We start from the raw sequence: 72,089 nt of genomic DNA on the forward strand, positions 1-72,089 counted from the left end.
ATTTTTCTTTTCTTTTTTTAAAATGATTCTCCAGAAAGTATTCATATTTTACAAGGGGATTAAGAAAACCTGGTCCTCTTTGAGAATGTAATCAGAAGTCCACTCCAGAATTTCACACTCTTTTGAAGCAGTCTTTCACTGGTCCTTGCCCATGTTTCCAGGATGATTAATTTCATGGCAGCCTGATTGGACCAGGGGTCCTCAAATATTTGGTCAGACATTTTCTGGGTGTTTCTGTGAGCGTATAAGCCAAGTAAAGCAGATTTCCCTCTTCCATGCTTGTGGGCCTAAACATTAACTGAAGCCCTGAATGAACAAGAAGGCTGATCGTCTCCTGAGTAGGAGAGAATCCTTTCCTGTCTGAGTGCTTTCAGAATAGGACATCATTTTTTTTTTCCCCTGCCTTCAGACTTAAACGGAAACATAGGTCCTTCTGGGGTCTTGAGGCTACCATCCTTTGGACACAAACTACACCATCAGCATTCCTGATTCCTAGGCCTTTAGACTTGGTTTGACTAACCCCCCAGCTCTCCCAGACCTCCAGCTCGCTGACTCATCCAGCAGGTCTAGGGACTTGCTGGCCTCATAACTGTGTGAGCTGTAAGAACTTATTAACTTTTGTATGGTGTTTGGTAGAGAACTCAGAAACAATAAGAAGTTACTACCCCAATTAACTGGGCTTTCCAGGTGGCATTAGCAGTAAAAAATCTGCCTGCCAATGCAGGAGACGCAAGAGACAAGGGTTTGATACCTGGGTCAGAAAGATCCCCTGGAGGAGGAAATGGCAACCCACTCCAGTATTCTTGCCTGGAAAATTCCATGGACAGAGGAGCCTGGCGGGCTACAGTCCATGGGGTTGCAAAGAATCTGACATGACGGAGCGTCTGAGCCACTTAACTTAACTTAACCCAATTAACTAAGTTTGCTTTGAAATTTTTTTCCACTTTATTATTTTCAAGATAGCTTTAGCTTAAAAAGATATATATATATTTTCATCTCTTGATTTTCAGAAAGTGGATAAAAATATCTTACTACTTTAGATTAAATAATTCTCTCTACAGTCAAACATGTATCAAAGAGAACTGCATTCCCTTGTTTCAGCCTCTTTTAACATACCTGCCTTTAACAAATGTGTGGATTAAGCATTGCATACAGTATAATATTTCAGTATATTCTAGCCATGAATTGCCCAACACTTAATCAGGAAAGTAAATAGCACTAGGATTAAAATACCTCAAGCAATCTGGGTAAGTAGTTTTCATTGTACAGGATCCCTTTGCTAAGGCAGCATTGCTTATACATCACAGATGATTCTAGGGTCCACATATCCAACTCTGGCCTCGGTGGTTTCCTGGTGTCAAGGACAGAATCCTCCTTGCATTATACAGTTTCATTGCCAGTGGGAAGAAAAACATTGTCTTGTTTTTCTTTTCTCCAATCACACCTAAACTCATGTCACATGAGACCTATAGAAGCTGTGTCTCAGCTCAAAGAAAAGTACAGTGATGTCCCCCACATGCCTGCTGAAAATCTACCTGGATTGAGATGAGTGAAGGCCCTCCTCAACCTTCTCAATGCCTCGCCCACTTCCCCTCCAACCTCAGGGTCAGTCCCTGCTCCCAGTCTGCCTTCAGGGAGGTCCTGGTTGTAGCCAGTCCTGGGAGAAGGGTTGCTTTTTCCTGGGAGAGCTTTGGGAAGGCTAGCTGAGGCCTGGATGGCCCTTGTCCAAGCGAACACATGGTACCCAGAGTCATCTTTTGATGACCTTTGCTCAGGGAGGAGGCGGGATGTGAACAGTCCCCAGATCCTCCTTCTTTGGCTCTATGATGTGCTATCTTATGATTTCCAGATGTTTTTATTCCTAATAATAGCTGCTTGATCTGAAGTGAGAGTGAGTGTGCATTCCCTGAACACACAGTGGACATGGGGAAATAATCTAAAAAGAGTGGGAAAATAGAATATTTGCAATTAAAAACATTTTTTTTTGGCCTGGATGATTCTCACAGTTGATAATCCACCCATGATGGCATACATATTAGAAAGGAAAAAATAAAACTATCCTTATTTTCAGATAACATATGTTTATGTAGAAAATCCCAAAGAATCTTTTCTAAAAAGCCCAAAACAAACAAAAATGAAGCAAACAAACAAAAAAACCTTCTAGCACTAATAACTTAGCTAGGTGACAGGATACAGGGTCAATATTAAAATATCAATTGTATTTCCCATATATTGTCAATGACCATGTGGAAGCCAAAGTTAAAAAAATAATACCATTTACACTACATCCCTTCCCAAATAAAATATATGGACATAATTCTAACAAAACATGCATAGGACTTGTTTTCAAAAGATTATAAAATGCTGATGAAAGGAACTAAGGAAGATGTAAATAAATGGAAAAACATGCCATGTTAACAGTTTGGAAACCCAACCTAGTAAAGATGTCAATTCTCCCCTAGTTGATTTATAGGTTTTAACACAATTTCTATCAAAACCCCAGCAAAATTTTTATTGCTTTAGACAAGATTATGATAAAATATATGTGAAAGGCAAAGGAATTAGAATAGAAAATGATTTTAGAAAAGAAGAATAAAGTGGGAGGAATCACTCAGTTTTAAGATCTACTGTATAACTACAGTATTCAAGATAACGTGTCTTATGGAGGAATAAATACATAGATCAATGAAACAAAATAGAAAAGCCGGAGATAAATCCACACACGTACAGTCAACTGATTTTTGACAAAGGAGCAAAAGATACTCAATCGAGGAAGGATAGGTTTTTTTAAAACAGATGAGGCTAACAATTGAATATCCATAGGCAAAAAAACAAAACAAAACTCAAACCACACACTTTATACAAAATTAATTCATAAAGGATCATAGATTTAAATGTAAAACTATACAACCTTTAGAAGAAAACATAAACAACCTTCGAGATCTAGGAAAAAGTGAAGAGTTCTTAAACATGACACTAAAAGTACAATCCATAAACGGAAACATTAAGTTGCACTTCATCAAAATTAAAATCTTGTTTCCATGAAAGATGCTGTAAAGCGGATGAAAAGACATGCTATAGACTAGCTATAGACATGTTATAGACTAGCAGAAAATACTTGCAAACCATACGTGTGGCAAAGGACTCATGTCTAGAACATAAAGGACTTTCAAAACTCACTACTAAACAGCGGCTGGGGAGTTGGGGAGGGTGTGACTATAAAGGTGAAGCACTGGGGATTCTCTGTGATGACAACATGTTTTATATCCTGATTGAGGTGGTGGTTACACACATTTGCACATGTGAAAAGATCTCATAGACTCATATGTAAACAAAGGAAATGTGAATAAGATCTGTGCCTTTTACTCATGTCAGTTTCCTGGCAGTGCCATTGTCCTGCAGTTATGTAAATATTACCAACAGGGGAAACTGGGGGACAGTGCACACAGCCTCTCTGTACCATTTTCTGCAACATTCTTTGAATCTCTAATTATTTCCAAAGTGAAAGTCTTTAAAAATTGTTGCCTAGATGGTCCCCACCAGTAGATAATCCTCAGGATTACTGTGACTTTCCCGCCATAGACAGCAGATCTTTACAGGAACGGACTGGGGCTTTTATCTCTTTATGACATCCATATGCTGAACACAGACACGCTCAGTATGCTTCTAAATGACAGCTGTCCTTGACCTCCTTTGGTTCCCTCCTCCTACTGGGGTGTCTGCCTCCCTTGCCTTTACTTACAACTGCCTGAGATTTTCATCACCCAGTCCCAGAGGAGCTCCCCTTCTTCCAGATTCTTCAGATTCTGACGGCAACAGAAGGCTAGTCCAAATGAATTCTACATCTTCCACAGGAGAGTAAGTTCTTTGAGGTAGACTCTCTTTCGGTCATGTGCACCCCTCTATCTCCGTCCCCTAGAACAGCGCCCGACACATAGTAGGGACTCTGGAAATATTTATGGACAGAGGGCCTGCCTATCCATTAAACAAATACAAAAAAGAAAGAGCAGAAACAATCTTGCATGCAAATTAAGGAGCAGGTCTACAGGTCTCTCCCCAGGAAGGAGGCAGCAACCTCCGTTACATATGTGTACCTTACATAAGGCCACCTAACACACATGCAAGGGCCACCCTGTGTGCAGCGATTTCTCCCTCAGGATGCCTACAAATGCTGCAAAGAAGGGGCGTGGTGCAGTGCCCTCAGGTGAATTCTACTCAGAAGCATTTACTGAGCCCTACTGCCAACCACAGGGATTCAGAGGTGAGCAAAGCCTGCTTCCTGCCCTAAAGAAGCTCCTGGTACCACTGGGGGAGACAGACGGGCAAGCAGACCATTCCAGTAGGTAAGCCCAGGGTGCTAGGACAGTGAGCAGAGTGGACTCCCAGTTGAGCTCGAGGGTGACAAGGAATATTCCCCAAGGCATCCGACAGATGGGGAGGTGGAAAGATAATCATTCCTGAGAGCATAGTGTCTCTCAGACTCTGGGCTAAAATGCCTCAGTGAGCCCCCTACTAACCCCAAAGGAAAATTAATTCTTTCTATTCACCTGAATCTGGAGAATAAGTGGCATCAGGCAAGAAAGAGGAAGGAAAGGGTGCTCCCAGGTCAAGAGAGCAGGAGGTAGTGCTACATGATACCCGAGGCCTGTCAGTGCAGATGGCTTCTATCATTGGGTTAGAATTTGACTGTGATTAAGGTGAGAACGCAATGGCACCCCACTCCAGTACTTTTGCCTGGAAAATCCCATGGACGGAGGAGCCTGGTAGGCTGCAGTCCATGGGGTCGCTAGAGTCGGACACGACTGAGCGACTTCACTTTTACTTTTCACTTTTATGCATTGGAGAAGGAAATGGCAACCCACTCCAGTGTTCTTGCCTGGAGAATCCCAGGGACGTGGAAGCCTGGTGGGCTGCTGTCTATGGGGTCGCACAGAGTGGGACATGACTGAATCGACTTAGCAGCAGCAGCAGCAGCAAGGTGAGAACGAGAACCAGGAATCACTGATGGGAGCCACACCCTGGAAAGCTTCATTTGATGCTCCCATGAATGCCAACAGCCTTCAGACCAGGCCCTGTGGAAGCCTGGCATTTGAGGGACTGAGCCAAAATTGCTGCAAATGTTTGGTCAACTTCTTTCTAAATGTTTTTAGGAGAATGTTGTAGCAGATGCTATACAGATACCTCCTGCTCCTTAACATTTCAGGCCATACCTGCATGCTCCAAAGTGCCAGCTCTTGCGCTGACCAAGAACTTTTTCTGACCACCCGGGTTCATTGAGCCTGGCCACATGGCTGGTTGCCCACACCCCACAGACCTCAAACAATGCAGTTGGTTATAAAACACCAGCTTCATTTCCCTTTGGGAGAAATAATAGTGGGCCACGTGTCCTATGCTGGCTCCCAGAGTTCCCCAGTGAACTTATGTTCTGTTTGTCTATGGTGGGATTTACAACATGATCTTCCCTTTATTGGCTGCCTTCCCTCCCCAGTCTCATGCCCCAGTCCCTGCAGAAGTTTCCTGGGAGCACTTCCCAGATAAATAGCCGCATTTCAATCCTTATGTCAAGGTCTGTTTCTAGGGTAGCCTAAATTAAGACACACTCGTACACTCACACACTCATACACACACACACAATCTCTGGTTGGAATAAAAGAAACTAGTAACAATGAAGAAAAGTACTGGGGAGAACACTGGTTGAGGATGAGGCAGCAGAAGATTTGTCACTAAATATCCTTCTCTTATCTTTTGGGTTTTGGACCATGACCATGGATTTTCTATTTAAAAAATAAAATACTTTTTTTTTTTTTTTGAGAGTTGTGAGTTAAATTTTATCTGGGGAAAAATGAGGACTGTAGCCCAGGAGGCGGCATCTCAGGTAGCTTTGAAACACTGCTCCAAAGTGGCAGTGGGGGAAGGTCAATATATAAGGTTTTGGTGAATGGGGAGTTCAATACCATTAAGCACTCAGTTTACAAAAGGGTTTTCTGTTAGTCCTGAGGCTCTAACGTCACCATGAAGGAATTTAGTGCTTCTCTAGATATAAGGAGATGCAAGGACTGAGATCATAAAATCAGTTCCTAAAAACCTCCAACTATCTAAAGACCTGTCCCTGGAGCACAGAGTGCCTCACTCCACCCTGAACTCCCTCAGGGGGTGTTGAAGGTCAACAGCTACAGCAGTGTGGGGTTCAGTCGCATAGAGGCAGATGGCAGATGCCTTTGCTGTTCAGTCGTTGGCAATGCTCTTGGTAAGTGTCAATTTGTAGTTGACACGGCCCCCTTGTGGTCATAAATCAGACCATACCTTGGGGGGCCTTTCATGACCATTCTCACATTACTGGGAAGGCTCGTTCCCAGTTCTGAAAGTTTTTGCTGATAGGCCGCTCAGTGTGCTATTATTGGACTAGGTCTTAATAGTCAAAGATCGCTGGACACCTGTCTTCTAGTCATGGTCCAGGAAAGTATTCCCTTTTGTTGCATCTTCCCATATCTAGAGTTACACTATTACAATCATTGATCATATATATATCAAGTCTAGTCATCATTATTTTCATTGGAGGCTCAGTCATACACTTGGTAATACAAGAAACAATAATCTTGTGAAACGGGCAAAATACAAATAGTATAATTAATGACATTAGTGGAATTAAAACTAAACATTTTAGCCATGAGCCTCCCACACCAAACCAGTTTTTTAAAAGATTGTCAAGACTAGGGAATGGGTCACTTAGGCAGAAATATGATTTTTCATATGGTTCATAAAATGTATTACATTAAAGGATTTATCAGGAATGAAAATACAGCATTCACTTTGGATTGTAGCACAGCTATCTTCCTGTGGTGCTGTAAAGTGTCAAGGGCCTTGCAGTTGTGTAGCACTGCCTTTCTTATCATAGAGATCTCAGAATTCAATACGCTAATAGCCCAGTTACTACCATTTAAAGCTTATGAAAGTTGTTAAGGCTTCGATATGGCCAATTATATCCTCCAACCTCAATGAAGACACACACACACAAAAAGCTGCTAAATGGTTATACCAGTAGAATACAGAGCTTTGACCAATTGGGATCATACCAATGGTAGACTGGTTGGGGTTACCTCTAATTTGTTAATGTGTATGACCTTAAATTCATGGAAATCCAGGCTACACCTTTGTATCCATCCCTGTAGATATCAAGGCCATAAATTAGTGCCACAAATCCACTGAGTTCCATACCAATTTCTCTCTCTAAGGGTAATAATAGGCATAGTTCATAAAGCACCCAGCTTTGTCTCATAATATTACCAGGTTGGTCATTTTTAGTATGATTTAATTGTTTCCAACATAGAGGAGCTTTTAAATTTAAATGATCATAGTCTGATGTTAAGCCTATAGATTCATCCCATAATTGTGGGAGTTTTCCTTTTAAGAGATGAGAGGTTAGTTTTTTGATTAAGACTTAGCTCTCATCACTCTGATTGAGTTTGAATGACCCTAAAAGAAAACTTAAATCTATGGCCAGGATCAGAGCAGGTATTATTAATTGGCCAGATGAGAGGATCTCATCTAGTAATATCATGAATAGACAGAACAGGACTGAACTCTCATCTAAAATAAATTTCCTAAGGTGTATCCAATCAGAGTCTTGAAAGAGGGAAATCCACCAAGGTAACCCAGAATTACTAGACACAGGTTATTGGCCACAACTCAACAATTGAATTGAGATTTAAACTAGTGTAGAATCATGTCCATGATTCAAACCATTTGACTGATAGGCACAGGTCCAAGGAATAAAGAAAACAGTGTAAATGATCATATGAATCAGATCCAGCATCTTGGGCAAGCTGTCTACTTCTAATCTTGTCATCTTCTGACCCTAGTGTAGTGCAGCTTCCTCTTTGAGACTCGTTTTAAAGTGAGTTTGAGGTCAGCAGGCCTCTCTATAGACCAGTCCAGCTTAGGGGCCTTTGGAAGTGGGAGTTAATTTAAGAGTCAATTTCCCTTCCATTTCACTGCGCATGAGTCAGTTAACAGTATCTGACAGAAAGGTCCATCCATCCAGGTTGGAGACAGTTTCTTAAATTATGTCTTTTTCCAGTCTTGGTTGCAGGTCATGCGTGAGGCATCCAAGTTAGTCTGCTGAGGAGGCTGATGGGTGCAAGGGGCCACAGCTGGTACCAATGCTCCAGTTCCTCGTAGAGTCCAAGTGAAGGAAGGAAGTCCATTCTGGGTCACTTCGTTGCGCCATAACTGTCGACTAAAAACAGGTACAACTTTAGAGTTGTGAGTTAAGTTTTACTGGGAGCAAAATGAGGACTGCAGCCTGGGAGGCAGCATCTCAGATAGCTCTGAGAGACTGCTCCCTATTTAAAAAATAAAATAATTTTTAAAGAAAGCGACTCAAAATAAATACTTTAGTAGTGTAAGTTGCTCAGTCATGTCTGACTCTTTACGACCCCACAGACTATAGCCTCCCAGGCTCCTCTATCCATGGGATTCTTCAGGCAAGAATAGTGTAGTGGATTATCATTCCCTTTTCCAGGGGATCTTCCCAACCCAGGGATCAAACCCAGGTCTCCTGAACTGCAGGGAGATTCTTTACCATTAAGCTACAGGGAAGTCCAATAAGTACTTTAAAGAACTTTAAATCATTAAAAGTACAATAAGTACTTTAAATCATTAAAAAATCAACTGTTATTTTACATCAACATAATCACACGTGCTTTATATCAAATACTACCATATTGGAGACCACCAATGCATTAATTTATGTAACTGGGCAAATGCTCTTTGACAGAGTGAGAATTGATCTTTTCTTATGGTTTGGTTCATGATTTTGAATATTTAATACAAGTGTCATTGATTAGAAAGACCGTATCTCTGTACAGGTGATCTCCTAAAATTCAGGCCAGTGTGTGTCCTCTTGCATCAATTTGCACAAATGCACAACCTCAGTAAACTGAATAACCAGATGCAGGCTGACAAGACCTAGTGATTACATTCACTCCCTTTGCATAATGGTCAGCTGTAGAGTCAGGATAACACCGCACGTGCACCTCTCCTGACTTTGAGCTACTTCTGATGGGACTTTCACGTTTAACATAAGCAATGAAAGCAGATACTGTTAATGATTCACTATTAGACTCAAAATTGTTCCTCTGCATTCCAGATCTCAGATTTGTTTAATTAAGAGCATCCCAAGTTGGCAAGGCAGGCTGTGTGTAAATAAAACATAAAAATGTTGCTAATTTTATTACTTATATCTTGAATCAAACTTTCTCAACATTGGGCAATAGAAAAAAATACAGGAATAAACTGATGCCAAGGATGATTTAAAACTGCAAGTGCATCATCATCAAAGAGTCTACAAATAATAAATGTGGAGAAAAGGGAACCTTCCTACACTATTGATGGGAATGTAAATTGGTGCAGCCACTATGGAGAACAGTACAGAGGTTCCTCAAAAAACTAAAAATAGAGTTGTCATATGATCCAGCAATCCCACCCCTGGGCATATATCCAGAAAAAAACAAAAACTCTAATTTGAAAAGATACATGCATCTCAGTTTTCATAGCAGCACTACATACAATAGTCAAGACATGAAAGCAACCTAAGAGTCCATCAACAGACAAATGGATAAAGAAGATTACACACACACACACACACCTACAATGGAATATCAGTCTGTCCTAAAAAAGAATGAAATTATGCCATTTGCAGCACCATGGGTGGAGGTAGAGATTATCATAGTAAGTGAAATAAGTCAGATAAGGATAAAAAACCATATGATATCATTTATATAGAGAATCAAAAAAATGATACAAATGAACTTATTTACAAAACAGAAGTAGACTCACAGACATAAAAAACAAACTTACTGTTACCAAAGGGGAAAGGGGTGAGAGGAGGATAAATCAGGAGGTAGGGATTAACAGATCCCTAAATATAAAATAGATAACCAACAAGGATCTACTGAAGAGCATAGGAAAGCATATTCAGTATACTTTATATACTGAATATATAATAAGTGTATATAATATATATAAAACTTTTAATATTTATATTTATTTTAATATATTTTAATATATTATATTTTTATAATACATATTTATTATAAAATATATAATTTTAATAGAAAAGAATTTGAAATAGAATATCTATGTATATATGAATCACTTTGCTCTACACCTGAAATTAAATTAACATTGTAAATCATCTACACTAAAATAAGTAAATAAATAAAAAATATAAACTGCAAGTGTATCCATGACCGTGAATTTTCAAATATTTGTGCTTTTGAAATTAGCCTCATTATTCAGAGGGGCTGGCTTCATAACAAGCAAATGTTATAAACATAGCCTGTAGAGTACATGTCTACTAGTAAAATAACTTTCCATCTGTTTCTTCTATGAGTGTTCAGTGTAATATTTTAGTTGAAAAATGAGTTACATTTCCATGTTTGAACCTCTGATATGGAGGACAGCAACTAGTACAGGCTGCCGCTTAGAGCAGAGCTGTGGTTAGATATACGTGTTTCAGGCAGGCCACTCCCATCAACTGTGTGGAGAAGGGGTATCAGGGAGTGTGACCACAGCTCTCTGCCTCCTGGAAAACCACCCAGGAGGTAGCAGAAAGTCAGACTGGAGACTGATTTGCCACTAAGCTTGACAGAGGGTGGTTGATATCTCAAGTGTGTGTGTGAGAGTCTCTCTGTGTGCTCAGTTGCTTCAGTCGTGGCCAACTCTTTGTGAGCCCATGGACTGTAGCCCACCAGACTCTTCTATCCGTGGGATTCTCCAGGCAAGAAACTGGAGTTGGTTGTCAGGCCCTCCTCCAGGGGACCTTTCCAATTCAGGGATCGAACTGGCATCTCCTGTGTCTCCTGCATTGGAGGCAGATTCTTTACCACTTGAGCCATCAGGGATGCCCCTAGGGAAAGCGTATTAAATAAGCAGAGAAGTAATCAAGTGTAGGGCCCAAGAAGCAATGCCATGGCACCATCAAGTACTCTCTCCACAGACACAGGCGCTGACTTCACAGCCAGACCGGAAAACGCCTCCAGGACTTGCATTCTGAATGTGGCAACTGTGCTATAAATGCTTCTTGGTTGATTTATTCCCAAAGGCAAAAGATTGCATTACAACTAATCCCACTGAAACAAATTTACCAAAGTTTCAATATTATATCCAAACTTGCTCAAATGTCTCCACCTAGACAGAGATAACAATTGGCACTTTAAGAAAAATTATTATGATTTTTTTAATTGGCTACTTTCAAATGGGATCTTTTCTCATTAATGAAGGAAAAAGAGAAAAAGAAGGGAGGGAGGGACCTAGGACCACCCCACTGCTCCACCAGTGGGAAGTTAAGGAAACTGAGCTCCAGAGATCCTCGCTCGCAGTTCCAAAACTTTGTGCCTAATTTCATATTTGTGATTTCATAGCTTTTCTTAAGGCATGCCCACATTATATAGACTCCTAGGACCCCCAAACCAGAGCCAGCCTTTGCCACCAGCTGATTTTGAACCCCCTTTCTCCTGCTGTCACCTGCCAGGATTGCTCTCCACATCTCACCCTGCTCATTTCCCAACTCACTACTTTCCCCCAGCCGCTCCAGCCACTGGTCTCCTAATTCCTCGAGCGCATCAGGCGGTGGCCAGGCCTCAGGGTCTATGCACTGGCTGTTCCCTTCTGCAGGATGTTCCCCTGCTCCCTCCCAGGTGCTCGCCGCCTTGGGTTTGTCTCAGGCGCCACCTTCTCCATGGACCTCCCCATGGAACCTGCTCCTCCTTCTCCCTGCACTCACCCTCACCCTCCCCACCCAGTCAGCTTCCCACATCATTTGTCATCTGCTAACACACCTCACCCTGAAGAAGGAAATGACAATTCTCTCCAGTATTCTTGCCTGGAGAATTCCATGGACAGAGGAGTCTGGTGGGCTATCGTGCACAGGGTCGCAAAAAAGTTGGACACATCTTAGCGACTAAACAACACACTTCGTAATCTAGTTCTTTACCTTTTCTTTTCTGTCCCCCATCGTCCCCACATTAGAATGGAAGTTCCATGAGGGAAGGGAAATTCAAAGTCGGTTTTGTTCACTGGTGCATTCCTAGCACCTAGTACAGATTGCACAGTAGTCACTCAGTTAACATTTATCTCATAAATGCATGTAGGGCCTGAGGCAAGCACCCTGCCTGCTGCAGCTGGGGGCCGGCTCTGGCCAAATGAAAGGAAAGCTGCTTCTCAGAGGTGACTTGGTTTTGTGGGCTGGGCCAGGTGTCTGACCCACGGGCTGAGGCCACGGGCGCCACTATATCCTGTCCCTGCCCGTCTGCCTCAGGAGGTATCGTGGAGCCCTGGACATTGCTGCCACCTAAGAGCGAGCGCTTCCCAGAAACGTTGAGGCTGGGATGGGGAGGGCTGGAACGTGTCTGTCTCGTCAGGGCGGGGGGCCGTGGGACTTCCATGAGTCCAGTACTACGACAGTGCAGAGATGTTTATTCAGAGCTGGTGCTAATTTCCTGCCTTCGCACATCTGGCAGACACCCACCAGCCTGACTGGGGGGTGCAGTGGTGGCGCTCCTGGGAATGAGAGCCTGGTGTCATTCTAACCCCGCCGGGGACACATCATTGAGTGGTATTTGATCCTGGCGCCACGAACAGGGCGTTTGTCTATGAGGTACAGGGTGTGGGTGACACCGAGATGTCCATGGAGCCAGGGATCCCCAGTCAGCTAGTCGGGCACCCTCCCGCTGCAGACAATGCTGATGACATCATGACGGTCGGGGATTTATATAGCAGTTTACGACTGCCAAAGCTGTTCGTCATAACCTCTTTCGTGTCATGGTCATCCAAACCCGGTAGAAGCAGAGACCAGGAAACACCGTCCTGCTTTCCACAGGAAGAACACGAGGCTGAGTGGTTGCGGGGTGCGGGGATCACAGAGCCAGCGCACGTCACGGCTGGACAGGCTGTGCCCTGTCCTGTGTGCTCAGTGTGCTCACGGGCCCGCGATACCCTGGGGTTCTCACTTGCGGCCATATTCCCCAGAACCTTCAAGGCGGCCGAGTGCAGAGACTCATCCCCAGGGCTGCGTGAGGGGCAAGTCGTTTCATAGGCTGAATAGCAACGCTGGCCTCTCAGCACCCACAGCACACCCCCAGCTATTCACCAGTCTCTCCCGGATGGCAGCAAAAGACAAAAACAAAACCACTTGTTGCTTTTTGGAAAATGGTAATCAACTGAGAGTCAGTGAAAATTGAAGAGGCAATCACCGGAGTAATCTTGTAATCAGGAGGATCACAGCTGTGATGGCAGGCGCATGCGCAGCTGTCTTCTCTTCGGCACTTGCCAGGAGTCAGACTTGGTGCTACGTGCTTAACACATGTACCTCATTTATGGCTTCCAACTGCTCTGTGATGCAATAATATTGTTACTCCCATTTAACTGAGGCCTTGAGGTGCATTCCTCGCTTAAAGCCTTACAACTAGTAAATGGTGAAGCCCAGACTCAAATTTTGAGTCTGTGGCAAAGCCCATGTTCTGAAAGTTTATGTTGTATGGCCCCTCAATGCACGTGAACGCTAGAAGAGGCCCCTCTTCTAGCAGCCTGTGTAGGCTCCCACGCTTCGGAGTAACCTGCAGAGGAGAACAGTCTCAGACTACATCCTGTCTCTTCTCTCAGTTCATTCTGTGTCTCTCCTCCCATTCCCTCCCCCCACCCTTCCCCCTCTTATCTCAAGGTCTTCTTCTCTTACCTTTCAGACCAGGAAAATAAAAATTCTTCTCTCCTGACCATGCAGAACAGTCCATTCATTCAACAAATGTTTTGGGTGACTGTTCCATGTCAGGTCTTTCCTAGACACTGTGCACATGGAGTGAACAAAACTGATGTGAATCCCTGACTTAATGATGTGATCATGCTGGTGGAGAGATGGACAGAAAATACACGAGGGCAAGCCAGACAGGTACTGCTGAGAGGGAAAGAAGGCAAGGGAAAGTGGACGCAAGGATCGGGCTGCCCTTTAAGGTGAGGAGGAGGTCAGAGGCTTTTCTTCAGCCTCCTCTAAAGAAAAGGCATTAGGACTGAGATTGGAATTCAGATAGGAGCAGGCTAACTGGAGGGGATGGCATGGGGTGCGAACTGGGAGCCAGATATGAAGCCCTAGAAGGGGCTGCGGACTCCCCACCGCCCCCCACGATGGGCTAAGGTAAAGAGGTGGAGTTGCAGGTGCACAAGGTCTCCTGGGCTCCAGGGCTCCTGATGGCTGTGGGCAGCCGGGGAGTCGAGCACTTGCCTTTGGTGGGGGCAGCTTATTTGGGTATCTGAGCTGGGAGGAAGCCTTTGGAACTGATCTGAGCCCTATGTAATGTTAAGGTTGAAAAGCAGAAAACACCCTTTGAGGTTAAAATACAAATAACCCAAGGGGCCTCAGCCTGGCTGATCCTGGACTCTAGAGAGAAGCCAGATAGATCAGAGCAGACATTTCAGGGAAAGTCCACTATATACCCAAATACTGACTTCACAGATCACCTTGAGAATTAAATGAGGTGATACGTGTAAAACCCTGTGCTTCATACCTATGACATTAGATATTAAAATTTCCTTTTCTTTTCTAACTAAAGAAGTTACCTCCTTTCCTAAGTCCTGAGCCCTGCATGGACCTTGAGGGCCTCAAAAGAAAAAATAATGAAACTATATTGGGTCCCCAACAGCTTGGAAGCTCAGCTCCACATCTGGCTCCTACCTTTCCTGTAAATAGTGACCCCATGAGATTACCAATAAATTGTGCTCACTGAATAGCCTGGAAATAAATGGTTTCCTTCTTAAGGTTCTCCTGTAATGAGATTTCTCATATTCGAACCATGAGAAGAGGAAGTAGGGCCGTCTGAGTGGGGCTACAGAGAATTGAGAGCAGGCAGCCCCCGCCCTTCCCATTCAAGGACATTGCTTCATCTCCCAAGTGAAATGCAGGCCAGGGAAGCCTCTGGGGGGCCCAGCAGCTGCCTTATAAGGACATTCGTCATGCCTGCCAGGTGTGTCATCCTGAAGTCCCAAGAGCAGGCTGTGGTGGCCCCAGTGAGTCAAGGCCTGGGTGGGTGAAACAGCCTCAGGAAGCCACGTAGGGGACAAGTGAGAATTTTCTTAATCTTCCCTCTTACATGTTTGCGTATGTTTTAAATTATTAGCTCATTAACCTTGGCAATTGAGGAAACAGAGAAAAAGATTTTTGAGTTTAAAAAACAGTCCTCATAAGCTTTCACTTCAGTAGTGGAGGAAAGTCACCGCTTTTGGGGGAAGTCAGGTGGGGGCAGGGGGTAGCAATGAAATAAAGAAGATGTAGGTCTGTGGAGAAATCCCCTTGAGAATTAACACACAGCAGCCCCTTCAAGTGGGCTTCCCAGGGGGCTCGGTGGTAAAGAATCCACCTGCTAATGTAGGAGATATAGGTTCGATCTCTGAGTTGGGAAGATCCCCTGGAGGAGGGCATGTCAACCTGCTCTAGATTCTTGCCTGGGAAACCGTATGGCCAGAGGAGCCTAGTGGGGTACAGTCCAGGGGGTTGCAAGAGTCAGATACAACTCAGAGACTAAACCACCACCACCACAGCCTCTACAAGACAAGACAATATATACAGTGATGCAGAGCTGGCCTCAGCCCCATGGTGGCCCCAGCGAGACCCAGGCTCTTTCTGTTGTCTCCCAACAAAAGCCAGCCAGGGATGGGTGGAGCGCCCTCAGAGAATAGTGGGCCTTTTGAAGTATTCTAAATCCGACACAGAGTTGGCCATGACTGAAGCAACTTAGCATGCGTGCACAAAGCAAACGAAGGTGCAGTAGGCCTGACCAGAGGTGGCGTAGTGTCATAGTTGAGACTGACTTTTGAAATCTTATAGGTCTTGGCTTTACCATTTTAGCTGGGTGGATTTGAGCAAGTTAATTAATCTTCCTAAGTCTTGACTGCTCCTTGTATCTGTGAAGTACCTGTTCATTTAACAAATATCTACAAAGCATACCAATGCTTTACATAAACTCATCAAATTTTCATAAATAGCTAACTATTTTAGCTGGGTGGATTTGAGCAAGTTAATTAATCTTCCTAAGTCTTGACTGCTCCTTATACCTGTAAGGTACCTGTTCACTTAACAAATATCTACAAAGCATACCAATGCTTTACATAAACTCATCAAATTTTCATAAATAGCCTGTGACGTAGACTCTATTATTATCCCCATTTTATAGGTGAGGGCAGTAACCTGCCAAGATCACATAGCCAGTCACTGGCAGAACTGGAATTTGACCCCAGATAGTGGGGCTCCGGGCTTCCCTAGTAGCTCAGCTGGTAAAGAATCTGCCTGCAATGCAGGAGATCTGGTTCAATTCCTGGTTTGGGAAGATTCCTTGGAAAAGGGATAGGCTAACCACTCCAGTATTCTTGGGCTTCCCTGGTGGCTCAGATGGTAAAGAATCCGCCTGCAATGCGGGAGACCTGGGTTCGATCCCTGAGTTGGGAAGAGCCCCTGGAGAAGGAAATGGCAACCCACTCTAGTATTCTTGCCTGGAGAATCCCCACGGACAGAGGAACCTGGTGAGCTACAGTCCATAGTGTCACAAAGAGTCAGACACGACTGAGCAATTAAGTGTTGCACAGCACAGTAGGGCTCCAGGATCTGTGCCCTTAAGCCCTAAGCTCTGCTGCTGAGAGTTTATTCAGCACATTATGGGGTTCTGGAGAATTCAGTGGATCCTGTTATGTAAGAGCTCTCACCACAGTGCTGTGCAGAAGCCAAATGCCACCTATTATTACCTCTGTTTATCTACATAAGGGGTAGGAGACTACCCAGAGCAGACTCTGAGAGGAAGATTCCAGGGCTGGTGGCTTAGCAAGACAGGCCCTGGAAGAAACTGATAGGAGAGTGAGGGAATCAGGCCTGGAAAGGTAGGGACCCTAGGTTGTGAGATTTCAGGTGAAGTCTCGTGAGATACAACTTATAAACTGGTCCCCATCAAAGCCAGGAGCTGGACTTTGTGCTCATAAACTGTCAGCCCTGGCTAAAGGGGGCCCTGAAGAAATGGAAACTCCCAGGCACCTCTGGGCAGGCAGTGTAGTGACCAGGTGGCAATCTTCCAAAGAGATTGGCTGGTATGGGGCCATTAAAAGAAAAGCAGCTCCCACCCACCACTGCAGCTGGTCTCTTGGCTGGAACTGACCTTCAACTTCTCCTTCCTCCACCATTTCCCACTCTCTCCACCAGCAGTTCCACCAGTCTAGGTGCCTTGTTTGCTGAAATGACACAAACTTTAATCCGTGAAGGATCTGAACCCTTGGTTGCCATGCTTTCATCAGGTATCACCCATCTTCAGCTAAAACCTGGCACCAAGTATTCCCTCCAATAAATCCCCGAATTTCCAAACTATTCCTCCTTATCCCCAGGATGCAGCAGCAACCCTACCTCCTCATGATGATCAGGGTCATTTACTCTGCTACGCTGTATCTGTTCACTGTTCTCATATCTTTTACATCTATAACCTTTGTGACTCCATTCACAGGCCCACTGTACCAGCACTGGGAAGGCTGAGAGCAGGTCACGTCATCCTGTCCAGCTGGTTGCTGAGTCTCTGATTCTATAGTAGAGTCTCTCTGGTGGGCATTCATATATGATATAATAATCCCTACACTTTGGGACACCTTTGTGTGCTCTTCCCCTACATCACCTCATCCCCAATCTTCCAGTCTTATTGCATCCAGACCCTTGACCCAGCAGCCAAACCACCTGCCATAGCTCAGGATTAAAGCCACGTGTCTCTCTTCACAAACAGGATGACTGCTACGCTGCCTGCAGCTCTGCCCACGGGCAGGATTTTCTCCTGCCCTCCTACTCTCTTCAGACTCCCCTGAGTGGAATTGTGATGCAGCACAGTCTGTTTTTAGCTCACACCAACGGATCCAGTCAGCTCTCCATGAGTCAGGGCTGGATTTTTTTCCCCTCCTTTGCCAACTGGTCACAGGGAACTCCTGACCATTGGTTTAATGTTATAGGGAAGTGTCAGTTCAACACAAGCGGAGAAGGAAATGGCAACCCACTCCAGTATTCTTGCCTAGAGAATCCTGTGGAGAGAGGAGCCTGGTGGGCTGCTGTCTATGGGGTTGCACAGAATCAGACATGACTGAAGCGACTTAGCAGCAGCAGCAGCAGCTGATATGTGAGTCTGTTCAACTTGGTCAGAGTATTCATGCCCTCTGGACCTGGACCTGCTCAGGCCCACTCCTAGCTGCATCATGACCTCTGTAGGATGAATTATGCTGGGCCTCTCCAGCCTTATGACTTGTGTGAATGACAGCCCTCAGTCTCTGAAGGGTAGTTCTGGATTCACATGTATTTGATGACTTCTGGCAAGATGTTCAGTCTCTTCCCAGGTTTAGTACCTTGGGCTTCTGTTTTAAAAGTGCATTATTTCTTGCAACAGATAGCATGTCCTTGCTCTAGAACGTAGATATCTGCACTGCATCTCCTCTAATGCAGCTTGTCAGAGACATCGCACAGTGCTCTCCTTTACTGCAGGTACCTCCAGCACTGTGGGGTTTTCCAGTTCACATGGCCCTGGAGGCAGGACACCTTATACTGCAGCTTAGACCTGCTGCAGAGCCCCGTCTTTCTCTGGGACCAAATCAAAATTGCCGGTCATGTGAAATTCCTCTGATAAATGGGATGAAGCAGTTGTCACAAGGGCAATATATACTGCTTCCAGTACCTGAAGGACTTCCCAAGATCTGTGCCTGCTTCATGGTTGTAAAGAGGTGCAGATGTATTAACTGATCCTTTGCTTTGGAGAGAATGTTCAGCATAGTTCAGAATACTGGAGCCTAAAAACTTTACCATATAGCTGACCCCTGGAATCTCTGTAAGGTTTATTTCCAACACTGTCTTGAGAGTCCCTTGGACTGCAAGAAGATCCAACCAGTCCATTCTGAAGGAGATCAGCCCTGGGATTTCTTTGGAAGGAATGATGCTGAGGCTGAAACTCCAGTACTTTGGCCACCTCATGCGAAGAGTTGACTCATTGGAAAAGACTCTGATGCTGGGAGGGATTGGGGGCAGGAGGAGAAGGGGATGACAGAGGATGAGATGGCTGGATGGCATCACTGACTCGATGGACGTGAGTCTGAGTGAACTCCGGGAGTTGGTGATGGATAGGGAGGCCTGGTGTGCTGCGATTCATGGGGTCGCAAAGAGTCGGACACTACTGAGTGACTGATCTGATCTGATCTGAGAACACATATATCATCTTACCAGGGCATCCAGAGATGCCACTTCCAGTTTATCAAGTCTTATCAACATAAAGACATCAATATTGTGGACCAAAGGGCAAAGCACTTATAGCTTCTTAAGAAGGGAGAAGGTTGAATTTTCAGGAGACATATTTAGATGAGCATGCCATCAATGCCAAGGAAAAATGTACAGTTGTATTAGTTAACCTTTTGTGATTGGATAGAAAAGAAATTAGTGGTCAGTAGGAATTGGCAAGAGTTCTCTAAAAATAAGTCTGGCCAAGAGCACATGGGGCACAAAAGAGAAATTGGAAATCAGTTCATTTTGTCTTGATAATGCGTACAAAAGAATGATTGAGAGGAGAGGAGGTAGAAGAGATAAAATGCATGGATAAGATGTTTATTATTTATATGTTGTGTTTACCCACACAATTCTTATTCATCAATAGTTGGAAATTAAATGTAATTTGTTCCCCTTTGTTGGTGTAGGAATGGACTATGAAAATGTTATCTTGTATTTCTTGGGACTTAGTGAAAGCTGGAGTCAAAAATGCAGGACAAATTCCATATGCTGTGAAGTTCTGCCACCAGGGGCTAATCTACCAAGCCAAGATGCCTCATGATGAGAAATTATCCCACATGGCAACATGTTCCCCAAATGGAAGCAAAGATAAATCTCTCATATTGCTCTTTTAATCAACAGGAAGAAAAACTTTCCCCCATTTTGGCAAATTTATTGTTTTTGCTATTATAAGAATAATACATCACACTGTTAATTGTAAATTTTTCAAAATATGAAATAAAATATGAAAAAGTAAAAGTGTTAGTCACTCAATTGTGTCTGACTCTTGTGACCCCATGGACTATAGCCCACTGGGCTCCTCTGTCCATGGAGTTTTCCAGGCAAGAACACTGGAGTGAGTAGCCATTCCCTTCTTCAGGGGATTTTCCTGACCCAGAGATCAAATCCGGGTCTTCTGCATTGCAGGCAGATTCTTTACCAACTGAGCTATAGTGGCTCAAGATCAAAATAAAGTATGAAAGTCACTAAAAAGTCTAACTTGATCCAGTGATAATCACTGTTAATGGTTTCATAATACTCTTTTATTATTTTCTTGCTGAATGAAAGGAAGGGTGGGTAGGTAGATGGATAAAAAGCTTTATAATCTGTCTCTCTTACTTGATATATTGCAGGCATTTTTTCCTTATATTAATAAAAATATCATGTAGGGATGTGAGAGTTGGACCATAAAGAAGGCTGAATGCCAAAGAATTGAAGCTTTCGAACCTTGGTGCTGGAGAAGACTCTTGAGAGTCCCTTGAACAGCAAGGAGATCAAACTAGTTAATCCTAAAGGAAACCAACCCTGAATATTCATTGGAAGGATGAAACTGAAGCTGAAGCTCCAGCACTTTGGCCACCTGAAATGAAGAGCTTACTTATTGGAAAAGACCTTGATGCTGGCAAAGATTGAGGGCAGGAGAAGGGGGCAATAAAGGATGAGACTGTTGGATGGCATCACCGACTTAATGGACATGAGTTTGAGCAAATTCCAGGAGATAGTGAAGGACAGAGAAGCCTGGCATACTGCAGTCCACGGAGTCAAAAAGAATTGGACACAACCTAGCAACTGAACAACAACAATAGAAATGCAAAGATATAGAGATTGCTTCTCTTCTAACAATCGCATAATATTCCATTATATGGCTGTTACCATGATTTATTTAACCAAATCACTATGACAAAAGATTGACTTATTTTCATTTTCAACTGTTTTATTATTAATGGTGCAATCAATATTCTTGCACATAAACTTTGTACTCTTATCCAGTTATTGCTAGAGGACACAGTCCTTGGACTATTGGGTCAAAGATCCTGTAAATTCGAACTTTTGAATTACTATTGCTTAATTGCTTTCAGAGTACATCATGAGAAACGCTGGACTGAAAGAAGCACACGCTGGAATCAAGATTGCCGGGAGAAATATCAATAACCTCAGATATGCAGATGACACCACCCTTATGGCAGAAAGTGAAGAAGAACTAAAAAGCCTCTTGATGAAAGTGAAAGAGGAGAGTGAAAAAGTTGGCTTAAAGCTCAACATTCAGAAAACTAAGATCATGGCATCTGGTCTCATCACTTCATGGGAAATAGATGGGGAAACAGTGGAAACCGTGTCAGACTTTATTTTTGGGGGCTCCAAAATCACTGCAGATGGTGATTGCAGCCATGAAATTAAAAGATGTTTACTTCTTGGAAGGAAAGTTATGACCAACCTAGATAGCATATTAAAAAGCAGAGACATTACTTTGCCAACAAAGGTCCATCTAGTCAAGGCTATGGTTTTTCCTGTGGTCATGTATGGATGTGAGAGTTGGACTGTGAAGAAAGCTGAGCACTGAAGAACTGATGCTTTTGAACTGTGGTGTTGGAGAAGACTCTTGCGAGTCCCTTGGACTGCAAGGAGATCCAACCAGTCCATCCTAAAGAAGACCAGTCCTGGGTGTTCATTGGAAGGACTGATGCTGAGGCTGAAACTCCAGTACTTTGGCCACCTCATGTAAAGAGTCGACTCATTGGAAAAGACCCTGATGCTGGGAGGGATTGGGGGCAGGAGGAGAAGGAGACGACAGAGGATGAGATGGCTGGATGGCATCACCGACTCGATGGATGTGAGTTTGAGTGAACTCTGGGAGTTGGTGATGGATAGGGAGGCCTGGTGTGCTGCGATTCACGGGGTCGCAAAGAGTCAGACACTACTGAGCGACTGAACTGAACTGAACTGAATTCTTTCAGGAAGGGTTCTATAAATTTATACTTCCACCAACAGTGCAAGAGAGCTCCTGTTTTTCCCACCTCCTAGAAACAGTAACTTTCATTGTTTACATGGAGGTCAAGCTCTGCCATATGTTTCATGGCCATTGGTATTGTTTCTTTTGTAAATTGTTTTCTAAATTATCTATTGTCTTTGGTCAACTTTTCTCTTAGGGAATTTCTCTTTTTATTACTGATTTCTAAGTACAGGTTACTTATTAGGGACATAATCTTTCTAATTATAGGGAGATATTTTTAGAAAGCTATTTTAATAAATGTTCCCGGTTACTGAGGAAAGGATGTAATATTATGATTAAATAATTGGCCGTTCATATACTGAGATCCTCCTCAGCTCTAGGCTAGAAGATATGCACTGGACAAAGATACGGAAGATGCATGCAGATGCACCTTCCCCGAACTCAAGGTGCTGATTGTTTAAAGTAAGAGATAAACCAAATGACAAATAAATAGATGCCACATCACATGAAATGTCATAAGAGAGTTACAGGCAAGGTTCAGTGAGGGCCCAGCAGAAGAGGGTTGGCTCTGGTCTGGAAGAGCAATAAAGGCTGCAGCTCTCTTCCCTGGTTATCCTGGTTGTCTACCATGATTGGCTTAAGCTGTTTGTATTTTTCTTTCTTTGTTTCTTTCTTTTTTTCAGTAAAGTACTTTTTTTTAATTGAAGTACAGTTGATTTACAATGCTGTGTTAGTTTCAGGTGTACAGCAAAGTGCTGTGTGTGTGTGTGTTTATGTATGTTCGTGTGTGTGTTTATGTATTTTCATGTGTGTGTAAGTGGCTTCAGTCATGTCTGACTCTTTGTGACCCTATGGACTGTAGCCTGCCAGGCTCCTCTGCCCATGGGATTCTCTAGGCAAGAATACTTGAGTGGGTTGTCATGCCCTCCTCCCAAGGATCTTCCTGAGATAGGGATTGAACCCACCTCTCTTTTATCTCCTGCATTGGCAGGCTGATTCTTTACCACCAGCTCCACCTGGTAAGCCTATATATATGCTTTTTCAAATTCTTTTCCCATACGGGTTATTTTCTTACTGATTTGTCAGTGGGTTACTCAAATGTGCTATCATAGAAACAGCATCTTGGACTCTGCTGGGATGTTTTGAATTCAGAAATATGGTGGAGTGGGGTTGTTGGGAGAGAGAGAAATTTTCATTTAACAACTTCCCCTCTTCCACCCCCTATTCCTATCAGAGAATGCACAGGCCTGGAGTGAGGCTCCCATAAGAACCAAGTCCCAGACCACTGGAATAATACACCAAGCTCAACTTAGGAATGGTGCTTTACACTGAATGAGTTTAGGCTAAATCCCCAAAGCAACTGGCAGGCTTTGAGGAGCTTTAAGTAGAGGGTTGTGCCTCCTATTCATGCTGTGAAAGCGCTTTAGCTGCTATGTGGAGGGTGGGTTCAAGGAGAGCAAACTGGAAGGTAGGAAGGCAGAGCTGCTGTAGGATGGAGATGCAGGCCTGAACTGAGGCTCATCCATGGAGTGGAAAGATGGTACAGAGGTGGGAACTGGTGACTATCTGCACATGGGGGATGGTGAGGGTTAGTGATGGTGCCATTCACTGAGCTAGACAGCAGATGGGAAGAAGCAAGTGTGGGAGTTTAGTCGAGAAGAAGTTCCTGTGGGATGCGGAATGAAGATACCCAGACAGCAACCACATATGAGAGTCCACAGCCCATGGCCAACTCTCAGCTGGAACTCCAAAACTGGGATTAAAATATACACACTATTGGTGGCTCAGACAGTAAAGAATCTGCCTCCAAGATAGGAGACCCAGGTTCAATTCTTGGATGGGGAAGATCCCCTGGGGAAGAAAATGGTAGCCCACTCCAGTGTTCTTGCCTGGAAAATCCCATGAACAGAAGAGCCTGGTGGGCTACAGTCCATGGGGTTGCAAAGAGTCGGACACAACTGAGTGACTTTCGCTTCACATATACAAAACAGATAACCAACAAGGATCTATTGTACAGCTTAGGGAACTATTCTCAATATTTTGTAATAACCTATAAGGGAAAAGAATCTGAAACCGTATATAATACACAATAGGTCCTCCCTGGTGGCTCAGTCAGAAAAGAATCCGCCTGCAATGCAGGAGACCAGGATTCTTTCCCTGGGTGGGGAAGATCTCCTGGAGAAGGAAATGTCAACCCACTCCACTGTTCTTGCCTGGAAAATCCCATGGGGAGAGGAGCCTGGCATGCTACATACAGTCCATGGGGTTGCAAAGAGTCAGACACAACTGAGCAACAAAAACAGCAACAAACTGCTGTACACCTGAAACTAACACAACGCTGTACGTCAACCACACTTCAATAAAAATGTAAAACTTTTAAAATTTAAATGAAAAGTTAAAAAATAAAGCTATGAGGCTGCAGCCTGTCAGTGAGCACTGACATTCTGGAATCACCCTCGCAGAGGCAGGATGAGCAGCAGAGGCGGCCCAGAACCCTAGGGAAACCCACAGAGGGAGCGGCCCGCTGGACGACCAAGGACCCCTGGATGGATGCTGCCGTATGCGTCAAAACAAACTGAAGACTTGTTCTCCAGCCCAAGCTCAACACTTTAAAATACTGTCTCCAGGATTTCCATTCCCAGTTCAGTCAAACCACGTTTCTCACGTCTACATAAATGGCTGAAGAAACCAACCTCAGGGTGTGTGGTGTCTCTGTCACCAGGCTCATTCAGTGACTTTTGCACAATCCCAACTAGCCTTCTATTTCTGGGGCTCTGCTTTCTCACCATACATCCTCTTCATCTCATGCATAGCCCCGTGGAGAAATATTTCAACATAAGGAAGCATATAATGCGGAGGAAGAGAAAACACACCCTCTAAGTGCTGATGCTTTCGTTGAAATGAGGTGCATCCACCAGCTGCGCTGGGGCTGGGGCCAGTTGGGCAGACTGGGAACCAGATGGCAATGATTTGTCTGCCAGACAAGTGTGTCTGACCCTTGCCTAACAGAAAAGTAATTTTTAGCACTGAGTAGGGAGGATTTGCTCTTGCTTTAACATGATCTATTTTTCCACTAGTCAAGACTCATTCAGCTGCCCTCCCAGAGCCCTTTCTTATACTCTGGTCTGAATCACACTTTGAGAAATTAATTATTCACCATCTTGTATCATCAGTTGTGCCCCCAGATACATTAGAAGTTCCCCAAGGGGGCCAGAGACCGTGATATTACTTCTCATGGAGACTCCAGGTACCCGGGGCTGGTCTGCATCCGTGGGAGGCCTTGGTGATGTATGGTGAATCAGGCACTGTGACCACTGTGACCCACAGTCCTGTTCCTCACAAGCAGGGAAACTGAACCCCATGGAGGCTCAGCAGTGTGTCCACAGAGCTGAAGGAGCAATACCAAGATTCTCAAGCAGAGCTGTGACTGGTCACAAGCACAGCTCTGGCCAGCCCCCCTGCACTTATTAGCCATATGAGCTGGGGCAAGTTACCCTGCCTCTGTGTCTACTTCTACAAAACAGAATCTGTGGGAGAAGTAGAGCTCAGGGAAAGCCTGAAGATTGAGTGGGCAGATCCAGAGAAAGCCAAGAAAACCATATCATTTCAGTGAAATATTTGCTACTTCTAAGTATATAGCACAAGTTCACTGAACAACTACATTTTCAATTCATCTCTACCCAGAGTGAAGTTGGGAGTGGAGCTTCTTGTTCCCCAAGCACAGGACTTTTCCTTCCAAACACAGGGGTCCTTGTGCCTTAGAGCACTGTCCAGGTTGCATCAAAACTGAAACATCTACTGTCAGGGCAGAGACCTGCGCCCAGGCCCTGAAACTGGGAGAGAAGTGTGAAGGCAAGTAATCAGAGGCAGAATGCACTGTGAAGGAGGCAGGGTAAGCCCACGAGGACCACGCCGGGTACTGGTGGTGGGAGAGGAAGGACAGGTTGCCTCACTCCCCAGAGCCCCTCCCACTCCTTGAATCCAGGCTGTGTTCTCTTGTAATATGGAAGAACATGTGTGACTCCATATTGGATCTGCTCCTTTTACTTTAGCCTTTGTATTCTATTGCTTTTGCTACAAGTACAGAATGTTGCCTACAACCTGAAATATATATGATAGCCGGTTCTCAAGGATCTAACCTTCAAAGGTATAACGCTTCATTCAGAAATGATATAATATATGAATAGTATAACCATTCATACAGAAATTAAAAGTCACAGAACAGAGAATAACATTTGTCTTGTTGGAGGTTTACAGGAATATTGTGATCTGACCTATGGAAACAGCAGCAAGAATAAAGGATTTCCATGCCAAGAAGTTTGTAGCAACCAACCACACCCCCTCCACTCTTAGTATAAAAGAAACCTGAATTCTAACTTCGGTAAGAAGGTTCTTTGGGATACTAGTCCACCATCTTCTCAGTTTGCTGACTTTCTAAATAAAGCCACTATTCCTTGCCCCAGCAACTGGACTTACTGGCCTGTCTTGCAACGAGCAGTATGAGTGTAGACTCGGGAACACACTCAGTTACACCCCTCTGCTGAGTTATAAATAAATCCCCATGATCTGTGTATGCCACCTCTGTGTTCTCTTATCCTCATGCCCCAGCCCATCCTCCTATCTCCAGAACTTCGGCCACTAGCATATCCTTTCTCCCTTCCACCATCATTGCTGCTTTCATTATATAGCGTTTGTACTTATCTATTTGCTTTATTCATTGGTTGGTTTTAGAGTATGCTTCATTAGCACACAGTTTAAGAAAAAACTAGCAAACTAGACCGTGTTTGCTAAGGGGTGTATATTTAGGTGATACACTACAAAGAGATGGGCTTCCCAGGTGGCCCTAGTAGTAAAGAACCCACCTGCCAATGCAGGAGACGTGGGATTGATCCCTGGGTCAGGAAGATCCCCTGGAGAAGGAAATGGCAGTCTACTCCAGTATTCTTGCCTGGAGAATCCCATGGACAGAGGAGCCTGGTGGGCTAACAGTCCATGGGGTCTCAAAGAGTCAGACACAACTGAGCAACTTAGCACGCATGCTAAAAAGAACACCCATACTACCCAAGGCACCGTCGCAAGCACCACACACATACCAACTCAGAGTCAATCTTTTAAACAGCCTCATCGGCCTTCATTCTGTTATAATCTTCACATCACATTTAAAGAAAGTGAGCACAGAGAGATAAAGTATTCTTCCCAAGGATATGCAGAAAGTGAGTAGAGGAACCAAGAAGTGAATGGACACCTTCTGTCCTCAGAATCCATGTTCTTACCACTGCACTATGCTGCCTTGTAAAATACAAACAAAAACACGTGGGAATGATTGTTTCAGAAGTCAGCACAGTACTTACCTTTAGGGGAGGAAAGAGATAGATGTCAGAGAGGAATGAAGGGGAGATGGCCAAGGTCCCCTCATGGCTTAGGTGGTGGTTGCATGCATGCTCAGTCCATCAGTCATGTCTGACTCTTTGAGACCCTATGCACATTAGCCCGCCAGGCTTGTCTGTCCATGGGATTTTCCAGGCAAGAATACTGGAGTGGGTTGCCATTTCCTTCTTCAGGGGATCTTCCTGACCAGGGATCAAACCCACACCTCCTGCGTCTCAAGCATTGGCAGGTGGATTCTTTACCACTGAGCCACCTGGGAATCCCAGGTGATGGTTACATAGGATTCATTTTGTAATGATTTGTTGAGCTGCAGGTGCCTCTTATGTAACACACACTACTGAGGGCTAGAGGAAGGAGCGCCCTGAGCTCGCAGCTGTGGTTTCTAACTTGGATGGGTGGAAACCTAGAAGCTACACCTCAGGATTTGCTTCTCAGCCCGGTCCTCCCACAGCATGTTGGGGTCCCCTGCTTCATGTTGTGGGCACTGTGGCACAGCCTCCTGGGCACCAAAGGAGCCAGCGTGCCTGAGAGGCTCATGTGATTGAAAAAACTGCTATCCTGGGCTCCCTCATTCTGGGCCATGAAGGCAGGGTAGGGGCTTCTTCCAAACTTCCCTGGAAAGTCCTCCAGAATAATCCACCAGGAAGACCAGAGCAAGGCTCAGCCCAAGGCAGCCAGGGTCAGGGCGGGGCTGGGTCCGGAGGGAACGGGCAAGGCCCCCAGTCCTCCACGTGCTCATCTTGCCTGACTGTGACCTCCCAGCCTTGACCCTCCTCTCCATGCCATCTGAGACCCCCACAGGCACAAACCCCTCAGACCTCTGCCCTCATCGTTGCTCTCACTTACTCTTCACTGGCTGGTGGCAAAGAGCCATTGTCCACTGCTGCTCAGAACGAGGCTCGGCTCTTTCATGGGATTTTCAGATAGTGAGGCAGGGGACTTGGGCCTCCAACCCGTCCCGTTTGAAGTCAGTGGGACCCTGACAAGTCACAGTGTTCTTCTCATGGCCCGTGGTTCCTCACAGGGGGGCCCCCACGGTGTCATTTCTCCCGGGAGGGATGACTCGTCACTTTAGGGAGAGCCTGTGTCTGCAATTTTGGATTCTGGCACTGGTACACTGATGATGACACCAGAATTCCCCTTCCATTCCAGACTTTAAAGTCCAGCCTGCTTCCTGGCTCCCCCTCACGGGGTCCAGCCCTGTGAATTCAGCAAGGTCAGCACAGTCCCCTCCCCTCACTCACAGTCTGCTCACTCCCCCTGGGCCAGTACACTCACTCCCAGATCAGCCCTGTCTCCTGACTGCCTAACACTCTTTCCCTGCCAGTGTCAGGGGGGGTTGCAATATGGGACACACCATGTCAACTCTTCTATTAATTCTCTCGTCTAATCCTTATTTAAATACAGCTCCTGGCACACAGGAGTGGGCCCATAAATATTTCTTGACTGGACACCTCCTCACAATGATCTTTTATGGGAGGTACTATTAATGTCTCCATTTCATAGATGAGAAATTAAGGCTCAGAGATGTTAAATAACCAACCCAAGGTCACAATGACTAGTGTCAAAGCTCAAATTCCAAGGGCATGTCTGTTCCTAGGTCTTATGTACTCACCCCATTGGTCTTCTTGGTCTTCTACAGTTCATTCATTTATTTAACAAATATTATTTCAGTATCTACTATGTGCCAGGAACCATTCCAGTTTCTTGGACGCAGTAGAAAATAAAATAGAGAAAATTTCTGCTTTAAGGAGCTTACATTCTAATGAGGGACACAGACATAAAATATGATAAATAAGTAACATTTATAGTATGATTAATAGTGGTACGAGCTGATGAAGAAATAAAGAAGGGAAAGAAAGAATGGGGTGTCATTTTAAATGGGGTGAGCAGGAAGGCTTCACAAAGAAGGGGTAGCTGAGTAAAGACCTGAAGGAGGTGAGGGAGACGCCTCCTAAGAAACCCATGGGGAAGAGCACCAGTTTCAAAGGCCTGAGGCAAAGACGATTCTTGGTGAGTCCCAGGAATGGTGAGGGATCCCACGTGGTTAGAGCAGGGTCACCGAGGGAGACGGCAGTGGGGCTCAGGGTAGCGGGGCCAGGTTGCATAGGGCTTTAAGCCATTGTCCATAGTGGTGTGAACCCTGAGGGCCACAGAATTCATCAGAAGACTTTGAGGAGCGGCATGCTGTGTTCTGATGTGCTTTCAACAAGATGCCTCTGCCTGTAGATTGAGACTTGAGGAAAAGTAAGGCCAACACATCAGACAGCTAGGAGGCTGCAGTGCTGACCCAGATAGGATATTACGGTGGTTTGATGGGGTGGCGGCAGTAGAGGCGGTGGGAGACGGTTGATTCGGAATAGAGTTTGTAGATGGTGCTACCAGGATTCCAGACCTCCGTACCCACTTGCCTGCTGGACACCTGCAAGTTCCCTGGCACCCCAGACTCATCATCTCCCCCAAGAAACTGTCATCCCTGCTGTACTCTAGTCTCTGTTAATATCACTCCACCTAGACAGTGGTCCATCACCCTCAAGCTTCCACATGCAATCAGCCACCCTGTCCCATCCAATCTGCTCTCTCCCGCCTCATTCCCACTCCTCTCCCTCCTCCAGTGCCACGTCCCTCTGCCTGGATTCTCAAGTCTCCTTCCTCTAGCCTGGGCTCAGCAGTCTCCACATTGTACCAGATGGATCTTTATGGGAAACAGACCACATCTGTTTAAAACTCTTGTAAGACTTTCTGTTGCCTGTTGAATAAAGACCAAATTCTCTGACCCAAAGCTGTCTAAAAGAAATAGATTGTGAGCCACACAGGTAGTTTGGCTTTCTCTAGTAGCCACATTTTTAAAAGTAAAGAGAAAACAGGTAAAATTAATTATAAATATTAATATGTGGTTTAACATGTAATCAACACAGAGATATTGAGATTTATATATATAGTTATATATAAATAATACACACACACAGTCTTTGAAATCCAGTGTATAATTTACATTTACAGCACATCCCCATTTGCAACAGACACATTTCACACAATCAGTATCAATGTATGGGTACCAGATTAGACAGTCCAGTTCCAGCCTTTCAGCCAGATCCCTCTCCCATGGTCTTTTCTTCCTCCTCTCCTTTCTGATCCTTGTCCCCATTCCACCTTCCCCTGCCACTTGTTCCTCTTGCTCTTGCAGATCCTACCAGCCTAGAGTACCCCAAACACACACACTATTTCCTGACTCCCCACGCTTGCATATAAACACACTGATGCACAGCAACAGGTCTGTACCTGCTCTCAAGAGCCAATTCTGCACATCTCTTCCCCACGTCCCATTCAGTGATGCCATATTAGTGGCTTGACATGAGCTATGGTGGGAGTATTTACATCACAGAGATTGGTAAACACTGTAAATCAGGCTTTTGGGGAGGATGGGGACCACTTGCTAAACATACGACTGCACATAATGCCCTTGTATAAATCCTCTTCCTGCACTCCTAGTTCATCTGACACAATTATCATCTAGTGCACTGTCTGTGGAGATTTGCCCTCCTACTCATCTTCAAGTTTGAAAAAAGAGTGTAGTTTTCTGTATCCAACTCTTAGCATATGAATTCCTCCCTCCTCCTCTGTTTCTCATTTCTCTGAATACCCTATCATAATTATCACAGTATATAAGAGACCATAAAGAGAAGAAGTTTATAAGTTTGAAAATGAAACCCATCTGGGAATGAATCCTGCCTCCTCTACTTACTGGTGATGTAGCCTCAGGCAAGGTACTTAATTACAATGAACACTTATTTCCATACCTGAAAAGAGGTTTAAAAATGCATCACCACGAAATTATCGTGATGATTAAATTATATAAATTGTTTAGTCTATTACCTGGCACATACCAGACACTCAAAAACATTTAGATATTATTAAGTCTTTCAGTATTTATCACTTGTATAAAGTACTTGCTCAAACACTTTTGTTAAAATAAATGTTGAATGAAATTTCAGAAATTCTTCAAGTCTAAATCAGAGAGCGTATGAGTCAGAATTCCAGCTGGAGACAGATGGTACATACACTTAAAGAGATGACTAAGACGGGTTTGTTAAAGGACTCTTTACAAAGGTCTGAGCAGAGCTAGGTTAAGTTCAGGCTTGGCAACAGTCTGTTACCACCTCTAGACATGAAGATGTGATGGGGGAGCACTGCCCTGAACCCAGTGAGAACCATAGCTGTAGGAAAGGCCACCTTTTCCTACAACCATAGCTGTAGGAAAAGCTACAGCCTCCATGAAGGAACCTAGCAGGTGTCAACCATCGAGTTGGGGTTGGAGTGACAATCCACCTCAACTTCCTCCAGCTTATCCGGAGGACCCCCAGATGGTGCTTCCCACTGGCTAAACCCAGGTCAAGCCCAGGGCACGGAGCCCTCACACAGCTCCTAAAGATCAGCCTCTTGGGCAAGGTGGGCTGGAGGCTCAAAAGAAGACTCGAGAGAGAGGTTTTAAATGGATTGAAGCCCTTTCAGCCTGCAGGTGTCTGGTCTTGCTTACACACCAGAGATAATAACCAATGAGACTGAGTCTTGAAGGATAGAATCTGATAGCAAGCATTCATATGGGCCAAGTTTGTTTTCTCAACTGTAAGAGGGTTGATTGCATTCTATAACCCTCACTTGGTTGGCACTTAACCATTCTTGGAGTCAGGAAGTCCTTCCCTATGTCTCACTTCAAAAAATTCCCACCACAACAGAAACATATTGTATTTAAAGAATTCTCTATAGAGAGGGAAAAGAACTGGTGTGTAGATAGACTGATAGCCTCAACTGAAACACCACTATAGAAAAGCCTGGTGGGCTGCAGTCCATGGGGTCACAAAAGAATCAGACACAACTTAGCGACTAAACAACAAACAACAAAACAGTGCTTTTACCTTTGCAACAGATCATCACAGTCCTTTTAATTTTTCCTCTGTGGTCCTCTTTTCCAACTTTCTGGTCCCTCTGTAGAAACAGCCTGTTGAATATTCTACTGATTCAGAAGAACTGTTAAAATGTTGGTGTGATTATCTTTGCTGTTTTTGTCCACCTGGAAGAAGACGGTTTTCTTGGAAATGGCTAGGAGGAGATTGTAATCATTTCCTGGTTTTTATCGTGGAAGCTCTTCGGCTTCTCCACAAACCCTTTATTCTGGAGAAAACAGTTATGGCCGCATCAACTTCACTTCCCTGCCTGCCCTAAAATACGCTCTTCTGAGTCTTCCCTTCCCTGCTAACCATTTCTAAAAGTACCGGCTGAAGCCCATTCCACACAAAGGGGCCCCAGGAGCGGGTAGGCAGTGAAGGATCCAGACGCATCCAGCATGCTGACTGCTCCAGTAGAACGTAAGCCCCATGAAGACAGGGGCCACATCTGCCTGCTCGCCTGTGTCCCCAGTGCCCAGTCTACTGCCTGGCACGTACCAAGTGCTCAGTGTTTTTACACACTGAATAAATGAATGAATGCACACTGTGTGCCAAACACTCTCGTGTACAAAATACGGAGATCTTGTTTTTCACATGTGCAAACTGAGAGTCCAATATTATTTAAAGTGTCAGCAGTGGGCAAGGCCTCAACATCAGACCTTCTGGCTTTTGTAGTCAAATGCACCCCACTTGCCATCTAAGATCCTTCCTTCAAACAAGCCACTTTGCTTCACCTTTGCTATTCCCTCGGCCAAGCTTAATTTTTCAGTAATAAGTCCTGGACCACAGGGGATGCCATGATCATGAGCTCCTCTCTCCACAGTTAATTAACCCATATGTGTTATTGTTGTTGTTTGGTTTGTTGCTAAGTCATGTCCAACTCTTTGTGACCCCAGGGACTGTAGCCCACCAGGCTCCTCTGTTCATGGGGATTTTCCAGGCAAGAATACTGGAATGGGTTACCATTTCCTTCTCCAGGGGATCTTCCCAACCCAGGAATCGAATCTGAGTCTCCTGATTGGCAGGCAGATTCTTTACCACTGAGCCACCAGGGAAGCCAGTGCAGGAGACTCGGGTTCAATTTTTGAGTCAGGAACATCCCTTTGAGGAGGAAATGACAACCCACTTCAGTATTCTTGCCTGGAAAATCCCATGGACAGAGGAGCCTGGCGGGCTCCTGTCCACAGGGTCGCAAAAGAGTCAGACACGACTTAGCAACTAAGCAACAACAACCCATATGTGTTATTGTCTCTTTAACATTTGTCTTGGCCCAGGATCTTCCCCATCTAATCCTAAGATCTGCAGCCACTTTGGGGGAGATTCTGAGTATAGCCTAGAGGCTTCTCTTTGAGTAAGCTACTGTTGAGATATCAGAAACCTTAGCTGCCCCAGAGCCACCACCTGCCAGTGGTGGGCTTCACGACCCAGTGGTCTGGCAGCTTCTGGGGTATCCCTGGTCTGGGTGGAAGCCTGTCTAGTTTCAGGCTCTCCTAGGGTACCACATCAAGCTGTAACCTGGCTCCAAATTGAGATTTCCCAGAGTTTCTGCCTCCAGGCACCTCCATAGACTCCTGGACATCCCTGGCCTAAGAGCCCCAGGGAGTAGTGGCCCTCCACCCCTACCCTTCCATGCAGTGCCTCACCGTCCAGGCTGTCTCCTCACACACAGTCAGGACTACCTGTACCAGGACTCCTGTAGCCTTTGCCTGCCCTGGCTGTGTTTTTGGCAGAGCCACCTGTGGAGCTAGCAAACCCTTGAGTGAAAGGCATGCTTTCATCCGTTTGCAGTCCCTTCTCCTCCACTAAGAATCTTACAAAACTAACTCTTATGTGCTGGCCTCGGGACAATGTCACATTTCAGAAGCACAGGACAACAGCTAAAATATAATTTTAAAAGAATTTCTTTCTTTCTCATTCCTCACTCAAGTCATTACAGAAGCTAGACAAAGACGGGAATTCGTGAACATGCACATTTTCGCTTCCATCTCCTTGGCTCAGAGTTGTTTTGAGAGGCTGTCCTCCTATCCCTGAAGAAATCTCCTCTATCCTCTGCCTCCACCCCCATTCCCTTTCTCCCTGGGACCGTGTTCTATGGCTCCATGTGGCTTCTCTCCCAGCAAAAGGATCTTTCCCAAGTTGGGGAGAAGTCAAGAGTACACAATTAGAGAATTCTTTCTAGATGCTGGGAGGGAGGGAGCAGTGAGTGCACACACTGACATCAACTCTCATCCATCAGTTCAACAGTTTTCAGAATAGGAATAGCCTCATGATTTCAATCTTAGCCACTAACCACTAGAAACATGTTTCTTTCTAAGCTTTCTGATGTTTAAAGTGTCACGTTAATGATTACCATCCCTCCTTGGTGACAGAGCCAGCTGGCTGGTGAAAAACACCAACTCTGTGCTTGAAGCTGGCTCAGGAGTCCTAGTTGGTTGGTTGGTTTTATCTGGTAGAGGTGGGGAAAAGCTGCAGCCCTGCATCAGGGCTCTAGCTTGTGTGGCATAGCCTGTTCACTCATTTATTCAGTCAGCCACTATTTTCTGTGCAGCCATTATTAGTCCTGTTCTCTGCTACTAATACAAACAGAAGAAATAGAGATGAGTAAGTCTCAGCCCTCACCTTCAAGGAGGTGATTGATCCTCCTTGAAGGTGATTGATCACACGATTGCTGCCTTAGCAGCAGTGATCTCATCAATCATAACACAGTTCCAAGGTGTTAAAGCAGACATAGAAGCAGGGCACCATGGGGTCCTTAGGACAGAACAACTCACTCTGATGTAGGATAGAGATTGATCAGTATAAGAAGTCTTCCCAGATGGCTCAGCAGGTAAAGAACCTGCCTGCAATGTAGGAGATACAGGAGATGCAGGTTCAATCCCTGGGTCTAGAAGATCCCCTAGAGGAGGAAATGGCTACCCACTACAGTACCCTGATGATGGGAAAGATTGAGGGCAGGAGGATAAGGGGATGACAGAGGATGAGTTGGTTGGATGGCATCACTGACTCAATGGACATGAATTACATCAGATTCCAGGAGATAGTGAAGGATGGTGAAGCCCGGCATGCTGCAGTTCATGGGGTCACAAAAAGTTGGACACAACTTAGCAACCAAACAACAACAACCAGTATTCTTGCCTGAGAAATCCCATGGACAGAGGAGCCTGGTAGGCTCCAGTCCGTGGAGTCGCAAAGAGTCAGACACTACTGAGCAACTAAGCATGCAAGAAGCGTGCTTATCACTTCAGAGGAAGTGATATTTGAGCTGAGTCAAAAGAGAAAAGTAGAAGCACTTCAGAGGAAGAATGAAATACAAGTATTTCAGGAAAAAGCCATGGAACAGGCAATGCCATAGTTGCATGAGAGGGGGTGCTAAGTTTGGGGAAGGGTGAAAAGTTTAGAACAGTTGGAGGACATGTGAAGCAGAGTGTGGGAGGGGATACTGGGAAGTAGGTGGGGGCAAGAATATGAAGGACCTTGGACAGTTTTACAAATATATTGGAGGAAAATAGAAAAAAATGAAAAATTACCTGTACTCCTCATCCTTTATCAAATGTTACAGAAAGTACTACACAATGGAAATTTCTTCTTTGCACATCCAAAATCATCATACCAAGGAAACCTCTGCTAATAGCTTAATAAATGTCCTCCCCATCTCCTAAATTTTGGCAGGTATTTTTATGTATTCAAATTTAAATCACATTTTAAAAGATCGTATACCTATTAACCTGCATTCCCTGCCAACCCCCCTAGTTAGTAACATAGGAGATATTTTTACACATCAGTTTAAAAATAGGTCAACAAAACAGGCCAGTTTATACAGAACTATTTTGTTGTTTTTAATGGGTAATGAGGAACCAGTAAAGGACCCTAAATTTTGGGGTGAGTGGATTGGATCTGTTTTATGTGGAGGCTGGATAAGAGAGAAGAGGCCAGGGAGCCCACTCAGGGAGGGTAAAGATGAGAACCCCACTGAAAAGCCCATAAGGATGAGATGCAAGAGAGGTTTCTGAGGAAAAATCAGCAAATTGGGATTTCCCTGGTGGTTCAGTGGTTAAGAATCCTTCTGCCAATGGAGGAGACGTGGCTTTGATCCCTTCTCTGGGAAGATCCCACATTCTGTGGAGCAACTAAGCCTGTGTACCACGGCTACTGAAGCCTGCGGGCCCTAGAGCCCATGCTCCACGAGAGAAGCCGCCACAGTGAGAAACCCCTACACCACAGCTAGAGAGTAGTCCCTGACTATCACAGCTAGATAAAGTTCACACGCAGCAACAAAGACCCCAAGCAACCAAAAAAACAAGCAAATAGAAATAAATTAATTAGTAAAACCATAAGCAGATTGCAGTGACCACTGTTGGCAGGGCTGTGAGAAAGCCTTGGTAAAGGTTCACTGTGTGGTAGCACACCGTGTACTCAAAGTAGCTTCCGAAGAAACATTTTAAAAGGAGGATTCAAGGGCAGGAGCTAAGTGAGGCCCCAGGGAGCTGGAAATCTGGAAATAGAAAACTATCATGGGTCAAAATCACTGTCTAACTCTTTCTAGAGTGAGAGTTTCTCATTCCAGTTTCTCTCTGAAGATCCACTTCAAAAACACTCCATGTGTCTGCCTCTCTGCACACTTGTGCCTAGCTGCCCTAGGAGGCTCTGCAGAACAGGCTGTACTGAAAACAGATCAGGGGTGCATGCGTGTGTGGGGGGCGGGGGGGTGGTGGTTCTGAATTCCCTGGGCAATTTCAACACAGAGCAAAGGTAAAGAACCTTTAGTGGGACTTTTTCCATGTCTCTGAGGCCCATTTCCAAATTCTCAGGGAAGGCTGTGATTGGCCCAGCCAGGTCAGGTGTTTACTCTGGTCCAGTCAACTACGGCCATGGTGGAGCTCCAGGCAGAATAACTGTGATGGTAACTCAGCCTAAGGCAGAAGGAAGTGCAGGGGGAAGCAGGAGAGTGGATGCCAATCTTGGCACTGAGATTTTGCAGTTCCACACAGCACAAGCCAATCAGATTTTGCGTTTACCTCTTGCCCCTTCCCCTGGGGACAAAGCTGAGAGGACAGAGTCTTCTATGTCACTGACATGGGTACCATTATGCCGTCTCCACCTGAAAAGACAAAAGGAATGATTTAGACAGCTCAGTCTGAATTGGGGCGGGGCGGGGGAGGGTGGGAGGAGCAGGCAAGTAGAAGTGGAAACAAACAGCTGCGAAATGACATTTTGTTGCAATCAGCTTCTGTCATCAGAATGAGTAATGGCCAGTGAATGGTGGCTTCATATTTCCACCCAGGTTTGGAGGAGGAAGTGAGGTGGGCAAGAGCTGATCATTGGGAGGCATTTCTCAGGAACCAGCTGCCTTCTGTGCTTTCCTCCACATTCACCTGCATCGTAGGCCACTCCTCCTACTCACCTAAGCATCTCCCTAGATGGAGATCGCATCCCGACTTCCAGGAGAGGAGTGGGAACTTGGCCCAACCGCAAGAGATTTCTGTTAGCTGCTCCTCCAACTCAAAGTCAGACTCCTCCTGGGTCCTAAAATAATTACAGACCTCAAGACAGCCCAGGGATGGGTTTGAAACCAGTGGCATCTAATATCCTACTCTTGACCTTTCAACCATGTTTCTATATTAATACTCCTACCTGTTCCATAAACTATGGATAGATTTAAGTGATTTTCTTCAGTTTTGTTTTTCAGTTCAGTTCAGTTCAGTTCAGCCGCTCAGTCGTGTCCGACTCTTTGGGACCCCATGAATTGCAGCACGCCAGGCCTCCCTGTCCATCACCAACTCCCAGAGTTCACTCAAACTCACATCCATAGAGTCAGTGATGCCATCCAGCCATCTCATCCTCTCTCGTCCCCTTCTCCTCCTGCCCCCAATCCCTCCCAGCATCAGAATCTTTTCCAATGGGTCAACTCTTCGCATGAGGTGGCCAAAGTATTGGAGTTTCAGCTTTAGCATCATTCCTTCCAAAGAACACACAGAACTGATCTCCTTTAGAATGGACTGGTTGGATCTCCTTGCAGTCCAAGGGGCTCTCAAGAGTCTTCTCCAACACCACAGTTCAAAAGCATCAATTCTTCAGTGCTCAGCTTTCTTCACAGTCCAACTCTCACATCCATACATGACCACAGGAAAAACCATAGCCTTGACTAGACAGACCTTTGCTGGCAAAGTAATATCTCTGCTTCTTAATATGCCATCTAGGGTGGTTGTAAGTTTCCTTCCAAGGAGTAAGCGTCTTTTAATTTCACGGCTGCAGTTACCATCTGCAGTGATTTTGGAGCCCTCCAGAATAAAGTCTTGACACTGTTTCCACTATTTCCCCATCTAGTTCCCATGAAGTGATGGGACCAGATGCCGTGATCTTCGTTTTCTGAATGTTGAGCTTTAAGCCAACTTTTTCACTCTCCTCTTTCACTTTCATCAAGAGGCTTTTTGGTTCCTCTTCACTTTCTGCCATAAGAGTGGTGTCATCTGCATATCTGAGGTTATTGAAATATCTCCCGGCTATCTTGATTCCACCTTGTGCTTCTTCCAGCCCAGCGTTTCTCATGATGTACTCTGCATTAGCAGATATGCAGATGACACCACCCTTATGGCAGAAAGTGAAGAGGAACTAAAAAGCCTCTTGATGAAAGTGAAAGTGGAGAGTGAAAAAGTTGGCTTAAAGCTCAACATTCAGAAAATGAAGATCACGGCATCCTGTCCCATCACTTCATGGCAAATAGATGGGGAAACATTGTCAGACTTTATTTTTCGGGGGCTCCAAAATCACTGCAAATGGTGACTGCAGCCATGAAATTAAAAGACACTTACTCCTTGGAAGGAAAGTTATAACCAACCTAGATAGCATATTCAAAAGCAGAGACATTACTTTGCCAACAAAGATTTGTCTAGTCAAGGCTATGGTTTTTCCTGTGGTCATGTATGGATGTGAGAGTTGAACTGTGAAGAAGGCTGAGCGCTGAAGAATTGATGCTTTTGAACTGTGGTGTTGGAGAAGACTCTTGAGAGTCCCTTGGACTGCAAGGAGATCCAACCAGTCCATTCTGAAGATCAGCCCTGGGATTTCTTTGGAAGGAATGATGCTAAAGCTGAAACACCAGTACTTTGGCCATCTCATGCAAAGAGTTGACTCATTGGAAAAGACTCTGATGCTGGGAGGGATTGGGGGCAGGAGGAGACGGCAGAGAATGAGATGGCTGGATGGCATCACTGACTCGATGGATGTGAGTCTGGGTGAACTCCGGGAGTTGGTGATAGACAGGGAGGCCTGGCGTGCAAAGAGTTCATGCAAAGAATTCATGGGGTTGCAAAGAGTCGGACACAACTGAGCGATTGAACTGAACTGAACTGAACTCTGCATTAAGTTAAATAAGCAAGGTGACAATATACAGCCTTGACGTACTCCTTTTCCTATTTGGAACCAGTCTGTTGTTCCATGTCCAGTTCTAACTGTTGCTTCCTGACCTACATATAGGTTTCTCAGGAGGCAGGTCAGGTGTTTTGCTATTCCCATCATTTTCAGAATTCCACAGTTTATTTTGATCCACACAGTCAAAGGCTTTGGCATAGTCAGTAAAGCAGAAATAGATGTTTTTCTGGAACTCTCTTGCTTTTTCCATGATCCAGCGAATGTTGGCAATTTGATCTCTGGTGCCTCTGCCTTTTCTAAAACTAGCTTGAACATCTGGAAGTTCACGGTTCACATATTGCTGAAGCCTGGCTTGGAGAATTTTGAGCATTACTTTGCTAGCATGTGAGATGAGTGCAATTGTGCGGTAGTTTGAGCATTCTTTGGCATTGCCTTTCTTTGGGATTGGAATGAAAACTGACCATTTCCAGTCCTGTGGCCACTGCTGAGTTTTCCAAATTTGCTGGCATATTGAGTGCAGCACATCTTTCACAGCATCATCTTTCAGGATTTGAAATAGCTCAACTGGAATTCCATCACCTCCACTAGCTTTGTTCGTAGTGATGCTTTCTAAGGCCCACTTGACTTCACATTCCAAGATGTCTGGCTCTAGGTGAGTGATCACACCATTGTGATTATCTGGGTCGTGAAGATCTTTTTTGTACAGTTCTTCTGTGTATTCTTGCCATCTCTTCTTAATATCTTTTGCTTCTGTTAGGTCCATACAATTTCTGTCCTTTATTGAGCCCATCTTTGCATGAAATGTCCCCTTGCTATCTCTAATTTTCTTAAAGAGATCTCTAGTCTTTCCCATTCTGTTGTTTCCTCTATTTCTTTGCATTGATTGCTGAGGAAGGCTTTCTTATCCTTCTTTGCTATTCTTTGGAACTCTGCATTCAGATGCTCTATGTTTCCTTTTCTCCTTTGCTTTTTGTTTCTCTTCTTTTCACAGCTGTTTGTAAGCCCTCCCCAGACAGCAATTTTGCTTTTTTGCATTTCTTTTTCTTGGGGATGGTCTTGATCCCTGTCTCCTGTACAATGTCACGAACCTCCGTCCATAGTTCATCAGGCACTCTATCTATCAGATCTAGGCCCTTATCTATTTCTCATTTCCACTGTATAATCATAAGGGATTTGATTTAGGTCATCCCTGAATGGTCTAGTGGTTTTCCCTACTTTCTTCAATTTCAGTCTGAATTTGGCAATAAGGAGTTCATGATCTGAGCCACAGTCAGCTCCCAGTCTTGTTTTTGCTGACTATATAGATCTTTTCCATCTTTGGCTGCAAAGAATATAATCAATCTGATTTTGGTGTTGACCATCTGGTGATGTCCATGTGTAGAGTCTTCTCTTATGTTGTTGGAAGAGGGTGTTTGTTATGACCCGTGCATTTTCTTGGCAAAACTCTATTAGCCTTTGCCCTGTTTCATTCTGTACTCCAAGGCCAAATTTGCCTGTTACTCCAGGTGTTTCTTGACTTCCTACTTTTGCATTCCAGTCCCCTATAATGAAAAGGACACCTTTTTGGGGGTGTTAGTTCTAAAAGGTCTTGTAGGTCTTCATAGAACCGTTCAACTTCAGCTTCTTCAGCTTTACTGGTTGGGGCATAGACTTGGATTACTGTGATATTAATGGTTTGCCTTGGAATTGAACAGAAATCAATCTGTCATTTGAGATTGCATCCAAGTACTGCATTTCAGACTCTCTTGTTGACCATGATGGCTACTCCATTTCTTCTAAGGGATTCCTGCCCACAGTAGTAGATATAATGGTCATCTGAGTTAAATTCACCCATTCCAGTCCATTTTAGTTCACTGATTCCTAGAATGTCGACGTTCACTCTTGCCATCTCCCGTTTGACCACTTCCAATTTGCCTTGATTCATAGACCTGACATTCCAGGTTCCTATGCAATATTGCTCTTTACAGCATCGGACCTTGCTTCTATCACCAGTCACATCAACAACTGGGTATTGTTTTTGCTTTGGCTCCATCCCTTCATTCTTTCTGGAGTTATTTCTCCCCTGATTTCCAGTAACTTTTTGGGCACTTACTGACCTGGGGAGTTCCTCTTTCAGTATCCTATCATTTTGCCTTTTCATAGTGTTCATGGGGTTCTCAAGGCAAGAACACTGAAGTGGTTTGCCATTCCCTTCTCCAGTGGACCACATTCTGTCAGACCTCTCCACCATGTCCTGCCCGTCTTGGGTGGCCCCACAGGGCATGGCTTAGTTTCATTGAGTTAGACAAGGCTGTGGTCTGTGTGATTAGATTGACTAGTTTTCTGTGATTATGGTTTGTGTGTCTGCCCTCTGATGCCCTCTCACAACACCAACCATCTTACCTGGGTTTCTCTTACTTTGGACGTGGGGTATCTCTTCACGGCTGCTCCAGCCAAGCACAGCCGCTGCTCCTTACCTTGGACAAGGGGTATCTCCTCACTGCCGTCCCTCCTGACCTTGAACGTGGAGTGGCTTCTCTCGGCCCTCCTGCGCCCATGCAGAAGACCTTAAGACAAGTCCCAGTTTTGTTTTTACATCTCCGGAAAAGCTATACTGTTATGCCAAGACAGAGGACTTGGCTTAAGTCTCAAAAGACCTTAAGACAAGTCCCAGATTTGCCGATTAGTAGTTCTGTAACCTCAAGCAGATGACTTCAGTTCCCTCCTCCGTTCTCCCATGACTATGTTTATACTTCTATTATTATATGTATCAAATCTCTGTGCTGCCTAGGAGATTCAGAACTTCTCAAGACTGAGCTGTTATCGGTCTGGGGGGAAATGGCAGTGCCTAGTACAGTGCCTGACACATAGTAGACATTCCAAAAACAAAAACATAGCCTCTTGAAGTTTATAAATTGGAGTAATTATACCAAATTATAAATATTTAAAAGGCAATTCATGTAATTTATAAACTGTAAAGAATAATATGCATATCTAAAGGTTATAACAATGACATTATAGAAATCTGTATAGCTTTTAAAATTATGGTTCCATTAAATTAGTCCTTCTTCATATTTGAGAAATTTAGGGTAAGGGATTTGTGAGAAAAAGCGAACATTGCTCATTTACAGTGATTTTTATTAATCACATGACTTATTCAACTTCTAGTATAAACTTCTGTTCTCACATGTACTTTTTAAAATTCAATTAGTTACATTGTTTATGGGTTGATATACTTGGTATGTGTGCCTGCTAGTCGCTTCAGTCCTGTCTTCAGTCGTGTCCGACTCTTTGAGACCCCATGGACTTTAGCCCACCAGGCTCCTCTGTCCATGGGATTCTCCAGGCAAGAATACTGGAGTGGCTTGCTGTGTCCTCTTCTAGGGGATCTTCCCAACCCAGGGATCAAATCCAAGTTGTCTTCACTGCAGAGGCAGATTCTTTATTGCTGAGCCACTGGAGAAGGATGACAACTCTAAGCCAAGATTTCTCAACCTCTGCACTATTGACATTTTGGGCCAAATAACTCTTTGTTGGGGGTGGGGAGCTGTCCAGTGCATTTTAGGATATTTAGCAGCATTACAGCCCCTTCGACCCACTAAGTGCCAGAATCACCCTTCCCTCCTACTCAAGTAGCAACCCCAAAATGTCAAATGTCGAATGTCCCTCCTGGAAGGAGACGGGGACAAAATTGCCCTCCTGTCTTCCTTGTGAAGCACTACTGCTCTGAAGTTTTTACTTATCTTTTTTCTCTTGTATCTTTAAATATTAACTTTCTCAATATTTGAAATGTAGGAACTCAACTCTCTTAAGTGCTGCAGAATAAGGCCAATTGGAGTCCTACTTGAAGCATTTTTCACTGACTTGGATTTGAAGGTACTCATGTCATGTCCTTCAGCATATATGATGAGTCAGAGAGAATTTTCTAGCTTGCCAGAGAAATTTCCTCTTTCTTCCTTATTCCTCTTCCATACTCAGGGTTGGGACAGCCTCAATATCTAGCCTTTACACCAAGACGCTGAAGATCAATCTGACAATTCCATCACCATTTCTTCTAAGAAGCAAGTAGGCTTCTTACCCCTAGGGGCTGTGATGGCCTGGCTTCTTAGAGTTCCCCAAGCAGACACAGAATCAACTTCCCTCTGTGAGCCTCACTGCACTAGAGGGACCTTGGGTCTGGAGCATGTGTACATTTGGATGTGGTCCCTTTATAGTACCACAAACAGCTCTCTCCTAAGTGCACTACACCTATTTTCCTTTTCACATATGTACTTTTGCTCCTTACCTCCCTCCCTTCCTCTGCGATTGGTGTCTCTGTGGACTTACCCCAATTCACAGGCAATGACATAACCTTTCCATCCCCTTGATGCCTTGGGGCCAGTCCTCTCATTCAGACAAGATGTCTACTTTCTTCCCCACCTCCTGTCTACCTTCCTTTGAAGAACACAGTCTATGGTTCTGATTGACATTCATTTTCTCCAAAGTGCAAACGCTGTTATTAATAGTCTCTGCTTGCTTGCTTATGAACCTGGTAACCATGAATTTACCAAGTACAAATGCTCTGAGCACCTGTGATGCTGCCACTCACTCAACAAATGCCTCGCTCACAGATGGAAAGGATGCTATTTCATCTGTTGCAAATGACCCTGTGTGCCATGCACACAGTTTCCATTCCTCTTTGAGAAACCATGTTCTTGAGGACAAGGAAGAATGAGACTCTGCCATCTGATTGAATCATGCTACATTGGATGCTCAGTATCACTCACATAACAACACGTTTACAACTGCTTTTGGAGAGAGAGTTTGCTAACTCAAAATTAGCTTTACAAATTAGTATAACCAGATACTTTCAAAAGTAATCATGTAAAGATGAGTTGACATCTTAGAAGACAGGAGAGTAGCTAATTAGGAACTCATATGAAGAGGCAATTTGGAAAGGCTGTTCACTGTATCCAATATGTCTCAAAATAATCCTCTTTGCATTCACCGCCACCATCACCACGACCATTTGGAGCCTCTACGTAGTGCCTGGTGTACATTATATCATTTAAACGTCACAACGATCCTGGTGAGGTTTTCTTGGAAATAACTATCTCCATCTTACAGATCAGAAACTAAAACTCAGAGATGTTAATGTGAACGTGACCAAGGGCACACATTCCTTAAGTAGCAAACTTTGGATTCAATCCAAAGCCCAACAAAGTGAGATGTTGGATGTCACTATTCAGAACAGGGATTTCTACAAAGCTCTGAAGCGGAGTAAAGAGCTTCTTGTCTAATCCTGACAACTGTTACACTAAGAAGTCCTAAAAAATACCTCACAGTAAAGACTAGAATTCAGATTTCTATCGTAATCCATACTTTACTATTTTCTAGTGGAATCATCCTGGACAACTGCCTTGTTGCTGAGCATCAGTTTCCTCATCAAAAAGAGAGATTAAGAGTTCTGTGAGTAATTATGTATTAATGTTTATTCTCTACAGAAATGTAGCTTGACCATAAGCATTTCCAAAGAGCTTCATCACCAAACCATGGGAAGAACCTGGCTTCCCTACTCCAGTCCACTTGGTCGGCCACTGCCGAGGCTGTCCAAAGTCAGTGTGTTCTTTTTCCCATAGCATCCATGATGACACAGGGAGAGTGAGCATGTCAGGCCACAGGGACTGCCTCTCTGATAGGCTGACAACATTTGGAACACAGACAGAGCCTCTTCTGAGTAACCACAAGGAAAGGAGGAGTCGACTCAAGGGCATGCCTCCAAGTGGCTGACCAGCACCCACGGGCTTCAGAACACTGTGGTTAGCCTCTAACTCTGGCAGGAGGGATGAGGCCCAGCTCCCAAGTCGGTCATTTCCACAAAAGTAAACCAAGATGAGTCATGGGAGGATGAAGAAACCGCTAAGGACAACCTTCTGTCTGAGCCTCACTGTAAAGAATTAAAGCTAGAGACACGAGAGCTCTAAGAACCAGGGCGGTTCATGTTTCCAGCATAGTGAGTCAAAAAGTGAGACACGTGGCGGGATGAGAACGTGTGTGTGTGCATGTTCACACTCACGTGCAATGCAGGAGAACCTCTGTGTATCCTCTGCCTCCACTTGGCCGGCCGGCTGCCACTGAACACTGTCCTTGCGCACTGGAAACATACATTGTTGTTGTCCATTGGAAACTTACACAATATTATTACTTGAGGGAGAGCCAGGCTCTTTTTGATATTACAAAATTGCCCTTTCAAAAGTTTGGACCAATTCAATTTTCACTCTTGCCGAGTGTAACAGGGTCTCTTTTCTTCACCAGTTTCAACACTTGGTAACAGTATCATTATTTACACTTTTATTTTTAAAGTAATACCAACATGTGACGAAAATCACATTTAAAGAGTACATAACACTGTGAAAAATCTCCTTCTCCCCCACCTTACCCTGTTCCACTCCCTATGCTAACCAACTTCAGCCAATTTTGATTTTAGTTCTTCTGGTGGTTGCTGCAAAATACTAAATAGCATGTTTATATCTCAATTTCCTGATTTATCAACTTTTAACAATTTTGTCTCCTGCACAGAGATTTGTGCTAACTTATCTTCTCACTACCTCTGTCTCTTCTCACCTTCCTAATTTTAGACAATGTTTCCCTTAATGTGTCACCATGTAAATGAACAAATAGTCAGTCCCTCTGCCTTTGCCCCACCCTTTCTCTCTATGCCTTCACCTCCTTTCTTCTCCCATCACCACCCAATGCCTTTTATGTTTATTGGGTTTGCAATAGTTATATTCTATTCTGAAACCAAATTTAAGCCTTTCATATTTTGTCTAAAAATTTACTCTAAAAATTGAGACTCAATAGGTAGTTTTTATAATTCTGTAAATATATGAAAATTATTTACCAAAGAATCAAGTAAGGAAGAAAGTAACCCTAAGCCCCTCAAGAGAATGTTCAAAAGTCATAATCAAAAGAATCCTCTTTCCTTAATCAGTTTCTCACAACTATGCCTTAATTTAGATTGCTTCTTGTTTGAATTAGGATCTTCCCTCTGATTTTTGTTTATTTCCGGGGTTTCTAGTTGCTTTTCTTTTTTAACTAATTGACAATATAAACAAATATCTTCATTACCATATGCTTGTCACCCATTTTCTTAAACATACCATTTTCAAATGGTTTAATATTGCTCCATCACCTTCCTGTCTTTCAGGTATGTACCACAATTACTATGTTTGGTTTTTTTTTTTTTCATTTTAATTACACCCTTATTTATTTCTAATATTTTTTTAATTCTAAGACTTCATCTTTGTTGTATTCCTTTTACTCTTATTGGAATGTACACACAAGTAATCTTACAATGCTGTGGTCTGAATGTTTGTGTCAGCTCAAATTTGTACATTGAAATCTTAATTCCCAATGTTACCCTATTGGGAAGTAGGGTCTTTAAGAGGTCATTAAGCTCAGATCATGAGGGTGGTACCCTCATGAAGAGATCTGTGCCCCTATAAAAGAGGCCCCTGCGAGCTTGTTGTCTCTTCTACCATGTGAGGAAGTCAGCAGTCTGAAATCCAGAAGAGGGCCTTCAAGAGCATCCAATGTGCTGGCACCATGATCTTGGACTTCTAGCCCCCAGAACTGTGAAAAATAAACAGTATTGTTTATAAGGTACCTGGTCTGTAGTATTTTGTTATGGTATCCTGAATGAACTAAGATAGAGAATAAATGTTTAAGCCTTTGTTTTGTCTATAAACAAAATTAATTCTGAAAATTGAAAATCAATAATCAGATTTATAACAGTTTAATTGTATAAGCATTATTAACTGAAAAATTGAATAGTGTGGTTCTAAATATTCTTTATTTGCCCCAATGCTTGGTGAATAATTTGTTTAGGTTGATAATTCTAGATGGAAAATCACATTCCAATGATATGACAAAGGCATTGCTCCACTAGGTTACTCTTATGACATCCAAAATCACTGAAAAGAAGGCCAAGGCCATGTTAATTCTTATTCTTTTATGGTGCCCCATCTTTTTAAATTAATTAACTTATTTTAATTGGAGGCTAATTACTTTACAATCTTGTGGTTTTTGCCATACATTAACATGAGTCAGCCACAGGTGTACATGTGTCCCCAATCCCAAACCCCCATCCCACCTCCCTCCCCATCCCCTCCCTCTGGGTTGTCCCAGTGCGTATGTTGCTCCGTCTTAACTCCCTGGAAATTCTGAGCATCTTCTCTTTATATTTCATGCTCTAAGCTTTAATACAATGCATGTGCGTGCGTGTGTGCTCAATCATTTCAGTTGTGTCCGACTCTCTGCAACCCTATGGACTGTAGCCCACCAGCCTCCTCTGTCCATGGGATTCTCCAGGCAAGAATACTGGAGTGAGTTGCCATGCCCTCCTCCAGAGGATCTGCCAGACCCAGGGATCTAACCAGCTTCTCCTGCATTGCAGGCAGATTCTTTTTTTTTTTTTAATTTTTAATTAATTTTTTTTATTATTTTTATTTTTATTTTTTTTCTCCTTTTTTTTAAATTTTATTTTATTTTTAAACTTTACATAATTGTATTAGTTTTGCCAAATATCAAAATGAATCCGCCACAGGTATACATGTGTTCCCCATCCTGAACCCTCCTCCCTCCTCCCTCCCCATACCATCCCTCTGGGTTGACCTCTGAGCCACTGGGAAAACCCAACACAATGCATATGGGTCCTTAAAAAACTATTTTTTCTGTCTCCAGTAGCTACTTCCAATTTGAAAGCTCTTGCCTTTCAATGATAATTTTTATCCCTCACGTTCTCTGCTGTTTCTGGAATTTCTGCCAGAAAGATGTTGGACTTCCTGAATTAATCCTCCGCATCTTTTAACTTTTCCCTCATATTTTCCACCTCTCCCTTTCTGCTCTACATTCTGGAATATTTCCTCAACTTTCTTTCCAGTCCTTCTATTGAAATGATTAATTTTAAGGAACTCTGACTGTCCTTGCTTATCCATTCGCATTCACAAGTATATGTCAGTAAGTGGAGCATATGGATTTGCACCACTCACAGGGGTAGAAATCAGGTTGATTGGATGCTTCCCACACCCTGTATACCCCCTTCTTAGGGCCAAAACAAGGAAAACCTTACTCTGGAGGGCCACCCTCATCCAACTCTAGATCTCCCTAGGTATGCTAGTGGTAAAGAACCCCCCTGCCAGTGCAGGAGATTTAAGAGACGTGGGTTTGATCCCTGGGTTGGGAAGATCCCCTGGAGGAGGGCATGACAACTCACTCCAGTATTCTTGCCTGGAGGAACCCATGGACCAAGGACCCTGGCAGGCCCATGGGGTTGCAAAGAGTTGGACATGACTGAATTGACTTAGCACACAAACCTCCCAGACCCCTCAGACAAACTGCTGAATTTCTAAAGGCAACTAGTACATGTTCAGCTGCTCTGTGCATGTGGTGGGGAGATGGTGGGAGTAAGGGTGAGCAACTGGCTCAGCTGTTCCACAGATCATCCTGCAAATAGTCAACCTGATTGCCAGACTGCTTTTCACCTCTACTTTCCACCTGTCAACTTAGCTTGGCATGCCTTCCAGAGCCCCTAGGAAAATGGCACTCCTCCCCAGAAATGAGTTCTCTCTTCATTGCAACATTCTCCCACACCTCAGATACTGCTTCTCCCTTTGTGGATCATGTGGCAATTCAATCTTATTTGCTTTCTATTTATCTTCTATGCATGCATGCATGCTTAGTCACTCAGTCACGTACAAATCTTTGCAACCCTATGGACTGTAGCCTGCCAGGCTCCTCTGTCCATGTTATTCTCCAGGCAAGAATACTGGAGTAAGTTGCCAGTTCCTCCTCCAGGTGATATTCCCAACCCAGGGATCGAACCCACATCTCCTGTGTTTCCTGCATTGCAGGTGGATTCTTTATCATTGAGCCACCTGGGAAGCCCATTTACCTTCCAGAAAGTTGTCAGAAACTGGTGACGTCCCTACCTGCTGCACTCTGCCCCACTTGCATGTATTTCCTTTTGCACATCTTCACTGCCATTTCAATAGGCCTCTGACTCCAGCATTCTTGCCTGGAGAATCTGATGGACTGAGGAACCTGGTGAGCTACAGTTCAAAGGGTCACAAAGAGTCGGACACAACAAAGCTACTAAGCGTGCACACACTGAGCTGGAGTGAAGGAAACTCGTGGTCTCACTTCACTCTCTGACCTGGAAGCCCAAAGTGGGACGGCTGAACATTTAAAACTCTGTCCTAGAGGCAAGCATATCTCACCTTTAACCTGTCCTGTCATTTTTAGTGAGGTTGTGCATCTCTCATATTTGGTTGGCCATTTAAACTCCTTCAGTAGACATGTTCATATGATGAATGGTTCTAGACATCATTCAAGTCTAGCAGAAGTTTTACTTCAGCTTCTCGCACAGACCATTTTAGGCTGCAAAGACATGCCACTTGCTAACTCTCAATCCTGTGAGTAGTAACCCATAACTCTCTATGAATTATTAATCAGCAACAGTAGAACTGTCATTTAAAAAATCTTGATAGTCTCCTTTCTCCAAGTTTGCCTCCTGCTCCTCTTTCCTAACTTCACTGAGAAATTGAGGGCAAAGCGGAAAGGCTGCCCCACACGGTGTATTTTCTACTTGAGTCAAGTTCCATCCTGCCATCTACTTGAATGTGACCCCTCTCCCAAGTGTTTCTCTGCTCTCAGAGTTGACCCACATGAGACTTGTGGTTGGAGCCACCTCTGTCTGCCAAGAAGAATCCTCTGGTGCATGGTAGACTGGCACCCCTCCCCATGTTCCACTCTTTAGCAAGACATGAGTATGAGATGAAAGGCTCCCTGAGTGGCAACTGAGGGACACACTGGCAGCTCCCAGTTTCCACTTAGTCAGCAGTCCAGGGGCCCCCACCTTGGTTCCTACAAGCTGAACTCTCTCTACCCGCTACAGCTCAGAACCATACTCACAGCAGCTTATTTCAATAATTTGAGCACTCTTTGAACAATACATTTTACTTGGGGACATATATCAAACCCTTTCTGAAAATTCACCTTGAAAAGTCACAAGGATACTGAGAAAACCTGATCAGGTATGTGCCTCTTAGGCTTCCCAGGTGGCACAAAGGTAAAGAATCCTCCTGCCAATGCAGGAAACACAAGAGACTCAGGTTTGATCCCTGGGTTGGGAAGACCCCCTGGAGTAAGAAATGGCAACCTGCTCTAGTATTCTTGCCCGGAAAATTCCATGGACAGAGGAGCCCGGTAGGTGTACAGTCCATGGGATCAAAAAGAGTCAGACATGACTGAGTGACTGAGCACACACACATCTGCCTCTTAGGAGTTTTAAGTAAGACAACGCGCTTTAGTCCACTCATGTAGCAAACCGGGAAGATTTGGGGAATTCAGAACCCACGTTCCTCCCACCCCTAGCCTGGCATGGTTGACCAGGGATGAGAGTCTATTTATGGCAGAAAGCCTGTGCAGCAAGAACTTGACAATAACTCTTCCCCTACTTATCACAGGCATGCACGAACTTCTGAATTTAGGAGAAAGAAAGAGGAGCAGAAGGGAGTGGCTTTTCCTGAAGGATGAGGGATGTCTTCTCTCAAAACTTTGAGAAAGCCACAATTCTGTCTTAAACCATAGTGCCATTGAAAGAAATGCTACCTCAGGAGACTCAAAGAATGGGACTCAAACAGGAAAATCCCGATGAAACCAAGGGTCCAGGGAAGGGATCCTCTTTCGCACCCCCCAAAAGTAAAGGACTTTGCACATAGCAGATACCTGTTTCAGCTTGCAGGGTCTGGCATAACAGAACACACAGGCTGAATGTCTTAACTACTGACATTTATTTGTCCCAGTTCTGGAGGTTTGAAATCCAAGATTAAGGTGCTGGCAGGGTTGGTGAGGGCTCTTGTCTTGCAGATCTTCTTCATGTGTCTCCGTGTGGCCTGTGCGTATATGTGGAGAAAGAAATCTCTAGTATCTGTTTCTTTTCTTGTAACAGCAATCCCCAACATTTCTGGCACCAGGGACCAGTTTCATGGAAGACAGTTCTTTCCACGGACCAGGGTAGGGCGTAGTTTCAGAATAATTCAAGTGTATTACATTTATTGTACACTTTATTTCTATTACTATTATATCAGCTCCACCTCAGATCATCAGGCATTAGATCCTGGAGGTTGTGGACACCTGTCTTACAAGAACACCAATCCCATCTGCTAAGGTCCCTCATTTATGACCTCATTTAACCTTAATTACCTCCTTATAAGCCCTGTCTCCAAACACAGGCACCTTGGGGGTTATTCAACATATGAATCTGGGCCAGGACCACAATTTGGTTCACAACATTACTGAATAAATACCAATGGTTAATTAACTACTGATCTATCTGACTTCTTTCCCAAAACATGGGGTCCCTCCTCTTGTTTACATCCTTCTAAGTTCTTCCTCAAGGCAAATGCCATTGCCAATATGATGGCACTACCCAGGTCATCAAGGGTATGGTTTTTACAATGTTCCCATGAGGTGACAAACAGCCACATGTCCAGGACCAGTCACCTCCATCGCCACCCTGCCTGCACATGGGGGTCTCTTGGCCCCTTCTCTCTCCCTCTGTCCCTATGACACTCTGTCTCTAGCCCAGGCAATGTGAGAGTCTGAGACCTGCGTTCACTACTAGGGGGAGATAAGAGGCCCTACTTCAGCTTCTAGCCTCAGCCGTGTGCTTTATTTCAGCTTCGTCAGACCTCTGCGCTGTGGGGAGGGGATGGGAGAGAAGTAGAGTGAGTCTTGTGCACAGCCAACAAAAGACAGCAGGACTTGTTTTCCCATTTGTTATCATTCCCCCCTCTTCTCTCTCTCTTACACACACACACACACACACACACACACACACACACACACCAAGAAAGGCATCGCTGACAAGGAGAATACGGACAGTTCCAGGATCTCTGCCAAAATGTCATCAAAATCTGCTCTACACCTTTAACGAGGACTATGAGTTTATTGTTCCAACAGTCTGCGTGTTCCATCTAATATAGAGTCATATAAACACAAGGAAGCTCTGGTTTCAAGCTATAAATGTGTCTGCTCACTGCCCGAGCATCTAACGAGATGACTGATTGTGCTACAGGAACAGACAAGAACTGCACAAGCATGATTCTCCCTGAGCTCACATGACTCAGAGGGATTCCCCAAGGTGTCCTTTCCCTCCACGAGTAGTTCCAGGTCACAGGTACTGTATTCAGAGCTGCACTGGCATTCTCCTGACTCCCTAGAACATCGCAGCTCAACATCTTTCTTTTTCCACTGTTGGGGGACCTATCTAGCTTGTTCATTTCCTCTCTAAATCTTTTGATACTCCAAAATATCCCTAACACATGTATAGTTTATGAAGTCCTTTCGCATGTCATCATTTAATTCTCACCAACACTCTGTGAGGTAATGAAGACTCAGACACTCATGCATTCAACAAGCACTGATGGAGATCTCAGCACCATTGCAAGCAATGGGGAGCCAGGGGTGGCTGCGGCATCCTGCCCACACGTGAGGGGCTCACAGACCCCCAGGGGAAATGGGCAGGCACGGCCACACCATTCAGGACACCAGGCGTCACGGGTGATGGTGCAGTCTAGCTCAGAGGGACCAGGGAGGCTTCCTGAGCAGGAATATGGATCTCAGTCCTGACGGGAGGGCCCGGACGGGCACAGAAGGAGGCTAAAGGAGTGCCAGGCAAGACAGCAGGATGCTCAAGTTGTACAAGAGAAAGTCTGGCCTTTTGTGGCACTCTGAGTAGCTGAATGTGGTTTGAGACAGAATGTAAGATGGGGTAGGGAAGATGGGATTCATTCATTCATTCAGGAATGAATCAAGAGAGGAACTCAGGGGCCAGACCACAGGGCAATATCTTTCAGGACATGTTAAGGAGTTTCACTCCAAGGGGAATAAATAGGCAATCACTAAGGGTGTTAAGTAAAAGAGGCACATGATGAGATTTGCGGTTTAGAAAAAGTAATTGGGCAGTGGCCAGACTGAGGGTGAGGCAGGAGGATACTGACATGGTCTAGGGGAGACAGATGCTGAGATTTCCATTCAGAGCAATGGCAGTGGGGCCGGGGAGTAGGGCTAGATTCAAGAGATATTTAAGAGGACGCCACACAGGACTTGCGACTGGACGTGGAAGGTCTAGGAGTAGCTAGGGCAAACACCCAGCTTTCCTTGGGCACCTATGGGTGGGTGACACTGGCATTCACCTGAGTGTGACTAGGAAGAGAAGCTGGTTTTGAAGGAAAGGTGAGCAGATAGATTGATACCAAACTCCAGGGGCCTGAAAATTACAAACAGAGATGTTCAGGGAAGTTTGGAATCAGGCCTCAGGAGCGTAGAGGAGGGGTCTGCCTTGGAGATTTGGCTTTTGGAGATATTGGCATATTGGCACAGTTGCTATAACAGGAGTCCGTGAGGTCACCTGGTAGGTAGAGACAGAAGCCTGATATCATTTTGTTGTCAGAGCTGCTCCTGGTCTTTGCTCCATCAGGTCCTTTGCTTCTCTTTCCTTCTCCATCAAAATTTGCTTGTCTTATGGGAGCAACCTAAATGTCCATACACAAAGGAATGGATAAAGCAGATGTAGTACATATAGGCAATGGAATATTACTTAGTCATTAAAAAGAATGAAATAATGTCATTTGCAGCAACATGGATGGATCTAGAGATCGCCAAACTGAGTGAAGTAAATCAGACAGAGAAGGAGGAATGTTGTGACATCTCTTATATGTCACAATATAAAAAGAAGCTAAAAAGAAATAATACAAATGAACTTTCAAAACAGAAAGAGACTCACAGACTTAAGAGAATGAAGTTATGGTTGCTGGGAGAAGGATGTGAGAGGGGATAGTTAGGGAGTTTGGGATGGAAATGTACACATTGCTATTTTTAAAATGGATAACCACAAGAACCTACTGCATTGAACACAGAACTCTCAGTGTTATGTGGCAGCTTGGATAGGAGGGGAGTTTGGGGGAGAATGGATACATGTATATGTATGGCTGAATCCCTTCACTGTTCACCTGAACATCACACCATTGTTAATTGGCTATACCCCAATACAAAATGAAAAAGTGTTTTAAAACTTTTGCTTGTCTTAGATCCCATTCTGTCTCCATTCTAGAATCTAAGTTCTCAGGTAGACTCTGGGATCAAGCTATTGCTGCTAAGATGGATACAAATAGGTTAGTGAGAAATCCATCCTATGATACTCGCTCCTTTTAACTAGAATTCTTAGAGACATGTAAGTAGCACTGTTAAAGGCAACAATTTCAAGCAATCTGGTAGATTATTGAGGAAAGAGTGTGAATAGAAGAGGAAGTAGAGAGAAAGTTGGGAGCTAGATCACCATGAGTATATTTCACAGCATATTAAGGTGTTTGGATTTGAATTCATTCAACATGGCAAAGTGGAGTCCACTGGCCCACAAGCCACTTTTTATCATAACAGTTGGTATTCTATTATCTATTGTTTATTGTCTATTGTATTCTATATTTCGTCACTGGGCAAAATGATAGATGTGCCCTTGACTGTACACACACACACACACACACACACACACTCACTCACTCACACACACACACACTCACTCACACACACACACACTCACACTCACACACACACACTCACACTCACACACACACACACATACACACACACACTCCACACCACAAGGACCTTTCACATCTGAAAAACAACAGAAGTAGAGACAGGGTAATTTTCAAATCAAGGCCACGAGTCCCAAATCTTCTTTCTGAAATGCTGTTGAGTGTTCTCCTTGGTAGATCCAGAGCTGGGCCAGCTAGAAACCCCATTCAGAGCAGAGTTTACTAAAAGGTAAGTTGAGAAGAAATCCTTCAGGCAAGGGATTTTTTGTTTCTTTCACTCTTCGCAAATATAATTTGCAATTTTCAAGTTAATGAAAAGGAGAGGAAAGGAAACACCTGAAAGGTCTTTTAAAAGCAGTACAAACTTGGATGGGCTAAGAAACACTTACAAAACATTCTGTCCTGCTGTGCTGTTCCAGCCTTGCAAGACTCAGCCACAGTGACCTCAGGGTCATAGAAAGAAGAAGCCTGCAGTGTTGGGGTTTGGGGAGGGGTGGTTTTAGCACTTGGCTTGGAGCATTGGCTTATCTCCAGGCTCTAAGATCCTACAGCAGAGCCCAGGGCATGCTGTCTGTCTGGGGAGCAATCAGCCAGCCCCTCTGCTATATCTCTGGGGAGGAGCCCTGGGCAACAGGTGGTGGGGCAGCCCAGCCAGCCTCCCAGTTGCAGACAGGAAATGCCGTCTCACTGCAAATTAAGGGCAGCAGAGTTCACAAAAGCACATGCTGTCTGGCTGGAATGAAACTGTAAGGTTGCCCCGTCCCGCTCCCACCAGTCGGCATTTGAATGTCTTCCACAACATTCCCACCAAGTGCTCCTTAGGCCAGCACTTGATTGGCCCCCGTGATAGGACACTCATCTTTCAAGGAAGGCCATTTTATCTTTGGACAGTTCTGGCTGGAGAAACAGTGAGGCTCACACTGAATCTAAGTGCCTCCTAACTTTAGCTAACACATGGGAGGTGATCCTCTGTAACACGAGGAGTATGTAACTGCCTGTTCCAAGTGGCAGATGTTCGACTGTCTGAACACCTGCTTGATATGCTATCAACCAGATCAGATCAGTAAAAACTAAAGAAATTTGAATAAGGAATAGACTTTAGCTGTGCTTCCTCAGTGGCTCAGTGGTAAAAAAACAGATCTCCTGCCAATGTAGGAGACATGGGTTGAATCCCTGGGTAGGGAAGATCTCCTGGAGGAGGAAATGACAACCCACTCCACTACTCTTGCCTGGGAAAACCCATGGACAGAGCAGACAGGTGGGCTACCGTCCATGGAGTGACAAAAGAATCAGACACGACTTGCAACTAAACAAAAACAATCAGTTCAGTTCAGTTCAGTCGCTCAGTCATGTCCGACTCTTTATAACCCCATGAATCGCAGCACACCAGGCCTCCCTGTCCATCACCAACTCCCGGAGTTTGCCCAAACTCATGTCCATAGAGTTGGTGATGCCATCCAGCCATCTCATCCTCTGTCGTCCCCTTCTCCTCCTGCCCCCAATCACTCCCAGCATCATAATCTTTTCCAATGAGTCAACTCTTCTCATGAGGTGGCCAAAGTACTGGAGTTTCAACTTCAGCATCAGTCCTTCCAAAGAACACCTAGGACTGATCTCCTTTAAAATGGACTGGTTGGATCTCCTTGCAGTACAAGGGACTCTCAAGAGTCTTCTCCAACACCACACTTCAAAAGCATCAATTCTTTGGCGCTCAGCTTTCTTCACAATCCAACTTTCACATCCACACATGACCATTGGAAAAGCCATAGCCTTGACTAGACGGACCTTTGTTGACAAAGTAATGTCTCGGCTTTTTAATATTCTACCTAGGTTGGTCATAAGTTTCCTTCCAAGGAGTAAGCATCTTTTAATTTCATGGCTGCAGTCACCATCTGCAGTGATTTTGGAGCCCCAAAAAATAAAGTCTGACACTGTTTCCACTGTTTCCACATCTATTTCCCATGAAGTGATGGGACCAGACGCCGTGATCTTCGTTTTCTGAATGTTGAGCTTTAAGCCAACTTTTTCACTCTCCTCTTTCACTGTCATCAAGAGGCTCTTTAGTTCCTCTTCACTTTCTGCCATAAGGGTGGTGTCATCTGCATATCTGAGGTTATTGATATTTCTCCTGGCAATCTTGATTCCAGCTTGTGCTTCTTCCAGCCCAGTGTTTCTCATGATATACTCTGCATATAAGTTAAATAAGCAGGGTGACAATATACAGCCTTGACATACTCCTTTTCCTATTTGGAACCAGTCTGTTGTTCCACGTCCAGTTCTAACTGTTGCTTCCTGACCTGCATATAGGTTTCTCAAGAGGCAGGTCAGATCAGTCACTCATTCATGTCCGACTCTTTGAGACCCCATGAATCGCAGCACGCCAGGCCTCCCTGTCCATCACCAACTCCCGGAGTTCACTCAGACTCACATCCATCGAGTCAGTGATGCCATCCAGCCATCTCATCCTCTGTCGTCCCCTTCTCCTATTGCCCCCAATCCCTCCCAGCATCAGAGTCTTTTCCAATGAGTCAACTCTTTGCATGAGGTGGCCAAAGTACTGGAGTTTCAGCTTTAGCAGCATTCCTTCCAAAGAAATCCCAGGGCTGATCTCCTTCAGAATGGACTGGTTGGATCTCCTTGCAGTCCAAGAGACTCTCAAGAGTCTTCTCCAATACCACACTTCAAAAGCATCAATTCTTTGGTGCTCAGCCTTCTTCACAGTCCAACTCTCACATCCATACATGACCACAGGAAAAACCATAGCCTTGACTAGACGAACCTTTGTTGGCAAAGTAATGTCTCTGCTTTTCAATATGCTATCTAGGTTTGTCATAACTTTCCTTCCAAGGAGTAAGTGTCTTTTAATTTCATGGCTGCATCATGCACACATCATGCATCACTACACATCACCATGTGTAGTGATTTTGGAGCCCAGAAAAACAAAATCTGACACTGTTTCCACTGTTTCCCCATCTATTTCCCATGAAGTGATGGGACCGGATGCCATGGTCTGGTATTCCCATCTCTTGAAGAATTTTCCACAGTTTATTGTGATCCACAGTCAAAGGCTTTGGCATAGTCAATAAAGCAGAAATATATATTTTTCTGGAACTCTCTTGCTTTTTCCATGATCCAGCGGATGTTGGCAATTTGATCTCTGGTTTCTCTGCCTTTTCTAAAACCATCTTGAACATCTGGAAGTTCATGGTTCATGTATTGCTGAAACCTGGCTTGGAGAATTTTGAGCATTACTTTACCAGCGTATGAGATGAGTGCAATTGTATGGTAGTTTGAGCATTCTTTGGCCTTGCCTTTCTTTGGAATTGGAATGAAAACTGACCTTTTCCAGTCCTGTGGCCACTGCTGAGTTTTCCAAATTTGCTGGCATATTGAGTGCAGCACATCTTTCACAGCATCATCTTTCAGGATTTGAAATAGCTCAACTGGAATTCCATCACCTCCACTAGCTTTGTTCATAGTGATGCTTCCTAAGGCATCACTATTGACTTCACATTCCAGGATGTCTGGCTCTAGGTCAGTGATCACACCATCGTGATTATCTGGGTCATGAAGATCTTTTTTGTACAGTTTTTCTGTGTTTCTTGCCACCTCTTCTTAATATCTTCTGCTTCTGTAAGGTCCATACCATTTCTGTCCTTTATCGAGCCCATCTTTGCATGAAATGTTCCCTTGGTATCTCTAATTTTCTTGAAGACTTCTCTAGTCTTTCCCGTTCTGTTGTTTTCCTCTATTTCTTTGCATTGATCGCTGAGGAAGGCTTATGTTATCTCTCCTTGCTATTGTTTGGAACTCTGCATTTGGATGCTTTTATCTTTCCTTTTCTCCTTTGCTTTTTGTTTCTCTTTTTGTGTGTGTGTGTGTGTGTGTGTAATAAAGTTTTATTAAAGTATAAAGGAGATAGAGAAAGCTTCTGACATAGGCATCAGAAGGGGGCAGAAAGAGTACCCGCTTGCTAGTGTTAGCAATGAAGTTACATACTCTCCAATAAATCCAAAGAATGTCTGGAGGTTGTAAAGACCTCACCAGACCTACTCCCATAATTTATATTTTAAGATAACAGAATTAGCCAGAAGGTTTAATCCAGAGACTGTCCTCAGGCAGGATACATTATTGTTATATAATCCTAAGGAATGTAGAGAAGGAAAAAAAAAAAGTTTGTCCTTTCTTCCTCCTTGAGAATTCCAGATCCCTCTCTCCTTGGGGACCCCTAAACTCCTTATCAACCTGCCTAGGAAGTGACTCTCTCATTCCCCCCTTTTCTTGCTATTTGTAAGGCCTCCCCAGACAGCCATTTTGCTTTTTTGTATTTCTTTTCCTGGGAATGGTCTTGATCCCTGTCTCCTGTACAATGTCATGAACCTCCATCCATAGTTCATCAGGCACTCTATCTATCAGATCTAGGCCCTTAAATCTATTTCTCACTTCCACTGTATAATCATAAGGGATTTGATTTAGGTCATCCCTGAATGGTCTAGTGGTTTTCCCTAGTTTCTTCAATTTAAGTCTGAATTTGGCAATAGGGAGTTCATGATCTGAGCCACAGTCAGCTCTCGGTCTTGTTTTTGCTGACTGTATAGAGCTTCTCCATCTTTGGCTGCAAAGAATATAATCAATCTGATTTCGGTGTTGACCATCTGGTGATGTACATGTGTAGAGTCTTCTCTTGTGTTGTTGGAAGAGGGAGTTTGCTATGACCAGTGTGTTCTCTTGGCAAAACTCTATTAGCCTTTGCCCTGCTTCATTTCATACTCCAAGGAAAAATTTGCCTGTTATTCCAGGTGTTTCTTGACTTCCTACTTTTGCATTCCAGTCCCCTATAATGAAAAGGACATTTTTTTGGGTGTTAGTTCTAAAAGGTATTGTAGGTCTTCATAGAACCATTCAACTTCAGCTTCTTCAGCTTTACTGGTTGGGGCATAGACTTGGATCACCGTGATATTAATGGTTTGCCTTGGAAACGAACAGAGATCATTCTGTCGTTTTTGAGATTGCATCCAAGTACTGCATTTCAGACTCTTTTGTTGACCATGATGGCTACTCCATTTCTTCTGAGGGATTCCTGCCCACAGTAGTAGATATAATGGTCATCTGAGTTAAATTCACCCAATCCAGTCCATTTTAGTTTGCTGATTCCTAGAATGTTGACGTTTGCTCTTGCCATCTCCTGTTTGACCACTTCCAATTTGCCTTGATCCATGAACCTAACATTCCAGGTTCCTATGCAATATTGCTCTTTACAGCATCAGACCTTTCTTCTATCACCAGTCACATCGACAACTGGGTATTGTTTTTGCTTTGGCTCCATCCCTTCATTCTTTCTGGAATTATTTCTCCTCTCATCTCCAGTAGCATATTGGGCACTTACCGACCTGGGGAGTTCCTCTTTCAGTATCCTATCATTTTGCCTTTTCGTACTGTTCATGGGGTTCTCAACACAGAGCGCCAGGCTGCGACTGCGCAGGAGCCTCCGAGGTCAGGGGCGGCGGCCGAGAGGAGCAACCCCACATCCAAGAAGCAGCGGCTGCACAGGCGCAGGAGGGCCAAAAGGAGCTACTCCACGTTCAAGGTCAGGAGGGGCAACCTCATCCAAGGTAAGGAACAGCTGATGAGCTTTGCTGGAGCAGCTGTGAAAAGATACCCCACATCCAAGGTAAGAGAAACCCAAGTAAGACAGTAGGTGTTGCAAGAGGGCATCAGAGGGCAGACACACTGAAACCATACTCACAGACTAACCAATCTGATCACATGGACCACAGCCTTGTCTAACTCAATGAAACTAAGCCATGCCCTGTGGGGCCACCCAAGACAGACAGGTCATGGTGGAGAAGTCTGACAGAATGTGGCCCACTGGAGAAGGGAATGGCAAACCACTTCAGTATTCTTGTCTTGAAAATGCTATGAACAGTATGAAAAGGCAAAACAACAACAATAGACTTTAGCTAATACTATTTTTTGTTAATAATAATAATAATATTTTTGTTAAAAATAATAACTGTTTTTAAAGAAAGAAAAACCACAGGGAGAAAACACTGAAAGATCAATAAGGTTGGAAAAACTCTAGCCACACTGATAAGGAAAAACACAAAAATTGTCAGTGTCACAGATGAGAGTCTTGGTATCACTATAGATTCTCTAGATATTTAAAAAAATAAGAGCACATGAACATTATGCCAATAAATTCAACAACTTATAATGAAATAGACAAATACTTTGAAAGCCTCACACTGTTAAATTTCACTCAAGAAAATATAGATAAATGCTGTATCTATTATAGAAATTGAATTGATACTAAAAAATTTTTCCATTAAAAAAAAACAGACTTCAGGAAGAAATGGTCTCTGGAAATTTTACCAAATGTGTACGGAAGAAATAAAACCAATTCTAAAACTTTTCTAGAAACTTGAAAAGGGACATCTTTCCAACTCATTCTACTGGCCACCATGACTTTTGATATAAAAACTAAACTGATATTAAAAGAAAATAAAACCACAGATCAATAACCCTTATAGTCATATATGTAAAAACTTGTAACAAATATTTAACAAGTCAAAACCAACAATATATTGGGGAAAAAATCTATGACTAGATGGAATTTATCTCAGGAATGTAGGATGGTTTATTATTTGAATACTAATTAGTATAATTCTTCATATTAACAGACTCCAAAAGAAAACTATGGTCAACTCAATAACTTTTCAGTTATGAGATGAATAATGTCTGAGGGTCTAAGGTATAACATGGTGACTATAGTTGTTAACACTGTATTGTATAACTGAAATTTGCTTACAACTTCCCTTGTGGCTCAGATGGTAAAGAATCTGCCTGTAATGCAGAGACCTGGGTTTGATCTCTGGGTTGGGAAGATCCCCTGGAGAAGGGACTGGCTACCCACTCCAGTATTCTTGCCTGGAGAATTCCATGGAAAGAGAAGTCTGGTGGGCTGCAGTCCATGGGGTCACAAAGAATTGGATTTGACTGAGCAAGTAATACTTTCACTTTTTTTCCACTGAAAGGTTCTTACCAACCAAAAAAAAAAAAGATAAATTATAAAAAGATAAATGTGTGAGGTGATGGATATGTTAATTAGCTTCATGCAAGAATCCTTTACCAATGTATACTTCAAATAGCTCACAATTTTATTTGTCAATTTTACCTCAATAAAACTGAAACAAAAAGAATAAAAAGAAACAGAGTGAATGGTTAAACAAACTATGGGATATCCATATAGCAGAATAATACTTAGTAATAAAAAAGAATGAACTAGTGATATATTCAGCTTGCATAAAACTCCAAGAAATTATGCTGTATGAAAAAAGCCAGTCTCAAAGATTATAGTGACATTCTTGAAATGAGAAAAACCATAGAAATGGAAAACAAATTGGTTGTTTCCAGGGATCAGAGATGAGTTATGAGGCAGGAGGTGGATGTGGTTATAAAAGGGCAACAGAGATCCTTAGGGTGATGGAATGATTCCCTGTCTTGACTGTAGGGATGTCAATATCCCGACTGTGATATGTACTATGGATGCTACCATTGGGAGAAACTGGGTAAAGGATACACTGGGTTTCTCTGTATTATTTCTCACAACTACATGTGAAAATACAACTGTCTCAAAATGCAAAGTTTAATTAAACAGTTAAAAATTTATTTATGTATAATGAAGAATTATATATTAAAATTAACATCAATATTATTTATATAACATCAAAAAGTGTTAACTACTTTGAGATAGATCTGACAGAAGCTCAATCTCAAAAGACATGCAAAGAAAACTACAAAACATTGCTTATAAAAAGGAAATAAGATCTAAAGAGAGATAAACTGTGTTGATAGATTTGAGACTCAATGTTGTTAATTCATAAATATTCCTCAAATTTATCTACAGATTTAATGTAATCCTAATTCAAATCTCAGCAGGAACTTTTTAGAAAATAACAAACTGATTAAAAAATCCATGTGAAAATGTGATGGAACATTATATTAGTTTGCTAGGGTTGCCATAATAAATTACCATAGACTAGTATTCTTGCCTGGAAAATCCCATGGGCGGAGGAGCCTGGTGGGCTGCAGTCCATGCGGTCGCTAAGAGTCGGACACGACTGAGCGATGTCACTTTCACTTTTCACTTTCATGCATTGGAGAAGGAAATGGCAGCCCACTCCAGTGTTCTTGCCTGGAGAATCCCAGGGATGGCATAGCCTGGTGGGCTGCCGTCTAAGGGGTCGCACAGAGTCGGACACAACTGAAGCGACTTAGCAGCAGCAGCAGCAGGTGGCTTAAACTGGAGAAGGAAATGGCAACCCACTCCAATATTCTTGCCTGGAGAATCCTGTGGATGGAGAAGCCTGGTGGGCTGCTGTCCATGGGGTCGCACAGAGTTGGACACAACTGAAGCGACTTAGCATGCATGCATGCATTGGAGAAGGAAATGGCAACCCACTCCAGTGTTCTTGCCTGGAGAATCCCAGGGATGGGGGAGCCTGGTGGGCTGCCATCTATGGGGTCGCACAGAGTTGGACACGGCTGAAGTGACTTAGCAGCACCAGCAGCAGGTGGCTTAAACAACAAAAATATATTTTTTCATAGTTCTGGAGGCAGGGTTGTTTCTTCTGGGGTCTCTGTCCTTGGCTTGTAGAAGATGGCCATCTTCTCCCTGTGTGTTCATGTGGTCTTCCCTCTGTATGTTCCTGTCTTCTCTTCTTGTAAGGACATCAGTCTTAGTGGATTAGGGCCAACCCATATGACCTCATTTTACCTTAATAATCTCTTTAAAGGCCCTATCTATAAACACACTCATATTCTAAGATACTTAGGGTTAGGACTTCAACAGATGAATTTTGTGGGGTCATAATTCTCTAAACACTCAGCCTATGACTGACCTAAATAAAATAGATCAATGCTGAAGAAGAAAATCAAAGCTGGAATTTAAACTACCTAACTTTAAAACATTACAAAGCTGTAGTAAGTATCCAAGACAGTGTGGTATTGGTATAATGGCAGACAAACTTGATCAATGCAGCAGAACGAAAGCTCAGAAATGGACTCATATGTAGTGGTCAGATGATTTTCAACAAAAGTATAACACAAAGGCAATTCAGTGGAGAAAAGAATGTCTTTTATACAAATGCTGCCAGGACAAATTCATTATGTCAATAGATACACATAAAAAACTGAACGTCAATATGTACTTTTACAACTTAACTTAAAGTGGATCATAAACCTAAGTGTAAAAGCTGAAACTATAAAAGTTCTAGAAAAAAATTAGGGTAGGAAAACCTTTATGACATTTGATTGGGCATAGATTTCTTATAACACCAAAATTGTGATCCATGAGAGAAAAAAACAAATATTTGAAACTTGAAATTTAGAACTTTTCAAAAGACAAAATTAGGAGCTCTTCAAAAGACACTGCTAAGAAAATGAAAAGCCACAGCCTGGAAGGAAATATTTGCCAATCACATATCTGATAAAGGACTTGTAACTACACTATACAAGGAATTCTCCAAACTCAATTAAAGGAAAGAAAGAGATGGGGTAACAGTGGAAACAGTGGCTGACTTTATTTTTCTGGGCTCGAAAATCACTGCAGATGCTGACTGCAGCCATGAAATTAAAAGACGCTTACTCCTTGGAAAGAAAGTTATGACCAACCTAGACAGCATATTAAAAAGCAGAGACATTACTTTGTCAACAAAGGTCCGTCTAGTCAAGGCTATGGTTTTTCCATTGGTCATGTGTGGATGTGAGAGTTGGACTATAAAGGCTGAGTGCCAAAGATTGATGCTTTTGAACTGTGGTGTTGGAGAAGACTCTTGAGAGTCCCTTGGACTGCAAGGAGATCCAACCAGTCCATCCTAAAGGAAATCAGTCCTGAATATTCATTGGAAGGACTGATGCTGAAACTGAAACTCCAATACTTTGGCCACCTGATGCGAAGAGCTGACTCATTGGAAAAGACCCTGGTGCTGGGAAAGATTGAGGGCAGGAGGAGAAGGGGATGACAGAGGATGAGATGGTTGGATGGCATCACCGACTCAATGGACACGGCTTTGGGTGGACTCCGGGAGCTGGTGATGGACAGGGAGGCCTGGCGTGCTGCGGTTCATGGGGTTGCAAAGAGTCAGACACGACTGAGCGACTGAACTAAACTGAACTGAATGCAATTTTTAAAAATCAGCAAAAGATTTCAACAGGAACTTCACCCAAAAAATACACAGATGACAAAAATGTGAAAAGACATTCAACATTATTAGTCACTAGAAATGCAAAGTAAATGCAAAATAAAACCACAATGAGCTATCACTACATACCTACTAGCACACTAGGTATAGACAAGGGTGTAGAAGAGCTAGAACTCTCATGTACTGCTGGTGAAATACGAAATGGTACAGCCATTTTGGAAAATAGTTTGGAAGTTTCTCATAAAGTTAAATATACAACTACCATATTCTCCAGTCATTTTCTTCCTAGATGTTTACCTAAGATAAATGAAAGTATATGCCCATGAAAGACTTGTGTGCAATCATTCATAGCAGTTTTATTTGCAATAGGCAAAACCAGGGAACCATCCAAATCCATCAGCAGGTGAATGCATAAATATATTGTGATACAGCCACACAACTATTAATAAATATTACATTAGCCATAAAAAGGAATGAACTATGGATAACAGCAACAATTGAGATGAATCTCAAAACCATTATAAAATGAAAGTAAAAGAAGCTAGACAAAAAGGAGCTGGAATTTGTATTAAATTCTTGAAAATACAACTAATCTATAGTAACAAGAGCAGATTGGTCATTTCCTGGGGACAGAGCAGCAAGAAGGGAAGGGCAGGAGGGAGAGATGACAAACTGGCATGAGGAAAATTTGGGGCGTGATGGATACATTCATTGTCTTGATTTTGGTGATGGTTTCACTGGCATATACAAATGTTGCATGTGTATATGCTCAGTCTCTCAGTTTTGTCTGACTCTTCGCGACCCCATGGACTGTAGCCTGCCAGGCTTCTCTGTCCATGGATTCTCCAGGCAAGAATACTGGAGTGGTTTGCCATTTCCTCCTCCAGGGGATTTTCTCTACCCAGGGATCGGACCTGTGTCTCCTGTACTAGCAGGCAAATTCTTTACAGTTGAATCACCTGGAAAGCCCCTATACATATGTTAAAATGTATTAAATTGTATGTTATAAATAAATATAGGCTCAGTTCAGTGGCTCAGTCCTGTCTGACTCTTTGCGACCCCATGAACTGCAGCACACCAGGCCTCCCTGTCCGTCACCAACCCCCGGAGTTCACTCAAACTCACGTCCATCGAGTCAGTGATGCCATCCAGCCATCTCATCCTCTGTCGTCCCCTTTTCCTCCTGCCCCCAATCCCTTCCAGCATCAGAGTCTTTTCCAATGAGTCAACTCTTCGCATGAGGTGGCCAAAGTACTGGAGTTTCAGCTTTAGCATCATTCCTTCCAAAGAACACCCAGGACTAATCTCCTTTAGAATGGACTAGTTGGATCTCCCTGCAGACCAAGGGACTCTCAAGAGTCTTCTCCAACACCACACTTCAAAAGCATCAATTCTTTGGTGCTCAGCCTTCTTCACAGTCTAACTCTCACATCCATACATGACCACAGGAAAAACCATAGCCTTGACTAGATGAACCTTTGTTGGCAAAGTAATGTCTCTGCTTTTGAATATGCTATCTAGGTTGGTCATAACTTTCCTTCCAAGGAGTAAGCGTCTTTTAATTTCATGGCTGCAGTCACCATCTGCAGTGATTTTGGAGCCCCCAAAAATAAAGTTTGACACTGTTTCCACTGTTTCCCCATCTATTTCCCATGAAGTGATGGGACCAGATGCCATGATCTTCGTTTTCTGAATGTTGAGCTTTAAGCCAACTTTTTCACTCTCCACTTTTCACTTTCATCAAGAGGCTTTTGAGTTCCTCTTCACTTTCTGCCATAAGGGTGGTGTCATCTGCATATCTGAGGTTATTGATATTTCTCCTGGCAATCTTGATTCCAGCTTGTGCTTCTTCTAGCCCAGCGTTTCTCATGATATACTCTGCATATAAGTTAAATAAGCAGGGTGACAATATACAGCCTTGACGTACTCCTTTATTATGTTCCAAAAAACATTTTTAAAAAATACACAGACACCTAAAACCAAGAATCAGGATCTTCAGGGGTAAGACACGGGAATCTAAATATGACATGGATTTGAAACCACTGAGATTGGATACGATAGGAAGTAAGCAAACAGAATCAAAGCAAAGAGCAGGGAATAGAGAATAATGAGATGTGATGCTATGGGCCTTGAGGTTCTTGCTAAAAAGTTTTAAGACTTGCAACAAATATGGTTTCTGAGAAGGGAACTGACATAAGCAAAACAAAGCTGCCATATACTTGAAGCATGAAGAAAGTTTGGTAGTGCTGGTTCCTGCCTGTTCACAGAATAGGAATGACTGGCTGACTCTTGGTGAGTTTCAAGAATGCCAAAGGCTGGTCAATGTTTTCTTGGCCACCTTAATAGGTAATTTATTTGCATTGTATGCTTCTATAACTCTGAACGGTGACTTTTCTAAATAACTTAATCCTGGATACTCTATGTTGGTTAATATATTCCTGGTCTCTACATTTCAAATACTTGGCCACATACTCAGAGAAGATTTGAATGTTTATCCTGTCATGATTTTTAAAGAGACATTAGGAAACAACTGACCGAGGAAGGACTTAGCTGGGTTTCTAGTAGGGGGATGGAAAGAGGCACCTCTTCCCCACTCCAGACAGCGATGTGGGGATTGGTGCTCACAGCATAATGTCTCCTCCTGTGAGGTCCCTACTTGGAAATTCTTTCTTATGTGTCCTCCACATTCGTTAGACCTTAGCTTGAGTCATTTTCTGAGGAAATCAGAAAACAGTTGTCACTCCTCTCTTTCACACTCTCATTAAGGTTCTGGTCATCCTTTTTTCTCAGCTAAATGACCCCACCTCCCTCCTCTTCACCACCTGTCATCTTTGCAGCTCTTCACAGATTCCATTCACTCTGCCATTCCCAGCTGCCCCCACCCTGCCCAATTCCCACAATGCGGTTGGACATAGATAAATCTTTTCTTTCTGCCTCCCACGTGCTTCCTTAATCGCCTCTCTTCCCTCCCTTCCATTCTCTCTGGCACTTCCAAAGTTCAGGACTTCAACAACTCTTCTCTGCATTTCGTAGCTAATACCTGTGCTCTCTCCTGTCTTCTTGCATCCTCCATAACCACAGGCAGACTCCCTCCTTGACCAATTCATTTTTCTAAGACCTAGCCATGACCATACTGCTCCCTCACTTGAACACTGCTCCCTCACCCGCTTGCCTATGAAGGAAAGTACAAACTCTGTAGTCTCACAGCCATTCCGCAGCCTCTATCAGCAGCCCAACTGATCTCGCATGAAGCTGCCGTTGGCCTTCCTGTTGTCCAGTGGAGCATGCTGGCTGCCTGACGTGATGCTACGAAGCTGTATACATTTTACAGCTTCCTCGTATCCTGTGCCCAAACTTCCTTTCCTTTTCTCAGCTTTTTGAAGTCCTACTTATTCTCTTTTTCTTCCAAAGCCTAGCTCTATGTACTTTCCTTTGAGATTCTCCCCAGTCAGAAGGAATTACTCCATGCTTCCCAGTCACATGGTTTATATTTCTATTTATAATCTATAAAACTCTTTAAGATTCAATTAGTAGTCCTTGATTATGGACCTGTCCTCCCCACTAGAAAGCAATCTCTTTGTGGACAAAGCTGGGCCCTATCCCTCGCAGTAAGTTCCAGGTCCCTAACTCAGTGCAGGGCATGCAGTATGTGATCTGTGAAGGCATATTGGTTGAATCAAGTTTGCAAAAATATGTGCCCACAGGCAAGGGGTGGGCCCACAGCAGTTTCATCTGGTCATGTTACTGCTGTCTCAGAAGATGCATAAGCTCCAATGACTCAGCAAAAAATTACCGACAGGAAATAAGAGCTTCAGAACCAGACTCTGTTAATACTGATTAAAAACACATGTGTCTGGAGCCCCAGCACAGGTTTTCCGTAGCACATGCCAAGGGTGTGCAGCCTGATCCTGTGCTCCAGAGGGGCTGATGAACCACAGGCTCCCTCCCTTCCTCACTGAGGACACTTAAGAGGCCTGCGGAGCTTTGAGCATGCACACAGAACAGTGTCTCCCTTATCCAAAAAAAGCCATCTGCCTGGATTTTCCAGATCATCGAAATTTGTCCCTATAGACACCCAAACTTTTCAAAGTAAGTTCCACTTTGATAAACTGTTTCCAAAAGGAAGAACAAATCTTCCTTTCCAAAAGGAAGAACAATCCCACTCACCCCCTTCTTAAGCTTTCTTGAATGTTATCTGATCATTTCTTGGTAGCTCTGGGTGGACATCAGATGTATCAGTTGCTATATTTTCCACAGGATTGCTCACCCCATCACTGCCATTATACCATCAAATAATAATACTTACAATAACAAAAACAGCTACCATTTATAAGCACTTCGTACTGCACAGCACACTGAGAGGCATTCTGCATACATTAGTCTTACTTTGGGTTCACAATAGCCCTAAGAGGTCAATGTTGTTAGTTTTAGGTGTGAAAAACTAAAAAGCAGGGAGATTAAGTCACTTGCCCACTGTTAGGTGTCAAATGAAATGATGGAGACAAGTCCTAATTCAGGCAGTAGTTTTCAGAGCCTGAAACAGCAAACCCCTTACCTTGCTGTCTCCCTCGGCATAAGCTGGCCTAAAATAAAGTGACCAACTTGTCTGGACTTTCCTGGTTTCAGCACTGAAAACCCTCAGTCCGGGAAAAACCACAATGGTTGGTCACCCTTACTTGAGAGCAGGAAACCCTCAGCATAACAGTCTGTCCCTAGCCATTGAGGACCAGGAAGGAATCATTAACCAAGCAACTTAGACCACTGGGGCCAGAAAGACACAGGGGCTCCAGAAGAGTAATAATATCACTCCCCTTAAAGCTAATTTGTTCAACACAGTAAGGGTAAGAAGTTTCTATGGATAAAAATCATATACTTCTTTCTTCATATTCAGAACAAGAGAATGACTACTTATACTTATTGTGGGCCATTTTCTAAGCTAGGCTGTTTGGCAGGGGGTATGTTAAAGAGCTTATCATTTAGACAAGAAAAGATTTTTGTAATAATAAAACCCTCATTTCCAGGAAACAACATCTTAGGAGTTGTGCGTTATTCCCAGGCCAGCTGACGGAAATGTGCCTTCAGTCTTGACCTGTGGAAACAAGCTTGGTGGTGGTGGGGCGGGCGGTGGGTCTGAGGCAGGTCTGCAGATGTGCCCCACTGCCTGCATGGCATCACAGAAACGAATGCTTCATTGGAACCATTTACTTCCACAGAAAAGCTGTGAATGAAAGCCTGAGCTAACTGACATTGCATCTCTAGTTTATTCCAGTGAGGTTTTAGCACTCCTTCAAAACCAGTAAGTATCCTAGGCAACATCCATACCACTCCTGGTGCCTCCTCCTTAATCTGCCTGGCCCTCTGGCCTGAGAAAAGGGCATAGCTTTCGCGATCACCTTTTCCTCAAAGACGTTTTCCAAATCTTTTGCAGCTGGGAAAGCTGAAGTCAAGGGCAGTCTGGCACCCAGAATGACTGGGTTGCTGTATTTGGAGGGTGTTGTTTCCGCAGGAGGCTAAGTGCTCCCTTGAGAGTTCAAGGTTAACTTCCAGGCAAAACAAAGTGGAGTGGCTTTCTGCCCTGCTTCTCGCATCTGCACAACTCAGGATATTATCTTGGCAGGAAGACAATATCTTAGGGAAAGAGAAGAGGCGGAAGAAAGCTGGTCAGACTAATGGCAAGATTGGTGCTGCCTTCTCTCCCAAAGACCCTTGGCTTGTCTTGGGCGTGCTATGTAGCAGTGTCTAACAGGGACTAGGCACGGGGTCGTGTCCTTGGGGTGCCCTTGAGCCTCCCCCATAGAGTCTCCCCAGCTCCAAGCAGGCAGTGGGTGTTTATTGGGAGAGATGGGCTTACTCTTCGATGAGCTAAATGACTTTAGGAATTAGAAACCAAATAATTTGAGGCTGCCAAAAAAGATGACAAATTTGCTTTTCCTTAACTAAACAAAAAACTTTTCCATGGAAAATTATAAAGGCATTTTTAAAGGACATTGGGGTTCACATTTCTGCTCATTTTGTTTTTATTTTTCTCCTTTAACTTAACTTAGCTATTTAGGAAATTGCTTATTAAAACCAAAAGATCAAGATATTTTTCTCCCTTAAAGCCAAATATGTTTTCTCTCACAGGAATTTCACAGAATTTTCGAGAGGGAATGGTCACCTCTGCTTGGTGACCTACTGCTGCTTTGGCTCAATCTCTATAAATACTATTATTTAGTTTGTGCTTTTCCCAATTTCCACCTACCTGACCCATTTTGGGGCTTTTTAAAACTTCCGGGGAATTTCTGCAAATTGCCACCAACAGAGTGTTGAGAGCCTTTGTACGGTGGCAGGATTCTAGGCAGCCTCACCTATGGCCCAGAGTAAAATCAGACACTGAAACACATTGCAGGAGCTGACCTTCCCCAAGAGTGTTAAAGGGGCACCCCAGCTTCTATTCTGTTCAATGACCTCAACGTCCAAATAGAAAAGTCTGCACAGAGCAACTAATTTATGGGACTATAAGAAGAACGTGCTAACCAAAGCAGATAC

General features: G+C 43.8%; 1 long non-coding RNA gene across 1 annotated transcript; it reads right to left on the reverse strand.

Annotated features, from left to right (window-relative positions):
• Positions 1-2,611: 2,611 nt before the first annotated feature.
• LOC147375845 (uncharacterized) lies at positions 2,612-28,191 on the reverse strand. Its single transcript, XR_015160538.1, has 2 exons — positions 27,392-28,191; positions 2,612-8,236 (listed from the first exon to the last, which is right to left on the reverse strand). It is a non-coding gene; the product is annotated as an uncharacterized LOC147375845 (long non-coding RNA).
• Between the last annotated feature and the right edge of the window lie 43,898 nt (positions 28,192-72,089).

The sequence above is a fragment of the Bos grunniens genome, chromosome 3 (assembly GCF_055505025.1).
Source record: "Bos grunniens cultivar Pamir isolate PY7600 chromosome 3, Bosgru_T2T1.0, whole genome shotgun sequence".
In the NCBI taxonomy this organism is placed as follows: domain Eukaryota; kingdom Metazoa; phylum Chordata; class Mammalia; order Artiodactyla; family Bovidae; genus Bos; species Bos grunniens.